Source organism: Jaculus jaculus, chromosome 8 (assembly GCF_020740685.1).
Source record: "Jaculus jaculus isolate mJacJac1 chromosome 8, mJacJac1.mat.Y.cur, whole genome shotgun sequence".
NCBI lineage: Eukaryota > Metazoa > Chordata > Mammalia > Rodentia > Dipodidae > Jaculus > Jaculus jaculus.
The window spans coordinates 129,344,981-129,408,812 of NC_059109.1; the positions used below are offsets into that span (position 1 = coordinate 129,344,981).

At 50.3% G+C, this 63,832-nt stretch overlaps 1 protein-coding gene across 2 annotated transcripts; it reads right to left on the minus strand.

The window, feature by feature from the left end:
• Positions 1 to 15,484: 15,484 nt before the first annotated feature.
• Ube2v1 (ubiquitin conjugating enzyme E2 V1) lies at positions 15,485 to 52,177 on the minus strand. 2 transcript variants are annotated; one of them, XM_012949957.2, is made up of 4 exons: positions 52,098 to 52,177; positions 31,365 to 31,513; positions 18,026 to 18,151; positions 15,485 to 16,869 (listed from the first exon to the last, which is right to left on the minus strand). In XM_012949957.2, exons 1-4 carry the CDS (start codon positions 52,117 to 52,119, stop codon positions 16,723 to 16,725), a joined length of 444 nt encoding a protein of 147 aa, XP_012805411.2. In that variant the 5' UTR covers positions 52,120 to 52,177; the 3' UTR covers positions 15,485 to 16,722. The 2 variants fall into 2 exon arrangements, with proteins under 2 accessions (XP_012805411.2, XP_045012506.1); XM_045156571.1 differs by lacking the exon at positions 52,098 to 52,177 and adding an exon at positions 46,596 to 46,742.
• Between the last annotated feature and the right edge of the window lie 11,655 nt (positions 52,178 to 63,832).

Genomic DNA, 63,832 nt, shown 5'->3' on the forward strand with positions numbered 1-63,832 from the left:
CTGGCGCGCCCATTCTCTCTCTCTCTCCCTCTATCTGTCTTTCTCTCTGTGTCTGTCGCTCTCAAATAAATAAATAATTTTAAAAAATTAAAAAGAAATTCACTCACACACACACACACACACATGCAATTTATTTATTTGAGAGAGAGGCAGCTGGAGAGAATGGGCATGCCAGGGCCCCTAGCCACTGCAAAGGAACTCCAAACTCATGTGCCACCTTGTGTATCAGGCTTATGTGGGCCCTGGGATATTGAACCTGGGTCTTTTGGCTTTTAGGCAAGCTCCTTAACCGCTAAGCCGTCTCTCCAGTCCCCAGAAACCGTTCTTTTCATTTTTCAAAAAAAAATTATTTTATTTATTTAAGAGAGAAAGAGGTAGATAGGGAGAGAATGGGCGTGCCAGAGTCTCCGGCCCTCTAAACTCCAGATGCATGTGCCACCTTGTGCATCTGGCTTACGTGGGTCCTGGGGAATCAAATCTGGGTCCTTTGGCTTCGCAGGCAAATGTCTTAACTGCTAAGCCATCTCTCCAGGCCCAGAAACTATTCTTATTGTTAACAAATATATATTAGATATTTCTCAGAAGGGAAGAGGGTGTGGCTCAGCGGTACAGTACTTGCCTAGCATGTGTGAGACCCTGAGTTCAATCCCTGGTGCTGCAAAAAGTTTTTAAAAATTTGTAATGAAACTTCATCCCCGTGGATTTGGAGAAGTCAGAGGGGGGACTGATGCAGCCTGTGGGGTCAAGAGGATTCCAGGAGGAGGAAGTTCTGAGTGGAGCCTAGAAGGCATGGGAGGGGACATAGGGTAGCAGAAACCCATCCTTGCTGAAGGCCCCCAGCTACCTGGAGGCCTGGCTCTTGCCCAGTGGCCAGGCCATGTCTCCTGGTAGGGCCACGGCAGTTGTAATTACGGCTTCATTTCTATGATTGCTGGGTTCTGCCTCTGTGGGCCCCATCCCTGCCCTGGATCTGGGGACAGGATCCCAGATCTTCCTCACCTCCCTGCCCCCCAGGACAGACAGTAGATGCTTGTACCTGGATTCCACAGTGCCTCCTCTGAAGCTCACCTCTGCCTGGGGTCCCAGGAGGGTATCATATTTGGAAAGGAGGGTCTCGCAACCCAATTTGCCAAGAGACAGGACCACATGGTGGGTGGCAGCCTTACAGGGACAAGAGAAAAACCACGTGGAGTCAGGGCAACAGCTGGAGTGAGGCTGCTGTATGCTAACAGTAAGAGGACTGGACAGGAGCTGTCCTGGGCTAGAACCCTGGAGGGCAACGTGTCCCGTGATAGCTCAGTTGCAATTTCTTGGCCCCAGAACTGTGGACACAGGGCTGGCTTTGAACTCCTGATCCTCCTACCTTCCCCTTCCAAGTGTTAGGTGTTTTTTTGTTTTGTTTTGTTTTTCGTTTTTTCGAGGAAGGGTCTCACTCTAGCCCAGGCTGACCTGGAATTCACTCTGTAGTCTCGAACTCAAGGCGATCCTCCTACCTCTGCCTCCCGAGTGCTGGGATTAGAGGTGTGTGCCACCACACCTGGCCCAAGTGTTAGGATTACAGGCATGTACCACCAAGTCTGACAGGAAGTTTCTTTTTTTAAAAAATAATTTAAGCAACATATTTGTGGTGGCTTTTTAAGATATATATTAGAAGTAGGAGGATCACTGTGAGTTCGAGGCCACCCTGAGACTCCAGAGTGAATTCTAGGTCAGCCTGAGCTAGAGTGAGACCCTACCTCGAAAAACCAAATACATACATACATACATACATACATACATACATATATATATATATATATATATATAATTTATTTAAGAGAGAAAGAGGCAGATAGATATATAGACAGAACAGGCACACCATGGCCTCCAGCCACTGCAAACGAACTCCAGATGCATATGCCACCTTGTGCATCTGGATTACGTGGGTCCTGCGGAATCAAACCTGGGTCCTTAGGCTTCCCAGGCAAATGCTTTAACTGCTAAACCATCTCTCCAGTCCTTGTTGGGGTTTTTGTTGCCTGCCCTAGGAAATGCAGCTTTTGCTGGGGGGTCAGTATCTGAGTGAGGGAGAGGTGAGGACAGGAACCTAGAGTGTGGGCCGAGCAGGCCCAGCCAGTGCAGCTAGGTGCTCGTCCACACGGGGGGGGGGGGGGGGGGGGACACCGCTGGAGCCTCCGCAGGGCTGCCCTGTGACCCCTGGCCTTGTGTTTGGCCTCGGCTATGGTGAATGTGGTCTGGTTGGTGACAGGGCGGGTGTCACTGTTAGAAGTTAAGACACACACCTCCCCTGTACCCCACTAGCTCCAACTCCAGAACCTTCAACACCTCATAGCTTCTCCCTCCTTCCAGAGACACTGCAGCCAGTGCTTGGCTCCAGTCCCAGACTCCAACTGTCTCACCGCCGTCAGGCACAGCCCAGAGCCAGGCAGGTGGAGGGAAGCCCCCCCGCCCCTCCATCTGCCTTTAGTCTCTTGCTGGTTCTAAAAGTCAGCAGGATGCAGCTTGGGTAAAGGCCTGGCTCTGTCCTGACTGTTCTCTGTTAAGCGTCAGTTTCCTGACCTGCAATCAGGGGAAAGTTCCCCTGACTTTGTCAAAGCTGTTATTGCAAGTGGGCACGGGCTTGCCGAGTACCTGACGCACAGCAGGTGCTCACTAAAGAAGTAGGCCTGGGGGGTCGGAGAGGTGGCTCAGTGGTTAAAGGGGCTTACTTGCAAAGCCTGATGGCCCAGGTTCAATTCCCCAGTACCTACATAAAACCAGATGCACAAAGTAACCCATGCGCCTGGAGTTCATTTGTAGTGGCTAGAGGCCCTGGCGCACCTATACTCTCTGCCTCTTTCTCTCCCTATCTCAAATAAATAAATAAATAAAAGAGAAGTGGGGCTGGAGCCACTCTCCCAGGATGCAGTCCTGGACCCCAAAGGAGGAGCTGAGCCTGCTCTGTGGCCAGGAACCCATGTGGCCACCCTAGCCCTGGTCCCTTGGAGGGACCAAAGTCTCTATACCATGCTCTTGAAAGGCCTGAGATCAAAGCAGGCTCAGGCCAGAGGGGGTTTGGGAGTGGCTCCGAGTGGGAAGGGGGATGAAATTTCGGGCCTCTCTTTGCCAAGATGGCTCTGCCAAAAAGCAGGGTATATAGCTGGGCAGAAGAATGGTTTGACAGGAGTCAGAAGCAATCAGAGTCCCAGCAGACTTTTGGGGAAAAATACCCAGTTTCTGGCTGGAGAGATGGCTTAGTGGTTAAGGACCCAGGTTCGATTCCCCCACTACCCACATCAGACAGATGCACAAGGTGGTGTATGTGTCTGGAGTTCATTTGCACTGACTAGAGGCCCTGGCACACCCATTCTCCCTCTCTCTTTCTCTCCCCATCTCTCTCTCTCTCTCAAGTAAATAAATAAAATATTTTTAAAAAATACTCAGCTTTAGCCTGGCATGGTGGTACACGCCTTTAATCCCAGCACTCAGGAGGCAGAGGTAGGAGGATCACTGCGAGTTCAAGGCCATCCTGAGACTACATAGTGAATTCCAGGTCAGCCTGGGCTTACAGTGAGACCCCACCTTGAAGAAAAAAAAATAACTTAGTTTCCAGAGAAGATAAATGGTATATACTCAATTTCCCCTGGTTTTAGAGGCAGGAGGGGATCCCTGGTTGAAGTGTCCTGTCTCTGGGGCTGTGGTCCCTACCCTACCGCTCACTTTGCTGTGTGATGTCAGGCAAATTGCTTCACTTCTCTCTGCGACAGCTTTCTCATCCTCCTACTGGAATAATGGAATCCACTTCCTCTCAAAGGTGAAGGGACAGAGTGAGTGTAGGACACACTGGCACAGCCCCTGGGCACTGCTGGCACTCAGGAAGCCAAGCTGTCTTGTTGGTTTTCCTCCCCACGTTAACATGAGCTCTTCCTTCCATGGATTCATCCCTCAGCTGCTGAGGTGCCCCGTGTAGCCGCGGAAGCCAGTGACCAGAGGTGCAAGGGCACCTGCCCGCCAGGGTCCGCAGCCGATGGCGGGCAGGGCTGGGATTCAAACCCAGCTTGGCTGCGCAGTCTATGTCCTTGGTCCTTCTGGATGTGAACCGAGATCGGTGGGAAAGGTATGTCGCTTGGGACCCTCTCTGTATGGGGGCCACCAGGACACCAAGAAGGACTGGCAGCATCCTTGGCTTCTGCCCCCTGGAAGCAGCCCTACGGGTAGGTTTGGCAGCCAACAGTGTTCCCAGTGTGGCAGCCCTGCTGTGACAGGGCACCCAAGTGTCCTGATCTCTCCAAGGCCCCCAGAGGGTTCCCTTCCTTGTGGTGGGGACCCCACCCTCCGCCAGCCCTAGGCAGCTCCTGGTAACAGGAAGGCACCTTTCTTTGCCACTGCAAATCCAAGAGTGGCAGAGTCGCAGGGGGCTCTGGGTGTCACTCAGCAGCTCTGCCCCGTGCTCCTGTCTGGATGACCTCTGACCCCAGGGCCTGTTTCCTGGGTGGAGAGATGTCAGAGGGGAAGGGAAGAAGGAGAGGGAGGGCAGGCTATAGTTGGAAGGGCTCAGGCTGCGCAGAGCAAGTCCAGGGGAATTGGTGGGCGGGGCGGGGTGGGGGCGTTTGTCAGGCTCCAAGATTGCAGCGCCTCCCAGCACACAGAGGGCTACTGTCATTCCTGTGTCACAAGGGAGGGCATTGCACAGTAGGTCCTGACTGGGTTTTGCACCTGGGCCATCTGCCCCAGTGCCCTCATATACCCACCCCAAGTCTCAGGGTGACCTGTAAGTGCACACACACACTTGAGCATGCGGCTTCCCTATGGCTTCCAGCCCCCTTCCCCCCCCCCCACCAGCTCCTTATACAGTTTTCCGTGCTCTCCCAGGGTGGAGTGCCCCAGTCCCTAGGCCCCCACTCAAGCTGGCATTCGTAAGCTTGTGTTCTGGGGTAAATAGTGCCCCTGTCTGGGCCTCAAAGACCTCTTCTACCCCCAGCAGGAAATCTCAAGGCTGGGGCTAGAATGATGGCTTAGTGGTTAAAGCATTTGCCTGCAAAGCCAAAGGACCCTGGTTCGAATCCCCAAGACCTACGTAAGCCAGCTGCACAAGGCGGCGCATGCATCTGGAATTCGTTTGCAGTGGCTGGAGTCCCTGGTGTATCCATTTTCTCTCTCTCTCTCTGCCCCTTTCTCTCTCTCGCTAATAAATAAATAGATAAAATATTTAAAAAAAAAAAAAAACCTCAAGGCTGGTCTAGAGATTGGGTGAGTGCAGGCCAGGAAGAGGCTGGCTTTGGAACATGCCTGAGCAATGCTGGGCTGGGACTCAGTGGCCACCATGCCTGGCGTCCATATAGCCGCAACTGGCCCGCCGGGCTCTGTCCCCTGGGCTTCTGCTCTCCCAGGCTCTACCTCTGTGCATTCCTGATTGCTCTGGCCTTGGGTAAAATGTCATGGGCACCTAGTGGATGCCAGCCTGGCCTAGAGGGACGTCTGCCATCACTTCCCTGCCCCTCCTCCCTCCCACTGCCCTCCAGCCACACTGGGCTCCCGGCTACAGCTCCAAGTCCAGCATGCTCCCGCCTGGACTCTGCCCCACGCCTTTTTCTTACTGCTGTCAGCACGGCTCCCTCCCTCCCTCTCTCCTCACTCAAATGCCACCTTTAATGGCCTTCTCCAACTTGTGACACCTTAGCTCCATCTTTGCTACCCATCCCCCTTCCCTTCTTTTTTTCTTCTTCTTCTTCGGGATTTTTTTTTTTTTTTTTTTTTGAGGTAGGGTCTTGCTCTAGCCCAGGCTGACCTGGAATTCACTATGGAGTCTCAGGGTGGCCTTGAACTCACAGTGATCCTCCTCCTACCTCTGCCTCCCAAGTGCTGGGATTAAAGGCATGCACCACCACGCATGGCTTCTTCTTTTAAAAAAATATTTTTAGGGCTGGAGAGATGGCTTAGTGATTAAGGCATTTGCCTGCAAAGCCAAAGGACCCAGGTTTGATTCCCCAGATCCCACATTAGCCAGATGCACAAGGGGACGCACGCTTCTGGAATTCATCTGCAGTGGTTGGAGGCCCTGGCATCTCCATTCATTCATTCATTCTCTCTCTCTTTCCCCTCTTTCTCTGTCAAATAAATAAATAAATAATTATTAAAAATATTTTTATTTATTTATTTGCAAGGAGAGAGGGACAGAGAGAGAGAGAGACAAAGAGAAAGTTAGAGAAAGAATAGGTGTGCCAGGTCCTCTAGCCACTGCAAATGACCTTCAGACACATGTACCATTTTGTGCATCTGGCTTTATGTGAGCACTGAGAAATTAAACCCAGGTCATTGGATTTTGCAGGCAAGCAACGTAACCCCCAAGAAGCCATCTCTCCAGGCTCCCCTTCCTTTTTTTTTTTTTTTCTTTTTTGAGGTAGGGTCTCATTGTAGCTCAGGCTGATCTAGAATTCACTATGTAGTCTCAGGGTGGCCTCGAATTCATGGCCATCCTCCTACCTCTGCCTCCTGAGTGCTGGAATTAAAGGTGTGCGCCACCACACCTAGCTTCCCTTCTTTATCATTCCCTGCAGTGTCAATCGCCATGATTTCTTCCTTACCCCACCCTAGAACGGCAATTTTGGCTGTTTGTCCCCTTGGGGCCTCCAGCAGTGCCCTGGCACACAGTAACCGCTCATCAAACACTGGCGGGATGGGTGGATGCAAGTGTGGGTGCATTACATCCCCGGGTACGTGGGAGGTGCTGTGTCTGGTGGATGGGGGAGGGCACAATGTAAACTGTGGGGTGCAATACCCTTGGGATTTGAAACATGTTTGGAGTTAGGGAGTTTCTGGGAGAAGGGTAGCTGGGGGTCCTGGGCAAGCACATCTAGGCTCTCAGGGCTGGGCCATGAGGGAGGCCAGGAGCTCTGGGATCTGGCGTGTCAGGTCTCTGACCTTCAGCATTTAGTTTGTACAGTGAAGGGTCAGGGAGGTGGCGAGGGCAGTGTGGCCGGAAGCGGCTGGCCAGTCTTCTGGCCTGAATTATCTGGGAAGAAAAATAATTACATTCCAAGGAACTCGTGTGAGCACCAGAGTACCAGGGTGGGGGTGGGCGTGGGCGGGGGAGGCTGGCCTGGGCCTCAGGGGCACAGGGTCAAGCCGGGGGGTGGGCAGAAGAGTCCAGGAGAGCTAGGGGCTTAGACCAGGCCAGAGATGTCCTCCGGACTGTGCTGGGCAGCCAGGGTTAGCTCCTGCCTTGGGGGACATGCTTGGCTTCTGTTCAGGGAGCCTGGCGAGGGCTGATCTGCCTTGTGTCCCGCGAGTCCAAGCCTGGTGGTCCTGGGGGAACCACTGAGCCAACGGGGGGGGGGGGGGGCGGCTGATGAGGCCACCAGCATGTCATGGGCTCCCATCACCTCCTCTTTGCCAAGACAGTGTGGCCTGCCTGTACCTTTTCTCCCTGGGCCCGTGCTCATGCCCACCCTCGCTCGGAACTGTCCACCAGGTGGACACCAGGCTCTGTGTCTGTTGGCAATTGCTCCTCACACTAGTGACACCTCCTCAGAAAGGCTCCTGCCTGGTGCCGCCCTCCTCCCCTCGTTCTGAAGGGGGTCTCCCATTCCAAACCCTTCTCCACAGAGCCCTGGTGGGTGTAACCCCCCCCCCCGCCCCCAGTTCACGGCTGGGCTCTTGCTATAGGCAACGCACGCAGGAAACACTCGCTAAATGCTTATTGGGTGAGTGGAGGGAGGAAAGCTCTCCTGGAGTAGTTTAGAGTTGGGGTCTAACCGGCATGGAGGGGGACCCAGGATAGGGACACCGGGTGGATGGAAAACCAGAGGTGAGTTTATTCCCAAACACCTGCCTTCTGGCCAGTATGTGGTGGCACACGCCTTTAATCCCAGCACCCGGGAGGCTGAGGTAGGACTGCCATGAGTTTGAGGCCAATCTGAGACTACCACAGAGTGAATGCCAGGTCAGCCTGGGCTAAAGTGAGACCCTGCCCCGAAACACAAAGCAAAACAATAGAAAAACAAAACCACCTGTCTTCCATGGAAGGCTGAGGCAGTTCACAGGTAGCATGGGGTGATTGAAATAACGTGCCTTTAATTCACTGCCACGGGGGAAGGGACACTTTACTGAATCCTGCTGTCCTGCTTCTTGTGGGAGGGGGGAAGGTTCGCCCACAGGACCAGCGGTCCTGATGTAAGGCTATCACTTTCCCCTTTTCTGGGGCTCACCTGCCCTTGTCAGCCATCTGCCCTGGTCTCACTGCGGGGCCAAAGATTCAGGGTCCAGGTGGTTATACCCTTCTCTGCTGGCTCGCCGGAGGGTGCATCCAGGAGCAGCTGGTTCCCCCGCCGCGGGCCCAGTGGCCACATCTGTCCCAATGACGCAGCCCTGGGGCCCGTCTGTAGGGCAAGCGCGCCCCCTGCTGGTGGTGGTGGGCACACAGGCCCAAGGTGAACCTGGAGGCCAGTGCTGGGTACTTGGAACTTGGGATTTCATGCTCTTCATTTCAGGGGGCCCAACACAAACAGACAGGATAGGCCGTGAGTTGGAGGCCAGCCTGGGACTACAGAGTGAGTTCCAGGTTAGCCTGGGCTAGAGTGAGATTCTGCCTTAAAAAAACAAAAAACAGAGGTGACATTTGCTGAGGAGTGTGACACTGACTGTGAGAAGTCCTCTTCACTGAAGATCCACTGATGCTCAGAATAATCTCGTGAAGTGGCTACAGGAGGACTCAGAGAGGCACATGAACCTGCCCAGGGCCACACAGCGGGGACTCAGGCCTAGCTGACCTTGGGGCCTGCAGCGGAGCGATAAGAAGGCCCCACTGCATTCATTCCGGAGTGTCTGACCTTCACCCACCCACTCATCCATTCTTAAACCTTTAGGGAGCGAATGCCAGGCGAACACAATGGGGTCCGTCTTGCCTCTCACAACTGACGCGGGAGGGGCAGACAATACACGTAAAAATGTCACTATCAGCAGTGATAGCGACAGAACAATAAGCCTGAATGTGTCTTGGTTTCACTCACACGCCCACCTTGACGTGGTTTCTCCGCACACCTGGATCCTAGCTGGGCCTTTTCTTCCACAGTTAGTTTCCCCCTCACCTGTGGCTTCGATGGGACCTCCCTATCACAGCGCCCTGGCCAGGCAGTATCAAGGGTCACCGATCATTATCCTGAGGGTGGGGTGGGCTGACATCACTGCTCCATGACTTGGCAAGTAACTCCAATCCCCCTGGCATCCAGAAGTAATGCTTATATCTGTCCCTGGGCCTCCAAGCCTCTCCACCTCTGCCTGGCACCCTCCCAGATCCTTCCAGGAACACCCGAGGATCTGGAGGGGTGGATTTCCCTTGGGGTCTTCGAGCAATGGCTTCTGTGCTCCAGGACAGAGTTGAATTGTGCCATTGCCTGGTCCTGTTGGTGGTAGTAACAGACTTGAGCGAGACCTTCTAGATGTGGTTCTCAGACTTCCTGCCAGGGAATGCCATCCTCCACTTCTGTACTTACCCAGCTCTTCTCTTTGTCGTCCCCCCTCCCCCAATCTAGCCCCAAGTGTCTTTCATCATGGAGTGAACAGGAGGCCCCATGGGAGCATGGGGACCCTTCCAGGTAACCCTGGGGACTAGAATCTTCCTTGGGGGGGGGGGTAGTCTGGCTACCAGGCCCTGCTCCTCACTGTGTTCTTGGCAGGGGTGCCAAAGGTGGGTTCAAACCAGGAAATGGGAATCTAGTGGGATTTCAGGCAGTTACATATTGTGACTTACTTTAAAAAAAATTATTTAGGGCTGGAAAGATGGCTTTGGTTAAGATGCTTGGTAGCAAAGCCAAAAGATCTAGGTTTAATTCTCCAGTACTCATGTAAAGCCAGATGTACAAGATGCTTGTGTCTAGAGTTTATTTGAAGTGGTTGGAGACCCTGACACATCCATTCTATCTTTATCTGTCTTTCTCTCAAATAAATAAATAATAGTCTTATTTATTCATTTGCAAGCAGAGAAAGAGACAGGACACAGAGAATATATGAATGAGTGCACAGGGCCTCCAGGCACTGCAAATGAACCTGAGATGCATGTGGCACTTTGTACATCTGGCTTTACATGGGTGCTGGGGAATCAAACCAGGGTTGTTAGGCTTTGCAAGCAAGAACCTTAACTGCTGAACCATCTGTCTCTGTAGCCTTCCTCCTCTTTTTTTTTGGTAAGCACATTCTCAACCTAGCCTAGGCTGAGCAGGAACTCACTCTGTAGCCCAGGCTGGCCTTAAATTCATGGCAATTCTCCTACCTCTGCCTTCTGAGTGTTGAGATTAAAGGTGTGTGCTACCACACACCTTTAATCTAAGGCAGCGAGATATTAAAACTTGCCACCAACCACCAGGTGACTGGGGAGAGGCTGAGGCGGTAGCTTTAGACAGGGCTGTACTGGGGGACCCTCTAGCTGCAACAAGGGGCAAAACTTCTGCATAGAGGCCTCCATGGAGTGAGGTGGAGTTGAGCAGAACCCTCATGCTTCTGTAGGAGCAGAAGTGAAACCAGAGAGGTGACAGGTTTCTAGGCCCAAGGTTGGAGTTCTTCAAAGCATTGCTACAGAGCAGAGGTTTGGCCGTGAGGGAGGGGTGGTGTCAGGAGGCCGCTCCACCTGCTTCCCTTTCATCGACAGGACTCAAGGAATGGAGGCTACTCTCCAGCTTGTTTTCTTTTTTAATCTCTCTTTTTTTAATTTCAGAATGAGGCAGATAGAGAATGGGCATAGCAGGGCCTCCAACATGCGCCACCTTGTGCATCTGGCTTACGTGGGTACTGGGGAATCAAACGTGGATCCTTAGGCTTTGCAGGCAAGTATCTTAATTACTAAGCCATCTCTTCAACCCCTTTCCACCCTTTTTAAAAAAATATATTTTACTTTATTTATTTGACAGAGAAAGGGGGGGGAGAGAATGGGCACACCAGGGCCTCCAGCCACTGCAAACAAACTCCATACATGTGCGCCTCTTTGTGCATCTGGAAAACATGGGTCCTGGGGATCGACCTTAGGTCCTTTGGCTTTGCAGGCAAACACTTTAACCGCTAGGCCATCCCTCCAGCATTTTTGTTTGTTTGTTTGTTTTTTGAGGTAGGGTGTCACTCTAGCCCAGGCTGACCTGGAATTCACTATGGAGTCTCAGGGTGGCCTCGAACTCACGGCAATCCTCCTACTTCTGCCTCCCGAGTGCTGGGATTAAAGGAGTGTGCCACCACACCCGGCTACCTTTCCAGCCTTTTAAGGGAGGAATTGGCAATGTCTCCTCATGGCCACAAGGGAGGGGCTCCCCGTCTGAGCTGCACAAATGTACCACACCCTGCCCCCCGCCCCCGCAGTGCCCCCCAAACAAGCCACAGGAGAGACATTGATCTGGGCTCCTGGTGCAGTCAGGTGGCACAGACTCCCCTGTAGCTTCATAGATCTGTGAGTGAAAGTGACCACAAAGCAAAGGGCAAAGCGACTTTCACGACGAGCGGCAACCAGGCCTCCCAGGAGGCGAGGAAGGTGCTGGAAAGCCTGTCAGCCCGGGGAAGGCAGCGCAGAGAGAGGGAGGTGACACGATCCAAACTGTGGCACAGAGGTTCACTTTCATGGGGGACAATGCTAGTGCTCCTTGTCCTGGGGGCTGGGGACGGAGCCTAGGCCTCGGTACACTAGGCACGAGCTCTACCCCTGAGCCCTCACTCCAGTTCTGAAAATGTCAACATTCAAAGTGCGCACGCCCATCCCTGAACAGAGAAGTCTGCCCTCGGAACATCATTCGATGGCCGGGGCATGCGCCCACATGAAACACTTGGGGTGTGGTCTGGCTCCATCAGGAAAGGCCTGGCTTCCAAACCAGTGCCCAGTGGCATACAAAGCAACGGGGCTTTGGAGCCCCCCAGTGGCTGCTCGCAGGACCCCAGGGAAAGGTCCAGAAAGCGCCAAGTGGAGACCACATCCAACCAATGGACGGGAAAAATCAAAGTGCATGGGAAGGAGGGGTCCTGGCGACACACACGGTGCCCGCATGTGGGATGGGTTGTGGCACAGCACCCACACCCTGTGCCCACCTCCCCACCCCCGCCACAAAGTACCCTAACCGCCTACGGGGAAGACGAGCTTGGCACGGCCCTCAGCATAGAGTGTGGTCTGTATCCCTCTCCGGTCTGGAGGATGGCCCCCCTGCTCTCGTGGGGTCTAACAGCACACACGTGTAATTCGGCACTTGGAGGTGGAGGCAAGATCGGGTCATCTCCACTCCCTGGTGTTTGAGGGCACCCGGCCCAACCTCAAATAACAAAGTGTTTCCCTTGCTGCTACTTCGGGCTGGGCCGTATCGCACAACGGCCAGTGTCCTGGTCACACTGATGGACACACACCCACAGGGTCTTGCCCAGCTTCAGTGAACTGTCTGTCAGCTTCCCTAGGAGCCTGTAAACACAGGCGCCGCTGCCCAAGTGCCCAGGCCTCCTTGTCCCTGGCAGGGCTGGGGAACCACGGAGAACACAAACAGCAGGCATCTCAGGAGGGTGTGGGGCACTGGTGGGAGTGCCAAGTGCAGCTGACCGTGCCCACAGAGGTGGACTCTGTCCCACGTGGATGGGAGGTCTGTGAACTGACACACACTCGCCGGGAGATGTCACATCACAATGCTTCCACGGGAACAGCTAGTGCGCACCGAGCCTGTGTCCCTAGGTCCAAGTGACGCCTTCACACCTGTGTGCTGTGCCTTCTCAGTGACAATGACAAAGCTAGCAGCAACCATGGGGTTGACTGTAGTTTCAGTATGTTCTCTTCCTCATTGGCAGGAAAGAACCTGTGTGGCCCTTGCATCCTGGACCCAGGCAGCAAGGACGCAAGCGAGCATCTTCTCTTGAGAGCACCTAGGCTGTCTGTAACAGCTGCCTCTCCTGAGGCCATCTCCTCTGTGGTGGAGAAAAAGGAAGTCCCTGGGGCTGGGCCCTAAGTCCCCCTCACAGGGCGGTGACTGGACAGCTAAGCAGGCACAGGCCAAGAGAAGAGACATGACATGAGTTCTCTTGCTCCCCGGGAGGGACCCCCTGAGGGACAAGAGGCCACACAGGGACCTGCTGGTAGGCACAAAGTGCAGACACGTAGTAGTGGATGGCTGTCCACCTGACATCGCCCACGTCCACACTGTTGACATCACAAGTTAGGGCCACAGTGCAGTGGGTGGATGGTGCCCATCGAAGCGCCGGAAGCTTTCCCCACAGTGTGTACAAAGGGCTATGGCCTCACCCACCCAGGAGCTGGGTGATCACAGGCCAAGGAGAGGGGATGCTTTCCACACTCCTCCTCCAACACTTTGGTGCCCTGGGGACCCATCCTTCCCACTCCATGGAAATCTTTGTAACCCAGAAATCCTGCAGGGGGGCTGGGTTGAGAGGTGTGACCCTCAGATGTCATTTGGCAAAGGCGGTGTTCTGAGTCTCAAACTCGCACTTTGGCTGATTGTCAAGACAGGCTAACCTGTAAGCTCGCCAGCTACAAACAGCAATGATAGCATCAGGGGGCCTGACACCCAGGTGTAAACAGCGTCCCAAGGTGTGAACTCTAGGGTGGGCCTCTGGGACCATTTGCACAGAAGAGCCCCTCAGACCAGGTCTTGCTCACGGTCTTGAAGTTTTGGCCCCTGTGAAGGTGGACGGGGTGGGGTGGGGGGGCAGGGATGAAGGACACACAGAAGCATTTGGCTGTCACTTCCAGATCCGAAAGGCAGAGGCTGAGACCCGCCAGGCCCCTGGGAGGGGGCCCTGTTGGAGATGGCCCGGCCCTTCCCTGCAGCCAGTTCTTAAGACATCAGTGCCTGAAGGGAATAGTTCTCCTCTGGCCGCAGGCCACCCAGGTCCAGCGTGAACACAGGCAGCCAGGTTCACAGCAGGAAGCCCAACTCCCACCTCAAAGCAACTAGAGGCATCCCACCCTACACAGCTTGTATGACCAGCAGTCATCAGCCCAGAATTCTTGCCCCGAACATCGGAACTACAGCAAACCCATCATTATTCTTGCAGCTAAGTCCAGCCAATACACAGCTTTTTGTGGAGACTTGGTGGCTCCAGTCCCATAAAGCCACTAAATGAGCATCTCTCCATATGTATTTTTTAATATTTAAATTTATTTGACAGAGAAAGAGGGAGAGAGAGACAATGGGCACGCCAGGGCCTCCAGCCACTGAAAATGAACTCATGTGCCCCTTTGTGCATTTGGCTTACGTGGTCCTTTGGCCTTAACCGCTAAGCCATCCCTCCAGCCCTCTATTTTTTCGAAATTTATTTATTTGAGTGAAAGAGGCAGACAGAGATACATAATTTTTAAGAAGAATTTGATATGGAGAATGGGTGCATCAGGGCCTCTAGCCATTGCAAATGAACTCCAGATGCATGTGCCACCTTATGCAGCTGGCTTACGTGGGTACTGGGGAATCAAACAGGTGTCCTTAGGCTTTGCAAGCAAGTACCTTTACCAATAAGCCATCCCTCCAACCCCTGTTGTTAGGGTCGCCCTAAGCAGCTCAGGTTGGCCTCAAACTTCTGGCTCTTGTTTTAGTCTCCTGATTAAGAACCTGGGGGGGAGGGGGGCGGGAGATGAGCTGGTTCACAAGCCACACAGGCCCTGCCTGTTCCTGACCAGTCTCTGGATTGCTAAAGTCTCATCACGAACTTGGACAATAAACCCAAGAACACTGACTGATCCCACATCACTTACATTAGGAGGTTAGTAAGAATACAAAAATATGGTACTCTAATTTGAATTTCACTGAAGAAAATATTGTGGGAATCGGTTCTTGTATAGCAGTTAACATGCAGTTCCTTTTGCTGTTGGCCAGAGTGTATTTCCCCAGAGGGCTAAGCCCTGCTTTAAGTGATCAGCCTGAGTCCCAGAGCGCATGAAGCATTCATTTCTACCCCTGGATCACTATGCTAAGAGGAGAAGCAAGCACAGCCTGTTCAGTATGAATGTACACTCATTTATTATTTCCTGAGGTAGGATCTCACTCTAGCCCAGGCTAACCTGGAATTCACTATATAGTCTCAGGATGGCCTTGAACTCACAGCGATCTTCCTATCTCTGCCTCCACACCTGGCTTCATTTATATTAAAACCTCTGATGGTCTAACAGCAGAAAGGCTGCTTTAAACGCACGCCTTTAATCCCAGCACTCAAGAGGCAGAGGTAGGAGGATCACTGTGAGGCCACCCTGAGACTCCATAGTGAATCCCAGGTCAGCCTAAGCTAGAGTGAGACTCTGCCTCAAAAAAAAAAAAAAAAAAAAAAAAAAAAAAAAAAAAAAAAAAAAAAAAAAAAAAAAAAACAAAACAAAACAAAACAAACAAAAAGCAACGCAAGGCTGCTCATGGAATATTGCTGCTCAACTCGGAAGTGAGTTAAGCTCGAAAGGGCCAATGGAAACATCAACTGCATTTCAGCCTCCATAGCTGCTGCTGCTTCCAAGTGATTTCTGCAGAAAAACTAAATTAGGAAAAACAAACAAAACCCCTTCAGAACACAATGAATGGCCTTTATTTCGGTATGCATCCACATTTCAGCATTTAGTGGTCACACAGCAATGTGGCAGGAGGCCAGGCCCACCATTGACCCCGAGCTCCTTCGTGTCCCCGCCGAGGTCTGAGCAGCAGCAGCACCGAAACGAGAGTCCTCCGGTCAAGGTCCTCTTGTTCCAGTTGTCAGGTTCCACACGAGACCCGCCGGGTGGCCAGGGTGACCTCTGAGCCCTGCTCAAAACCTTCTTCAACAATGTGTAAAACAAATCGATTACTGGACAGGGGAAGGGCTCCGTGGAGCCATGTGCCTGCACGTGTCACCATGGGCCATTCTCCAGGTGTAACCACGGGCTCTCGGTGCTGGCAGGTCTGAGTCACCCTCATCAAACCTGAGCTGACGGCGCATCAGCTGAGGGTGACCGCAGGCTGGTGGCGAGTAAGGAACGGTTCCAGAACCAAGCGAGGGAGGCCGGGCGCTTCCGACCTCATCTGATGGCGTCGGGCCACAGCAAGGAAGTGTCGTGAAAGTGTTGGGTGGTGACGGGCAACAGGGAGTGGAGGAGAGAGAAAGCAGCACCCCTCGGTAAAGGTGGGGGGAGGAGACGGGGAAGCCCTGACCTCCTCACCCAGGGCCATTTCAGAGGGACAGTGGGTTACAATCGATGCCTTGGCCAAGGGCGGGAGTGGAGGAGGGTGGGGACAGGATGATGGCTTGGAAGAGGGTGTCCTTAAGACTTAAGAAAGCAGGGGTACAGGTCAAGCACCCCCCAAACCCAGCAGTAGTGCCACAGGCTGCTACCTGAAGCCTTCCCGCGTCCTCGAAGAGGCCGCCACGCAGGGGGCCGTGGCGGGAGGGCAGGGCAGGGGAGAAGGCAGACCCAGGCCATGTGACCAGCAGCAAGGTGATTGTGTGACGTGTCTGTTCACAGTTGTGTGAGATGTGCCCCACCGCTCCTGACGGGAACCGACTCAAAAATACCTTCTCGATCCCAGAAGTTCAACTACGCGGACAGTGGTTACACTTGACAGGATGGTCTGTTACATAGCACAACTTAGAGGTTTCAAATGGACAAAACAAATTAGTATCACATACAGTATCTTAAGATCAACTGCCTTTGAGTGGGAGCTTCCTTTCCAGTACTCTGAGGTCTACGAGACGTATCTAGAAAATGCACTACTGTGGAAAATGCAGACTGCTTAGATTGGATGGGGCGGGGCCTGGGGCTCTGAGAGATTAGTTGCTATAACACTGTCCTTCGGGCGGCTGAGGGAGTTTCATGTTCTCTTTAGACATCATGAGGCGCCGCAGCTCTTGCAGGATGACTTTGATGCTGTAGGAGTTCTGCCACTTGGCTAGCACGGACGTGGCTCTTGGATCCACCTGCAAAGAGGCAAATGACCTGATTACTCTCGCGCTCTGGCACACGCGGCTGCGTGCTGACCGCCATGCGCTCTGAGTTCAACACGCTGATCCCCAATGGCCCCTGATATATAGGGCTGATGTGCAGGTCTCCCTCTTGGAAGTCAGCCTGTTTCCCCCGTGTCCCAACGTAGAAGACAGCGAGAGTGACAGTGGTATGTGGCAAGACTCAACCACTCACTGTGGCAGCTGCTGGGCCACCTGCCTAGGGTCTGCCCCCTCTCCGTTTGGCACCCAGGCACAGGTGATAAAAGCACAAAGGAGGGTGAGGACAGCGAGAGCCACAGGCGAGCTGCGTGGTGTCCTGGCCCTTCTTTCAAAGTGCAGGCAGGTGTGGGACTGCAGGTGACACAGTAGCTCGTCCTGTCTGTTCCCCTCCAGCCACCTGGAGACCCCAGACTCAGAGTGCACGGAGGCTCTAAGCCTCACGCAAAGGACCCATGGAATCAGGGTTGACCGGCAGGGGTGTGGCTCAATGGCAGAGTGCTTGCCCAGCATACATTGGGGCCCTGGGTTCTACCCCCCAAAACGGAACAATAAAATGTTAACAGTGCTTTCTCTAGCTTGTCCCCGAGCTGTTGGTACTGGCTGTGGACTGAGCACCCCACCCCCAGCAAGGAGCTCACTGGTGCTTCAGAGTTACAGATATTGGCATCAATCTTATCAACTAAGCACCCCAATATGAGAACGACCTGACATTTAGGACACCTTCAACTAGGTGTTCTGTCTGGAAGTCAAATGAGCTCCAGCACGGAGCCTGGCCTGGCGCAGGAGGCTGAGGCGGTAGCGCCACCGTGAGTCAGGTCAGCCTGGGCACCGCCATCTCAACAAACAAGCCCAAGACACCAAAGAGGTGGGGAGGAGAGAGGAAAACAGGAGGAAAGGGGGAGAAAATATCATGTGTCGGTGGCAAGGTCGGGACGAGAGCTTTCATGTCTGTGCCTCAGTGTCCCCATCTGCCCCTCACAGCGTGCCACATGGGTGCTGGGGCAGAGGCGGGGGAGGGAGAGCTCGGTGGGACAGCCCAGCAGGGTGGAAGGCAGGCCCCGCCCCCAGCTGCAAGGCGCTGACGAGAAAACCGCCGCTAGGCGCGCACACAGCAGGAAGAGCAGCTTACCACTCCGTTCGAACTGTTAACTCCATTCATATTAATTTTTGTTACAAATCTTACAAAGGGAGGTGCTTCTGGGTATTTAGGTCCACATTCTATTTTAAGGCTGTATATTCGGTTTTCATAAATTGTCTGAAAAAAAAAAAAAGGACAAAGAGTTAACAGTAATTATTAGCAGAGGCAGAACTTCAGAGACTCCATTGACTCCTGACCACACAGTGGCGCCGTGTCCCCCACTGAGTCCGCCAGCTAGGAGCGGGTGAGCAGGAGCTGGCCCAGGGAGACAGGCAGGCAGAAGACAGAATAGTGACACGAAGATTTCTCACACTTGGGTGAGTGCTACTGAGGCCAATCATGGGACCGTGCCAATTTCCTTGTCAGACCTGCCCTACTTGCGGGGCTGTGCGCAAACAGACCCCTGCAGAAGAGGTCTCCACTCACATCTGCCACCCTACAGCACAGCCTTCCTCCTTGGGGACGCGAGCCATGGAGTCCTAAGAGGCTGTTGGCACTGGTGAGGTGGGAGGCCACGGATCCCATGTGATTGAAGAAGCTGACCCACCAGTGACTTAATCAGCTTTGGGGGGGCGGGGTGGAGACTAGTCCTTAAAATGCCAACTGTGGCCAAGCACAGTGGCACATGCCTGTACTCCCAGCATTTGGGAGAGGCATGGGTATCACGAATTCAAGGTCATCCTCAGCTATATACTATATCCAGGCCAGCATAGGGACATGAGATGGTCTTACAAAAAGGGGGGGGGCTGGAGAGATGACTCAGCAGTTAAGGTGCTTGTCTGCAACCTGAGTTCAATTCCCCAAGACCCACACAAGCCAGATGTACAAGGTAGTGCATGGATCTGGAGGCCCTGGTGCACCCATTCTCACTTGTCTGTTTTCTAAGTCGGTCTCTGCTTGCAGATAAATAAAAATATTTAATAAAAAAAAATCCCTGAGAATACAGAGTGAATTCCAGGACAGCCTGGGCTAGAGTGAGACCCTACCTCAAACAAACAGGAAAAAAAAAAAAAAGCTGAGCTGGGTGGTGGCACACACCTTTTAATCCCGATCCTCTCGGGAGGCAGAGGTATGACTGCCGTGAGAGGAGGCTTATGTTGAGAGGAGACTCACGCTCACAACTGCGCCTGTGTAAACAGCGACACCTGCTGGTCTCTGCGGAAAATGAATCAGAGGCCTTTAAAAAAATATTTATTGTGAAGGGAGTGGTAGTGCTCGCTTCTAATCCCAACACTTGGAAGGCAGAGGTAGAAAGGAGGATCACTAAGAATTCGAGGTCGTCCTGAGACTACATAGTGAGTTCCAGGTCAGCCTCAGCTAGTGAGACCATACCTTGAAAAACCAAAAAATTTATATTTTGGGCTGGAGAGATGACTTAGTGCTTAAGGCACTTGCCTGTGAAGCCTATGGATGCATGTTTGATTCCCCAGAACCCACATAAGCCAGATGTACATGGTGGTACCACCCATTCTCTAATAAATAAATATCAAAAATATTTATGGGCTGGAGGGAGGGCTTAGTGGTTAAGGCGCATGCTTGCAAAGCCTCAAGACCCAGGCTTGATTCTCCAGGCCCCACATATGCCAGATGCACATGGTGGTGCATGCATCTGGTGTTTGTTTGCAGTGGCTACAAGCCCTAACATGCTCATTCTCCCTCTCTTTCTGACTATAATAAATAAAATAAAAATAAAATTTTAAGGGCCGGAAAGATAGCTTAGTGGTTAAGTACTTGCCTGTGAAGCCTAAGAACCAGGTTTGAGGCTCGATTCCCCAGGTCCCACGTAAGCCAGATGCACAAGGGGGCGCACGCATCTGGAGTTCGTCTGCAGCAGCGGGAGGCCCTGGTGCGCTCATTCTCTATCTATCTGGCCCTTTCACTGTCACTCTAAAATAACTTAAAAATAAATAAATGATCTTAAAAGAGAAAGAGAGAGAATGGGCACACCAGGGGCCCCAGGTGCTTCAAACTCCAGATGCATGTGCCTCTCTGTGCATCTGGCTTTATGTGGGTACTGGAGAGTTAAACTCAGGTCCTTAGGCTTTGCAGGCAAGTGTCTTAACTGCTGAGCCATCTCTCTAGCCCCCACTTCTTTCAGCGGTTGTTCTTCAAGTCCTAAAACCCAGGTCTACTCAGCTGTAGATCAGAGAGGTTAGTGAGTCACTCAGAACAGCCTATGAAAACATTCTCATTCCCAGAAAACCAAACCAGCCCTCAAATGCAGACCTCCACCTGCCCACTTCCCACCGGCTTCTGCTCCCTGGCACCCACCCTACACCTAGCAACTTCAGCAAGACCCAAGCGGCCTCCGAATGAATGTTGAGTGGCCTCCACAGTGGGCTAGTGGCCTAGCTTGCACTGGAGGCAAAGCAGGGGCCTCACCCTTCGGTCTCCCACAGCCAAGACCGCTACACATCCTGTGGCAGCCTACACATCATGTGACATGCTCAGTAAGTCAGTGAGTCCCTAGAGAAACGCTTTCCACCCAGTCTCCCCCGGGTCACGTGGGTCATTGGTGGACCAGAGGCTTCAATATGTTGGGAAGCCTGGTAGCTTGGCTGTAGAAGGTCCACTCTGAGGACTAGACAGCTTGCAGCAGAAGTCAGGCAGCCCCTCCATCACCTGGCTGCACCACACCCAGCTTCTCTATCTCAGCCTGGGTCGGGAAGCCAGAAGAAAGCTCCCAGCGGCTGCCCATCACTGCCCACCAAAGCCCCAGCAGCAGCCTCAGCACCTCTCACCTCCTTCCCCCTCCTCAGAACTGGCCCAAGCTCTGATGCCACTCCCCTGCACTCTGCTCATGGGGGTATCTGAAGCCCCCGGAGTGGGGTCCTCGTGTCTGAAGAGTACCACTTCCAGACTGACCACGTTCCTGGGCTCCACTCTCCTCCCTGCCCCCAGCTGCCAGCACCCCCTACCTCGGGCCCACCCTACTACTTCCCTCTCAGAAGACCCCCTGTTCCCCCACCTGAAGACTGGACTGGCCCAGCATGGAGAAGCAGCCTCACCTGGGCCTCACCAGAATCCTGGTTTGGCCAGTGAGTCAGTGTTATTCTTCACACTTCTAGTAAATTAACTTTGTTGCAATTTAGATGCTTCCCCAAAGGGGGAAAAAAATTCCCCCAGAAAAAGGTAGAAAGCAAGTTAGGGCATGGCTGACATGGGAATTTATGGACATCACGGCCGCCCTACCGCCCCTAGCACAGGCCCCTTAAGACTCACACTCCACCAGCTATGGCAGCACAAGCCTGTATCCTAGCAGTTGAGAGGATGAGGCAGGAGGACTGCCATGAGTTCGAGGACAGCCAGTGAAAGAGAGACTGTCCAGCTCAAAACAAGACCCGGAGGAAGAGATGGGGAGCGGGACACCCAGCATTCCGCGCCAGTCTCGGCAAGGGCGTGCATGCGAGCACACACCGCACATGCGCACTACAAGAACGCCGGTAACGACACGTCAGGGGGTCATGCCGACGGAGGGGCGAGGGCGCAGGCGCCTGCTGGCCTTGTGCGTGCGTCCAGGAAGACAGACGCGTGTTTCCAGGCAGGAGTGGCACTGAGTGTTTGAGACCAGCCACACCCAGTGAGGGGTAGAGAGGGTAAGAGCGTGGCCCCCCAAAATAAAAGAATGAACGAGTGAATGAAGAAAGGTTCTACGGGAATTGCTTTGAAGGCAGGATGACTTGACAGTTTGTGGCCATTCTGAGGTACACTGAGACATTGGTCTCAAAAACAAAATAAAAATAGCCGGGCATGGTGGCACACGTCTTTAATCCCAGCATTTGGGAGGCAGCGGTAGGAGGATCATTGTGAGTGAGGCCACTCTGAGAAAACATAGTGAATTCCCAGTCAGCCTGGGCTAGAGCAAGATCCTACCTTGAAAAACCAGAATAAAATAAGTAAAAATAGGGCTGGAGAAATGGCTCAGCAGTTAAGGTGCTTGCCCTCAGAGCCTAGTAACCGGTTTTGATTCCCTAGTACCCACGTAAAAGCCAGACACACATAGTGGTGCATGGGTCTGGAGTTCATTAGCAGTGGCTGTAGGCCCTGGCATGCCCATTCTCTTGGTCTGTCTGTCTCCTCTATCTCTCTCTGCTTGCAAATAAGTTTTTAAAAAATTTAATAAATAAAAGTAAAATCAGGCTTGGGAAATGTGTCTGGCAGTTAAAGGGCACTTACTCCACAGGCCTGCTGACCTGGTCTGGCTCTCCAGTGCACGCCCACGCATGCGTGCACGCCCACGCCCACTCAAAAACGAATATATAAGCTTATAGCTATGTTGGGTCTTTCACACCTGATCCTTAGCACTTGGGAGACAGAGGTGGGAGGACTGCAAGTTTGAGGCCAGCCTGAGCTACCTCAAATAGTGAAACTGAGGAATGAGAATCATCATGAGTTTGAGGGCAGCTGAGACTACATAGTGAATTCCAGGTCAGCAGGGCCTAGAGCAAGACCCTACCTCAAAAAAACAAAAACAAACAAACAAAAAGGGTTTTGTGCCAGGCGTGGTGGCACACACCTTTAATCCCAGCACTTGGTAGGAGGATTGCTGTGAGTTCGAGGCCACCCTGAGACTCCATAGTGAATTCCAGGCCAGCCTGGGCTAGAGTGAGACCCTACCTCGAAATAACAAAACAAAACAAAAAAAGGTTTTTGTTGGGTGAGGGAAATGAGAGCATAATGAGGCAAAAGATCATCAAAGTATGTGTCTACCTGTGTGAAAATTCTGAGATGCTTTTTGCTGTTTTTTCTTTTTTTCAAGGTAGGATCTTGCTCTAGCCCAGGCTCACCTGGAATTCACTGTGTAGTCTCAGGGTGGCCTTGAGAACTTACGGTGATCCTCTGAGCACTAGGATTTAAGTTGTGCACCACCATGCCTGGCAACTTTACTTAAAAAAAAAAATTTTTTTTTCAAGGTAGGGTCTCACTGTAGCCCAGGCTGATCTGGAATTTACTATATAGTCCGTCCTAGGCTGGCCTTGAACTCACCAAGTTCCTCCTACGTCTGCCTCCTGAATGCTGGGGTTAAAGGTGCACACTACCACACCTAGTTTACTTTACTTTCTTTCTTTCTTTTTTTTTTTTTAGAGAGAGAGAAAAATGAATGAATAATTGAATGAGCATGTAGTGGCCTCCAGCCACTGCAAACAAGCACCACCTTGTGCATCTGGCTTATGTGGGTACTGGGGAATAGAACCTGGCTTTGTCAGTAAGCACCTTAACCACTGAGCCATCTCTCCAGCCCTACTTTACTTTTTCTAAGACAGGGTCTTATGTATCTCAAGGAACTCAAACTATGTGGCTAAGGATGATTTTGAGCTTCTTTATGTTTTTTTTGGTGGATGTGTGGTATGACTGATGTGTATGCATGCGGCTTGTGTGTGCTTGGTGGAGGCCACAGGAGAATAGTAAGTCAGGTGTCCTCTTTTTGTGTATACACCTGTTTTCTTGAGATAGTCTCTCACTCAACGCAGGAACTACCTCTGCCCCCATTTTTGGCTTTTTTAATTTTATTTATTTGAGAGCGACAGACAGAGAGAGGCAGTCAGAGAGAGACAAAGAATGGGCGTGTCAGGGCCTCCAGCCACTGTGAACGAACTCCAGATGTATGCGCCCCCTTGTGCATCTGGCTAACATCAGTCCTGGGGAATCGAGCCTCAAACTGGGGTCCTGAGGCTTCACAGGCAAGTGCTTAACTGCTAAGCCATCTCTCTTGCCCCCATTTTTGGCTTTTTGAGGTTAAGGTCTCACTCTAGTTCAGGCTGACCTGGAATTTACTATGAAGTCTCAGGGTGGCCTCGACTCACAGTGATCCTTCTACCTTTGCTTTCCCAGTGTGTTGGGATTAAAGGTGTGAGCCACCACGTCCAGCAAAATGGCCCTCTTTTAAGCCATATTTTTGGTCAGCAAGTCCCACCAATTTTCTGTGCCTACACTCTGCTAGCCTGGGGTCACATGCATGTGTGACCGTACCTTGTGAAGCTGTTTACATGGGTGCTTTCAGGCCCGCCTGCTTGCACAGCAAGTGCTCTAAACCGCTGAGCTCTCACCAGCCCCATGACATAAGAGTGTGCTCCTCCTGCCTCCACCTCCTGAGTGGTGGGTGACAGACACGCACTGCCACACCCAGTTTAGAGACCTAGTATTTCACTTACTTTTTAACACGTATGTAGGTGTGCATGCTTCTTTGGTTTGTTTTTCAAGGTAGGGTCTCGCTCTAGCCCAGGCTGACCTGGAATTTACTATGTAGTCTCAGGGTGGCCTCGAACTCACAGTGATCCTCCATGTATGTATGTATGTACGCATGCATGCATGTATGTATGCATGTATGAATGTATGTATGTGAGAGAAAGAAAGGGCATGCCGGGGCCTCTTGCTGCAACAAAGTCCAGATGCACACACCACTTGCGTGTCTGGCTTGAAGTGGAACTGGGCTGGGTTGTTAGGCTTTGCACAGGCACCTTTAGCTGCTGAGCCATCTCCTCGGCCCTCGTCCTTTTTTGTGGTCAAAGTCTCAAACAGCCCTCGCTGGCTTTGAACTCTCCCCTCCGGCCTCTGCCTCCCCAGCGTGAGCACTGGCAGTGCGGGTGGCACCGCGGGGCCGGCTGCAGGAACACTGCTCCTGGCTCACGTTTGGCTCACGAGGTGAAGACAATGCTAAGGGATCAATCATCACAACAAACCCTGTAAACACGCCAGGAAGCACCTCAAGACACAAACACTTTTCTCTGGTCGGCGCTCGGGCCTCCTGAGGACTCTGGCTCAGCTCGCTGAAGCAGGAGCTTCTGCCAGACTCCTGCTTGTGCTCAGGAATGTGACACACCATGACAGCAAACTGACCCACCCGCCCAACCAATCCGTTACAAAAGATGGCAAGCTGCAGCCCACGTGCAACCCCACCCCTGCAGCAGATGCACACCTCCATTAGCTCTGCAGCCCCAGAGTCTGGGGTGACCAGCCTGACTTGGGCTCAAGTGTGCAGGTGCACAAAAACCTGTTGTCCATGAGAACATGACGAGCCAAAGCCAGCAAGACATGGTCTTGAAGGAGCTGAACAGCCCCTCAACAGCCCAGGGCTTTGGAAGAACGCCTGAGAAACGGCCAGACACCAGGATCAAAGGCTTGTCTGCGAGTCTACAACAAGAAGGCAGAAGGTAAAAGCACTTTTAAATCAGCTTTTAAAATTTTTTAATTTTTGATTTTTCAAGATAGATTCTCACTCTAACCCAGGCTAACCTGGAATACACTATGTAGTCTCAGGGTGGCTTCGAAATCAGAGATCCTCCTACGTCTGCCTCCTGAGTGCTTAGGTTACCTGCATTGAGGATGGGTCCAGCTGCTTTACAATGAGGTGATAGGAGTTGGATCCTTTTGAGAGGAGGAGGCCTGAAGAAAGAATGCTGAAGGACTTTCTTCCTATACAAAGTTACACCCCCTGGATGAACAAATTTGGCAGTGGTGCCCATCTGGTACTGCTTTTAGAAGTATGACAAGCACAGGAATGGAGGGTCATGAAGCTGTGAACAAATCTTGGGAGCTGCTTAGGTTGGACAGTGATGCAGGGTCAAGGTCCCTGCAGGGAGGACCTGTAAGGCCACTGTGTGAAACCACGGGTTTCAGTGGAGACCCTGGGAGTTTGGAGATGCCAGGACTGTGGGGTGGCCACCAAGGAAAGCTGCTGGCTCAGGTGGATTATGTCTGGGCAGCAAGCAGCATGGCCGAGGGGCAGAGTTATCAAGGCCTGCTGGAGCCCACAGGATTTTACTATGAGCCCTAGAAACCAGACATGAAGTTTCAGGATTTTATGTCTGCCATACGAACTTTCCATCTTGTGTTATCAGTCCAATCTTTCCTAGTTTATTCTGTGCTGTTATGTGCTCAAGTATCCAACTTGGACTCTGATTTACAGGGCTCAGTTAAGACTGCCTTAAGTCTCAGATGAGCCTTAGGACTTTGCCTTTTTTTTTTTTTTTTTTTTTGGTTGTTTTCTGAGGTAGAGTCATGCTCTAGCCTAGGATGAGCTGGCTTTGAACTCATAGCAACCCTCTCACCTAGGGCTGGGATTAAAGGTGTGTGCCACCATGCTCAGCCAGACTTTTTGACTTTTAGCACTGTTGGGACTGATCAAGTCTACAAGGGACTTTTATAGTTGGTCTGAGTGCATTCTGAAACACATAATGGCCAATAGTATGGGGACCAGAGGCAGCATGTGGTGGTTTGAATACCTGATCCCCAACTGGTGACAATCTCGGAAAGTTGTGGGGCCTTTGTGATGTAGGGTCTTACTGGAGGAGGTGTGTCACTGAGGGCAGGTCCTGAGGTTTACTGTCCAGCCCCACTGGGTGTTCCCTAGGAAGCTCACACTTGATGCTTCCTCCAAGCTGGTGTGACAAGATGTGATGTCCAGCTGGCTGTCTGCTCATTTCCACCATGGTGAAACTTATCAAACAGCAGAAACCCTTTCCTTCCATAAACTGCTTCTGGTCGGGTATCCTGCCCAGCAGTAAGGTGGTAACTACTATACAGGAATATACTGCAAAAAATTAATATTGTATCCACACATATGTTCTTATCAGCACATTCACAATAGCCAAAAGGTGCTGGCAACCCAAACGTTTGTGACCTAATACATGAACAAAACATGATAACATCAGAATATTATTTGGCCATAAAGAACAGAGTACTGACAGGTACTAAGCAAAGGAAGCCACTCCCCCAAGAGGATATAAATAAATAATATGGAAACCTACTTTTTTGGACAACAGAACACTCAGGAGCCATAGATTGTTACTAGAAAATTTTCAGTGACAGGGATGGGATACCTTCCAGTGAGTTGTCGGCCAGGCAGGTCCCTGGTGTCCCCAAAGCATTACAGGCCATTGCCAAGGCCCTTGGTTTCCCACCAAGAACAGATGGTAAGAGCCTATTGCTGAAGACTGTACATACTTGGGCTGCAAGGCCACTGAGAAATCCTGCTGGAACTGAGCTGATAACCTCCTCCATGTAGACCAGCTGACAGAAAGTTGGAAAAAGCCACACTGCATGCAGTTCAATGGGAGAGAGAAATCACCAGTGAAGATACTCAAAAGGGGACACTGCAAGCCTTACATTTGGCCAACCAGGGCAAATGAGCCAACGGGTACAATAGTGGCACGTCTGTTATAGGGGAAACCAACTGCCCTCTAATTGGACTGGAGGCCTGCTCCATGGGAGGTAATACATCCCTGATACTGAAAACCTACAACAGGGGTAGCCATGAGCCCTAGGGGTGTAACGTCTGTTGCTGTCTGGCTAAATGTATATACTATGTTCATCAAACTGCCCAGTAAACACTTCTCTTAATGTTCATACCCATATGTTAATGCTACTCTCACTTTTGATTAGGGAACCTTTTCTTTTCAGATGGCAGTGATCTTGGGATGACTCAGAAGGCATCATGGCACTGAGAAGAAGTGACAGAGGAGTGCTCAGCACTGCAATAGCTCTATCACATCTTACAAGGCTCAGGGTCCATTATGGAAGAGGTGGCAGAAAGAATGTAAGAGCCAAATGAAGGATAGGACTCCTTACAACGTGCTCCTCCACACACAAAATGGCCTGGATATCCATGACTTCACAGTGCCTGACACTACCTACAGAAGACCATCATAATAGGAGGAAAAGATGATGACACCAAAATAAAAGAGACTGAGAAGGGGAGGGGATATGATGGAGTGGAGTTTCAAAGGAGAAAGTGTGTGGTGGTGGGGGGAATTACAATCATGGAAGTTGTCAATAAAAAAATAATTTTAAAAAAGGAAGACACTCCCACTAGATGATTTTAGGGACAGGCAATGTCCAAAGCTTGGAAGCAGATCAGCAGCCGTCAGGCATGGAGGCAGGAGGTGGACCAGGAAGTGATCACCAGAAGGTTTGAAGTTTCTCTTCCAGGTGATGAAATGTTCTGATATGAGTCATGACTGCACAACTCTGAACAATAAAAAAGTCATCTGAGCACACACTTGAAGAAAGAGTGTAGCCTATGCCAAGTGTGGTGACACACATCGAGATACTCCAGAGGTAGATGAAGTGGGCACTTCTGAGCTCGAGGCCAGCCTGCACTACACAGTGAGACTGTGTCAAAAAACCAGAGCTGAGGGGCTGGAAAGATGGCTGAGCCACTAAAGGTGCTTGCTTGAAAGCCTGGTGGCCTGGTTTGATTCACGAGGACCTACATAAAGCCAGATACACAAGGTGGTGCATGTGTCTGGAGTTTGTTTGCAAGGGTAGGAGGCCCTGGTGCACCCATTATTTCTCTCTCTTTGCTTTCAAATTAGTAAATAAAATCAATTAATCAATCTATCTATCTATCTATCTATTTTTAAAAAGGCAGATAGCTGGGGATAATGGTGCACACCTTTAATCCCAGCACTTGGGAGGCAGAGGTAGGAGGCCACCCAGAGACTACATAGTGAATTCTAGGTCAGCCTGGACTAGAAAGGAGACCCTCACTCCAAAAACCAAAACCAAACAACCCCAGAGCTGAGGATGTAACTCAGGGTGGAATACTTGCCTAGCACACTCAAGATGCTAGGTCCAATCCAAACAAGCATATAGGCAGGCATCAGTGACACACACACCTGTAACTCTATCACCTGGGAACCAGGCAAGAAGATTCCAAGTTCAAGACCAGCTTGGACTACAAGGGAAGACCCCTGTCATTTTGTTGTTGTTTTTAGAGACAGGGTCTTGTAATGAAACCTAGGCTGGCCTGAAACCTACAGTGATCCTCCTGCTCAGCCTCCCAAGTTGCTAGGTTAGCATGAGCCACCTTTCCTGGCTCAAGACGCTCTTTCACATTCGTTCCCTCCCTCCCTTCCTTCCACCCATCCACCCACCTACCTTTCTACCTCCCTATTTGCAAGCAGAGAATGTGAGTATGGGCATACCAGAGGCCCTTGCTGCTGCAAATGAACTCAAGATGCATGTATTCCTTAGTGCATCTGGCTTTACACGGGTACTGGGGAACTGAATCCAGGTCAGCAGGCTTTGCAAGAAGTGTTTTTAACCACTGAACCATCTTCCCAGCTCTTGAAGTATCTGGGGTGCAGCTCAAGAGGCATGTGAACCATGCTTACCTAGTATGCATGAGGTTCTGAGACCAGATCCCCAACACCAACCTTACTTACACAGCCATGTGCATGTGCACGCACACACATATTCCCCAGATATACATGCAGAACATGCTTGGTGTTCCAGCAACTGCTAATTAAGCCCTATGCCCCTTCGGAAAGGAATAAAAAATAAAGCTCAGGTTAAGTCAATCATCTTTCGTTTATGAGAGACAGTGTCTTGTGTAAACCAGGCTGACCTTGAACTTCCCAGTGCTGGGATTACAGGTGAGTGGTCCACACTCAGATCTTGTATTAGAGGGTTTTTAAAGTTTTATGTACTTGATGTATGCGTATGCTTGTGTGTGTGACTTGAGTCAGTGTGTGGCATGCACATACGTGGGGTTCAGAGGACAACTCTGGGGTTGGTCCTCACCTTCCATTTATTCACTGAGCCACACCCCAGCCTTTTCTTGACACAGTGTCATGTAGGACAGGCTGCCCTTGAATTTGTTTGCGGCTGAGGATGACCCTGAACTTCTGACTCTCCTGCCTCCACTTCTTAAGTGTTAGGATTAATGGTGTGTGCCACCACACGTGGTTCATGCGGTGCTGAGGATTGAATCCAGGGCCTTGTGCATGCCAGGCAAGCACTCTTCTCATTAAGCCACAACTCCGGCCCAAAAAGTCCATTATAACCCAGTGGCACAGGGGTGTCCAGAATGCAGCACGTGGGCCTATTTTTGATCTACCTTTCCAGCAGTGCCGGGTGGGCACATCTCTTGAACAACTACCTCACCCTGGGAGGAAGTAGAGAGGGAAGAACAGTCTTCATTCTCAAGAAACTGAGTCACCTTTTAGGAAAAGCAAGGCAAGGAGAAGCAGCCACTACACAGTCACCGTGCAGGGGCAGTAAAGGAAACGCCTCCCCTGAGAAAAGCTCTCCAGCACTGGACAGCTAAGGACAGTGCGGTGCGGCGAGCAGAGGAGTGAGCAGAGCAGGCTTACGTGTTTGCAGCCCTTTCCACGCCCACACTTCAGAGGGCTGCAAAAAGGACTTAAGAGACAACATGAAAAGGCAAAGCTGCTCAGTCGCCAGGAACGCCAATGACCGCTGAAGATGCACACTGACACGTGTGAGTCCTGGTGAGCCTAGGGAGGTGCCGGGCCCCACCAGGCCCCACTCTGCCTTCCTCCTACCCCCACGGTGCAGCCGCAGCACCTCGCCCATGGGCAGAAGGGAGAAGGAACCCTTTCCTCAGGCAGGCACAGCACCGGGGACTGGCGCTGCTTCATTCAGGCCAGCCTCCCACTGCCTACCTGTGGCCAGTGTCCAAGTCTGGGCCGCTTACTACGCTGAGTAGCCCTACAGTGGTAACAAAGAAAAGCTCAACTTCTCAGCGTGAGAGTGACCATGTGGCCCAGGGGAAAGGCAGGAGCACAGGCTTTGGGGGGTGGGGTCAAAGAGACCTGGGTTGGGGGTTCCCAGCTATATGACTTTGGACAAGTGACTGCATTCCTGTGTCTCCTCATCTTGTGAGGACTCATTGACATTTCATTCACTATGGGAAGCCAGGCGTGGTGGCGCACACCTTTAATCCCAGCACTCTGGAGGCAGAGGTGGGAGGATCGCTGTGAGTTCAAGGGCACCCTCAAACTCCATAGTAAATTCCACGTCAGCCTGAGCTAGAGTGAGACCCTACCTGAACAGTCCCCCCCCCCGCCCCAGAAAAAAAGGCTGACTAGTATTTGGAAGACTGGGAACACGCACCCCACACCGCTCTCAGAGGTCACTCTCCGTCTCCCTTGTCCTGTCTTCTGTGCAAGGACCTGTGGGCCTGACAGAGCTGACAGGCAGGCACAGAACCCGTTCAGACCCGTGAGGTGGACTGCGGCCATGAGACTTGCTCCTGGAGGATGACTTCAGGCCTGCTGGCTACATCCGGCTTGGTTACCTGATTGTCCTGAACACACCACAGGCACTGTGACCTCAATGGGCTCCGTCTACATTGTCAGGTCAAGTCACACTATGAATCTAAGCAAGTTTTTGCTTACCATTGAGAGAGCTTAAACAGCATCAGAGGAGGTTCAAACACATAAACTGAAACCGGTCAAAAAAAAGACTAGCCCCATTTCAGAAACCACACCACTTCTCCGTGGCTTTTCCGTGGGAACGCTACACTGTTTAAAGGAGGCACAGGGGATTTAAGACATTCACAGTTACAGCCGCAGCCGACGCTTACTCTTGGAGGCCCAATTATCATCCCTGTCCATCTGGTAAGCGTCATGTCTTCGTCGTCTTCTAGACCCCAGCTAACTGTGCCATCTCCCACTCCTTTCTGGCCTTCTTCCAGTTCTTCCAACAGTCGGAAATTGCGAGGGACTTTTACTCCTAAAATAAATGGAGAGAAATTCAAGATACTAGCCACTCCAGGGGGACATGTGAGCCTAGATCAGGCTCATGGTCACAGTCTGGGACACCATGCCAGCATGCAGTTTCTGAGAGCTGTGACACCTCTGCATGCCACACACCAGAGGTGAACCACGGGGCAAGGACCCCATGGCCCGAGTGTGAAGGGAAGTCACCTGCCCCAGCCCTCCACACGCTCCACCCAGTGTTTCCATCTAGCTGTTGCTTCCTTGGGGCTTATGGGCTGGTGAGAGGAATGCCAACCCGAGTGCCAAGCGAGGGCACAGTGCCTGGAAGACAAGGCTACCTCACCCACCCTGCTCCTGCCATCACCCTTCAGAAGGTGCCAGTACGTGCACTGGGTGGGATAACCCTCTGGTGACTACAGAAGACTGTACTATATCATGATACCAACTTCTCAAACATCTGAGGCAGCAAGGGCGCCAGAGACGAAACTGGCCAGACTTCCATCATGAGAGCCTCAGCTCCTCCCCAGTGTAGAAGGAGCAGCTGGTTCTCTGGCCTATTTCCCAAGTCCCAAAGCCCAGTAAGCTGCCCATGGAAGCCACACATGGGTATCACATGGCTTTAAGCCTCACACCCAGGTTTGGCCTGAGGCAGATCAAGGTGTCAGGCAGCTGGGCGCAGGTAAGTAGGGTGGTAGGAGGAGGCTTGTTCCTACCATCCACGTGCCTCCTGCCTCACCCCCAATTCCCTGGCACCTGCATAGGTCACAAGCTCTCTGCCATGAACACAGGTCCTCCTACCTGGCCATATAGCAAGCATCATGACCAGAGGGTTTTGGAGGGACCAGACCCAGGAGAGGTCCCAGCATATGCCAGGAGGTGGCATTAACTCAACGGAATAAACACCCGACCTGCACTGTATGGCAGGCCCTGCCCTGGACACTGGGGAACAAGCAGAAACAAAACGGACCCTGCCCTCACTGAGCGCCCCCTCCACGCCCAGTGCAAGGTCTGCAAGGCCTACAGAATGGAAGCATGGCAGGGCGATGCCCCTGCTGTGAATGGAGTCAAGGAAAGCACTACTGTGACCCAGGGTCTCGGCTCAAATCCTGAAGGTGGTGAGGGGTGTGATGAATGCATAGTTGAGGGGTGGCTGCGGCCAAAGGAAAAGCACACAGACAGGCCCTGAGGTGGGACTTTGGAACAGCACAGCAGGATGTGAGGGACTCTGACAGCTCGAGTGACAAGAGGCCATGAACTCTGAGTGACCCGAGGCATTGTCACAGCTCACAGAGACCCCCGGCTGCTGTGGGGGAACACTGAAAAGGGAGAAGAGAACAGGGCAGGAGCAGTGGGGCCGCTGCCAAGATCCCCAATGTTAGCGCGGGCTCGGGCGACAGGTTCGGTGGCGGTGGCAGTGAGGCACACACAGGTCAGGATCTCAGAAGTCCCAGATGAGCTGTCAGGTAGCCTATGATGCCTATGAAACAGAGGGTCACTCCAGCACCTGCAGGCTTGGTATGAGCAACTGGATGGACAGAACTGATCCTGAGATAACAGATGACATTGGTGGTATGTGATGGAGGGTTACACATACTGTAGGGCACCTATTAAGAATAGCTATTTCCAGGTCTTGAGAGATGGCTTAACATTTAAGGCGCTTGCCTGCAAAGGCAAAGGACCCAGGTTCAATTCTCCAGGTCCCACTTAAGCCAGATGCACATGGTAGTGCATGCGTCTGGAGTTCATTTGCAGTGGTTAGAGGTCCTGGTATGCTCATTCTCTCTCTCTCTCCCTCTCTCTGCTGTCTCTAATAAGTAAGTAAGTAAAAATCAGGTATTAAAAAAAATAGCCAGGCATGGTAACACATGCCTTTAATCCCAGCACTCAGGAGGCAGAGGTAGGAGGATCACCGTGAGTTCGAGGCCACCCTGAGACAACGTAGTGAATTCCAGGTCAGCCTGGGCTGAGTGAGACCCTACCTCAAAAAAAAAAAAAAAAAAAAAAAAAAGCTATTTCCAGACCTGGGCATGGTGGTGCATGTCTTTAATCCCAGCACTTGGTAGGAAGACTGCCATGGTTCAAGGCCACCCTGAGAGTACATAGTGAAATCCAGGTCAACCTGGGCTAGAGTGAGACCCTACCTCAAAAACAACAAAACAAAAAGCTATTTATTTCCAGCCTGCAGGTGTGGCTCAGCAGGGAACACTGTCTGGCACGTGGCAGCCCCTGGCTTTGATCCCCAGCATCACAAAGCAAAACTTCTTTAAAGCATTACTGTGTTGACTCCTATTTATAATAATGGTCCATTTCCTTTTATTTTTTTTAAAGGCAGGATCTCACTGCAGCCCAGGCTGACCTTGAATAAGCTGAGAGTTCAAGTCTAATACCTCTGCCTCCCCAGTGCCGGGATTAAAGGTGTGCATCACCAAACCCAGCAAGTTTCCTTTTAAAATCAATGTCAACAAAGAACCAGATGACTAGAAATACACAATGGCACATCCATACATGAAAGGAAGTCACAACAATCTAACAACCTAACAACATATGTCACTTACTGCTCTGAAAAACACTGTCACCCACAGGAGAGGCAGCAGCAGTACCCCTCTGCATGGGAGAAGTCCCCGCCAACAAGCAAGAAGCTAGACGAGGTGTGGACACTATAGGCAAGACAGACAATATGATCATCTTGTTCAGAGAGAGTTTAGTTGCCTTAACAATCCTAACAACTTTGGCCCAGAAACAATCCCGTGGTTGCTTACTAGCTGACTTCAAGGCTGCAGTAGTAAGACTCCAGTGAGCCCTGGTCACACTGCTAGGAGGACATGGCTACCCCAACCCAAAGGACTTAACCCATGGACAGTGATATGTGGGCTGGAGGTGGCCCAGTGACACCACTGCCTTCTATATAAGAGGCCCTATATTTTTGGCCTCCTATATACTTTGGCCCTATATATTTGGTCACTAGCACTGCAAAACTAGGTAAGATAGCTGTTCCCTCCAGGACCCAGGTAACTACAGATCCTGCAAGAGAGGAGCAAGGTAAGTGAGGCCTTAAAGAGGACATCAAGCCGGGTGTGGTGGCGCACGCCTTTAATCCCAGCACTCAGGAGGCAGAGGCAGGAGGATCACTGTGAGCTCGAGGCTACCTTGAGACTCCATAGTGAATTCCAGGTCAGCCTAGACCAGAGTGAAACCCTACCTTGAAAAAACTTTAAAAAATAAAAAAGAGGACATCAGACACCCAGAAAGACACCAGTTATGATAATGTGCACCAAACAAAGGCCAGAAGGACACAGCAAGAGGCCACCTGGTCTGGGGACTCTGTCCTGCGGCCCTGGCAGATGACACAGATGGTAGGAGACGGCTGAAGACAGGGAAAGGTTAACTCTTGGGGTGGGAAGGTTGTGGTGACCCCTCCTTCCCTTCCTAGCTCTGGAGAAGGCTTTTCCTTCTTGCCTCAGCCTCTGGAAGCTGGACTATGTAGGGTTTACTATGACCCCCCTCCCCGCTATCTCCCACCTCACCAAACAGGGAAAGCAAACCTTGGGAACCAAGCCAACTGCATTCTAGCCAAGGCTCCCCTTTAGGGCCTGACCACTTCCCACTCCTTCTAGAAGACTCCAGGCTCCCTTAGCTCTTTGGGAACTTTAGGTCTATGACACTGGCTCTCAGTCATGTACTACTGTCTTGTGTGAAGCGTTTAGAACAGTGGTTCTAATACTCTGTTACACACCAGCGCTGGGCAGTTAAGTTCTCGGCAAACCTGGCCGAGCGAACTTTTCTTCTGCCTCTGGGGATGGAGCCCAGAGCCTGGCCCTGAGCTGCACCCCAGCCCTCTTCTCCTTTTCAGACAGGGCCTCACTAGGTTGTTCCAGTAGGCCTTGAACTTACGATCCTCCTGCCTCAGCCTCCTGAGTAGCTAGGATTACAGGTCTACGCCACCGGATCCAGTTTACTAGCTAAATTTTGAAGAATTTATGTCACAAAATGGAAACCTCCTGCCATACACTGTTCCTTTCTTCCCCAGTGCTAGGATGGACCCCAGGGGCCTGTCCCACCAGGCCTGGCTCAAGTGTGACTTTAATCCAACATTTCTAAGTTACAAAATTGAAATCAATTAAAGGGAACTTGTGGGGACTAGTAATGGCTAACAGAGATCAGGAACCAGGGCTGGAGAGATGTCTTAGCGGTTAAGACACATGCCTGCAAAGCCTAAGGATCCAGGCTTGCTTCTTCAGGTCCCAAGTAAGCCAGATGCACAAGGTGGCACATGCATCTGTAGTTCATTTGCAGTAGGAAGAGGCCCTGGCACGCCCATTTTCACACTCTCTCCCCCCCACCCCTCTCTGTCTCTAATAAATAAATAAATCTTTAAAAAATAAAATCTTTGGGCTGGAGAGATGGCTTAGCGGTTAAGCGCTTGCCAGTGAAGCCTAAGGACCCCGGTTCGAGGCTCGGTTCCCCAGGTCCCACGTTAGCCAGATGCACAAGGGGGCGCACGCGTCTGGAGTTCGTTTGCAGAGGCTGGAAGCCCTGGCGCGCCCATTCTCTCCTCTCCCTCTATCTGTCTTTCTCTCTGTGTCTGTCGCTCTCAAAAAAAAAAAAAAAAAAAAAAAAAAAAAAAAAAAAAAAAAAAAAAAAATCTTTGCCAGGCGTGGTTGCGCACGCCTTTAATCCCAGCACTCAGGAGACAGAGGTAGGAGAATCACTGTAAGTTTGAGGCCACCCTGAGACTCCATAGTGAATTCCAGGTCAGCCTGGGCTAGAGTGAGTGAGACCCTACCTCGAAAAAAAAACAAAATAAAATAAAATAAAAAATAAAATCCTTTAAAGAAAAAGTGAAAAGATTAAAAAAAAAAAAACATGCCAGGTGTGGTGGCACATGCTTTTAAACCCAGCACTCAGGAGGCAGAGGTAGGAGGATCAATGTAAGTTCAAGGCCATCCTAATTCCAGGTCAGCCTGGGCTAGAGTGAGACCCTACCTCAAAAACCAATAAAACAACAACAAACAAAATCAGGAACAGAACCAGGCACAGTGGTGCATGTCTTTAATACCAGCACTTGGGAAGCAGAGGCAGGAGGATCACCATGAGTTCAAGGCCCTAAAACTACACAATGAATTCCAGGTCAGCCTGAGCTAGAGCCAGACCCTACCTGGAAAAACAAAAACAAAAGGCCACCAGAAAACTGCAACAGTAACAGAAAATTTATACAGCCCTTCTTTCAGTGTGGCGACAACATGTGTGCAGCCTGAAAAGTACCCGGGCATTCCTGCTGGAAGCAAAGCCGTGGCGTGGTACAGCAATCTCACACACCAAGCTCAATGATGGGACAGTAAGAAAACAGACCTTGGCCTGAAGGAGACCAGTGCTTCCTAACACCGAGGGGCTGGGTCACATAGCTCTGCTATCCCACAGAGATAAGGGGCTGGGCAGCTTCTAAACCACTGGCCTGTCCCTTAGGATGAGCTGCATGTGGCTCTGAGCAGAACCAGAGGAAAGCTCAGGGTAGATGGGAAGGCCAGGGGACCAACTCGGGGACACCTCTGCCAACATCTCGGGACATAAAGCAAAAGCACGTACTTAGAGCTGAGCAGAGACAAAACACAGGAACTGTTGGGTTTATGACAGTGCCCGTCAGCATGCACACCGGGGTGAGGCGGCTGCTCCTGGATTTACACACACACACACACCTGGACTGTACACACCAGATCTCAGATAAAGATTTTTTGAAAAATAAAGCTCGGTGTGATAAGTAAAAGAGGGCTGTGAAGCAGCTTAGTGGACCCTGGTTTTCATCTCCAATACCAAAACAGAAAAAAGCCAGATGTGGTGGTGCACCCCTGGAATCATAGTAGTCAGGAGCGGAAAGCAGGAAGACAGCCATGAACTTGAGGACTGTTTGGGTTACATATGGAGACTAGATGCTCGTGAACCACAATGTACTGCAGGGAGAGGCTGTGCTTGCCTGTGCACTCACAGCAATGCCGTGGACCACCACATGTACACAGATCCGGCCTGGCACTCTCTTTAAAGGCCAAGGTCAGAGTAACATATGCTATCTCCACAGATACACTGGTGAGAATCCTATCTTTCTGCAGAGGATTGAGAGCAGGGAGCTGGGATCACTACTGACTTCACATCTGTGTTTGTGTGTGTATGTATACGTGCATGTGCGCCTGAGAGTGTGCTGTGTGTGCACACGTGCTATTGAAAACTGAACCCAGGACCTCACACACAAGGCATGGACTCTACCAGTGAACTAGACAGACCCTCATCCCAGCGCTTTAGCCATGCAGCTGGGATCCTGGAGGCATCACCTTGAAGCCCTGCACAGCAAAGGTTACAACACTCGGGTCTACAGATGGTGCGGATGCCTGGGCCAAGCCTACCCCCCACCCACGGCGTGACCCACTGACAACCAAAGCAGAGCAGCCCCTCACCTGAGTGATGCCTCCCCAGCTTTGTTCCCCAGATGTGACAAACCCACGAGGGCTGCACACCTGTCTCATTCCACGCAGGCTCAGTCACTCAACAGGGCTCTTGGCCCCCTCCTTCAACTCTGGCCTGCCCTAGCCAGGTCTCAAGGCTCACTGCCTCGTGACTCTGCCCCACACATGCTCCAATTAAGCAGCTGGTCTTCAATGAACCTGACTCCTGGCCTCCTAGACACCACTGTTCTCTAAGACCAGGACACTTCCACAATAGTCTTTGCAAGTGCGTAAAACATGTCTCCTGGCCCCAAATCTGAGACACAAGACATCTTTCCCTTCCACCCCACCCAGCCCTCTTCCTTGACTGACTGTTTCCACCACTTCCCTGGACCGCGTGGTCGCTGTGGCCCTTGCCAGCTTTGCCTCTAAGCTCTTGCTCCACCTGGTTATTCTTACCTAGTCTCCACGACAATCCTCTAAAGGAAACAGGGTGCCATTCCTCCCCTACTCAAGACCACCAATGACCTCCCACTGCAGCCACAACAAACCCAAGCTCCAGTCTGCTCCAGAGCCCTCTTATTTCACTCCCACACAGAGCTGTGACAGCTTCAAGAGGCTACCTTTCAGCCAGGTGTGGTGGCACAAGCCATTAATCTCAGTTCGAGGCCACCCTGAGACTACATAGTGAATTCCAGATCAGCCTGGACTAGAGTGACACCCTACCTTGAGGAGGAGGGGAAAAAAAAAAAAAAAAAGAGGCTACCTTTCCTTCTGCCTTTGGCTGGCTGAGGCCTCTCCCTGGCATTGTCCCAGTACAGAAAGGATTGACAAGATCCTCTTTCCGTAGGCTGGAGGGAAAGGACCCAGGTCTGATTCCCTAGGAACCACGTTAGCCAGATATACAAGGGGGTACACATATCTGGAGTTCGTCTGCAGTGGCTAGAGGCCCTGGTGCGCCCATTCTCTCCCCCCTCTCTGTCACATAAATAAATAAATAAAAATAAATATTTTTTAAAAAGATCCTCTTTCCAATCCACCTTGTCCCCCCACCCTGGCCACTGGCTCTGCTCCTGAAAACACACAGCAGCCCACCGGACCCACAAACACGCATCTCCCTGGCCCTGGTGAGCATCTCCCCCCACGTGAACAGATTCCGTGAGGGCTGAGCTGCAGCTGCTCTGCTCAATGCCTTCTCCAGCAGATGCTCAAATGTTCCCCACATGGAAAGACTGACAGATGGACGAATGGGGGAAGTTAACCAGGGGTATTGCTTCAGAATGAATAATCCTTAGTATCCCAAAATTCCAACTCTGATTTCTGAAAATACAAGCGGGAAACATTCATAGCGCTATTACAAGGAACTAGCTTGCCTCTACCTCCCAAGTATTCGAATTACAGGCATGTGTTAACACGCCTGGCTTGGGAGTCTAGTTCTGTAAAGATCATTACACCCCAGTGTGATGCTCCAGAAACCTTACCTGAAGACAAGCACACTACAGGCCCTCTCCCCCAAACACCTTGACGTGCTGCCAGACCTGAGCAATACCTTTTCTTCGCATTTCCATTGAGGCAAACTGGAAACTCAATCTCTCCCTGCTCCCACCCCCACTCCCGTGCTGTGGAGCGAATATGGTGCTGACGGAGTGCTTCCCGGGCCACCCAGCAGCACCTTCCTGACACGCCATAAGCTCCAGTGGCCTATGGGGACAATAGGGACGCTGACACGTTGTAACTGAGACACTGAAGGATTTTTTTAATTACTGCTCTGAGGCCGGGTGCAGTGGCACCACCAGAGGCAGCTAGATTTTTATTTTATTTACTTACATATTTGAGGGGGGGGGCAGACAGAGAATGGATGTACCAGGACCTCCAACCACTGCAAATTAACTCCAGATGCATGCACCACATTGTGCAACTGGCTTAATGTGGATACTGGGAAATCAAACCTGGGTCCTTAGGCTTCAAAGGCAAGCACCTTAACTGCTAAGCAATCTCTCCAGCCCAGGGTTGGTTGGTTTGTTTGTTTGTTTGTTTGTTTATTTGGGTTTTTGAGGTAGGGTCTCTAGCTCTCAGGCTGACCTGGAATTCACTATGCAGTCTCAGGGCAGCCTCAAACTCATGGAGATCCTCCTACTTCTGCCTCCCAAGTGCTGGGACTAAAGGCGTGCGCCACCACGCCCAGCTAGGTTTTTTTTAAAAATATAATTAAAAGCTGGGCGTGGTAGCGCATGCCTTTAATCCCAGCACTCGGGAGGCCAAGGTAGGAGGATTGCTGTGTGTTCGAGGCCACCCTAAGAATACACAGTAAATTCCTGGTCAGCCTAGACTACAGTAAGACTCTACTTCAAATACAAAATAAATAAATAAAATAAATCTTGGTCTGGAGAGATGGCTTAGTGGTTAAGGCATCTGCCTGCAACCCAGATTCAGTTCCCCAGTACCCACATAAAGCCAGATGCACAAGGTGACTCAAGCATCTGAAGTTCATTTTGCAATGACTAGAGGCCCTGGCGCATGTGTGCTTTCTCTTCCTCTCTCAAATAAATATTTACTTCTCTCAAAAAAATTTAAAAAAAAGAAAAGAAACCTTAGCCGGGAGTAGTGGCACACATCTTTAAACCTAGCACTTGCAAGACAGAGGTAGGAGGATCGTCCTGAGTTCGAGGCCACCCTGAGACTACATGGTGAATTATTCCAGATCAGATGAGCCAGAGCGAGACCCGACCTCAGAAAAAAAAAAAAAAGAAAGAAAGAAAGAAAAAGAAATCTTGGTTGGGTGTGTTGGCACACATCCTTTAATCCCAGCACTCAGGAGGCAGAGATAGGAGGATCACCATGAGTTCAAGGCCACCCTGAGACTACACAGTGAATTCCAGGTCAGTCTGGGGTAGAGTGAGATCCTACCTCGAAAAACAAACAAACAAAAAACCTTTTGTGGGTGTTCATGACATTGGGCATGTGTGTGCCCGTGTGTGTGTGGAGGCCAGAGGACAAGCTCAGGAGTGGCTGCTCACCTTCTATCTTCTTTGAGGCAGGGTCTCTTGCTCGCTGGCCAGTGAGTTCCCAGATTTTCCTGCCTCTGTCTGGCACCTAGCGTCAGGATGCTGGGATGAGGAGCGCTGCTTGCTACTGTGCTTGGCTATGTGGAAATGTGCCCCACAGGATCCCGGGCTTGCACACTTGGTCCTGCAGGCGGTGCTGTTTGGGAAGTTTGTGGAGATGGAACCTTGCTGGAGGAAGGTCATCACTGGAGGCAGGCCTTGAGCTTTCAGAACGCGGCCCCACTCCCTGCTCACCCTCTGCTTCCTGACCGAACGTCATGTGACCAGCCAGACTCCCTTGTCTCCCTGCCGCCATGTGTGTTTGCTTGAACTGCAGCTTGTCAGGTATCAGGTGCAACTAGTAACCAGGGTCCTAGGGATCTGAACTCAGATCCTCGTGCTTGAACAAGTGCAAAGATCTTCCATATGAAATGAACTTCAGAGCTGGGAAGATGGCTCAGTGGGTTAAAGACATTTGCTTGCAAAGCCTGACTTCCAGATTATGGCAATTCCTGAGAATCCATTAAAGCCAAATACACATAAAATAAATTTTGCTTCTCTTGTTTTAATTTTTTTTTTTTTTTTTTTTGAGGGAGGGTCTCACTCTAGCCCAGGCTTACCTAGAATTCAGTACATAATCTCAGGGTGGCCTTGAACTCCCAGCGATCCTCCTACCTCTGCCTTCCCAGTACTGGGGCTAAAGGTGTGCATTTCCACACCACACAAACCGTTTCTTAAAGTGTAGGATTGTGGGCTGTTCACAGTGAAGTTTTATAAGCTGCACAAGAAGCTGATGCATCAACATTCTACAGTGCAAGGAGCACTTTAACTCCTGGACTTCAGTGCGGACACCATGGAGGCTGGAGCTGCAGTCTCTCACAAATGGAGGGTGAGGTCAGTCATGAAATCTAAGCTGGGCACAGTGACTCAAGTCTGGAACACCAGGACTCAGGAGGCAGAGGCAGAGACAGGAAGATCACTGCACGTACCAGCCTAGCTGGTCTACATACTGAGGGTTTTTCTTTCTTTTATTGTGGGTACATGTGTGCAGTCCAGAAGTAAATATCAGGTGTCCTTTTCAGCATTAAAAAATATTTTATTTATTTGAGAGAGAAAGAGACAAAGAAAAAATGAATATGGGTGTGCCAGGGCCTCTAGCCACTCCAAACAAACTCTAGATGCATGTACCATCTTGTACATCTCGGTTTACCTGGGTACTGGAGAATCAAATCTTGGTCCTTTGGCTTTGCCAGCAAGTGCCTTAACTGCTAAGTATCTTCCAGGCCATCAAGTGCCCTTCTCTATTGTTCGCCCACAGGTTTCTTTTCTTTTCTGAGATGGGGTCGTGTCTTCAATCTGGAGTTGTCATTTTTGGTCAATAAGCCTTAGAGATTCTCTTGTTTCAGCCCTCTGTGAACTAAAATTAGAGAAGTGCCTGGCCATAGACATTTTTTTTTTTCCTCTCTCTCTCTTTTTTTTTCTTTTTTAGTTTTTTTGAGGTACGGTCTTGCTCTAGGCCAGGCTGACCTGGAATTCCCTGTGTAGTCTCAAGATGGCCTTGAACTCATAGTGATCCTCCTACCTCTGCCTCCCAAATGCTGGGATTAAAGGCATGCACCACCACACCCAGCTCATGCTGTTTTCTACATGGGTTTTGAAGTCAAACTTGGGGTGGTCTCAGGCCTTACCCAATCTTCAGGCTTAAGTGGCACTGAGCTGGCCACTGAGCTAACTCCCCAGCCCAGCAGAGAGTTCTTGGCCTGAGCTAGAGAGTGAGACTTTGTCTCAAAAATAACAAACAATCAAAATAAAAAATCAGAAACAAATCTCCTCAAATTTGCCAGCTATGGTTGTACATTTCAGTAAGAAATTATTGAAGAGGGGCTGTAGAGATTGTTTAGCAGTTAAAGCACTTGCCTGTGAAGCCTAAGAACTCATGTTTGAATCTCCAGTTTCCATGTAAGCCAAACACACAGTGACTCAAGAATGTAATGTCACACATGAGTACAAGGGGTATACGTGTCTGGAATTCATTTGCAGTGGCTGAAGGCCCTGGTGCACCCATTCTCTTTCCCCCTCTCTCCGCCTCTTTCTCTTTCTCTCTCAAATTAAAAAAAATTAAAAATAAGAAATTACTGAAGAGGTTGAAATAGGCTCATCAGTAGTTTGAGGCTAGCCTGGGCTACAGAGTGAGTTCTAGATTGGCCTAGATTAGAGTGAGATGATGCCTCAAAATAGAAAAAAAGGCTGGAGAGATGGCTTAGTAGTTAAGGCACTTGCTTGCAAAGCCTAATGGCCCAGGTTTGATTCCCTAGAACCCACACAAGTCAGATGCATACATACAGTGGCACAAGCATGTGGAGTTCATTTGCAATGGCTAGAGGCCCTGATGCACACATTCGCTCTCTCATAAATAAATAAAAAAGGGTTGGAGATGGCTTAGCAGTTAAGGCGTTCATCTGCAAAGCCAAAGGACCTAGTCAATTCCCCAGGACCCACATTAGCCATATGCACAAGGGGGCGCATGTGTCTGGAGTTCGTTTGCAATGGTTGGAAACCCTGGCATGCCCATTCTCTCTCTTCCTCTTTCTCTGTCAAATACATAAAATAAAATAATTTTTTTTAAAAAAAAGATCCAGGTCAGCCTGGACCAGAGTGAGACCCTACATTTAAAAAAAAAAAAAAAGGGCTGGAGAGATGGCTTAGCGGTTAAGCGCTTGCCTGTGAAGCCTAAGGACCCTGGTTCGAGGCTCGGTTCCCCACGTCCCACGTTAGCCAGATGCACAAGGGGGCGCACGCGTCTGGAGTTCGTTTGCAGAGGCTGGAAGCCCTGGCGTGCCCATTCTCTCTCTCCCTCTATCTGTCTTTCTCTCTGTGTCTGTCGCTCTCAAATAAATAAATAAATAATTTTTAAAAATTATTAAAAAAAATAAAAATAAAAAATAAAAAAAAAAGCTGGGCATGGTGGGGCAGGTTTTTAATCCCAACACTCAGGAGGCAGAGGTAGGAGGATCACCATGAATTCGAGGCCACCCTGAGACTTCATAGTGAATTCCACGTCAGCCTGAGCTACAGTGAGACCCTACCTCAAAAAACCAAAAAAAAGCCGGGCGTGGTGGCGCACGCCTTTAATCCCAGCACTCGGGAGGCAGAGGTAGGAGGATCACCGAGAGTTCAAGGCCATCCTGAGACTGCATAGTGAATTCCAGGTCAGCCTGAGCCAGAGTGAGACCCTACCTCGAAAGACCAAAAAAAAAAAAAAAAAAAACCAAAAAAAAGAGAAAGAAAAAGGAAGGAAGGAAGGAAGGAAGGAAGGAAGGAAGGAAGGAAGGAGGAAGAAAAGAAAAGAAAAAGGGGCTGGAGAGATGGCTCAGTGATTAAAAGATGCTTGCTTGCAAAGCCTGATGGCCTAGGAGGATCACCGTGAGTTAGAGGACACCCTGAGACTACATTGTTAAATCCAGGTCAGCCTGGACCAGTGTGAGACCCTACCTTGAAAAACTGAAAAAGAGACTTGGGTTCAAGTCCCCGGTACCCACATAAAGCCACATGCACAAGGTGGTGCATGCGTCTGGAGTTCATCTGCAGTGGCTAGAAGCTCTGGCACATCTATTCTCTGTCTCTCTCTCAAATAAATAATAATAAAAATCTAAAAAGAAAAGAACCCCAGAAAGTGACATCCCCATTTGGACAAGAGCAGAAGCATAAGTGGTCAGAAAGATCAAGGGTGCTCTAACTGACTGATCCCATGGCACACTAACAATAGAGTCAGCATGCATCATAAGTGCCTGCTATGAGCAGGGCGTGGTGGCGTACGCCTTTAATCCCAGCACTTAGGAGGCAGAGGTAGGAGGATAGCCCTGAGTTCAAGGCCACCCTGAGATTACATAGTGAATCCCAGGTCAGCCAGGTCTGAGACCTTACCTCAAAAAACAAACAAGAGACTGCTAGGTTCTCATGACTGGCACCTGAAATGCAGCTGGAAATCAGCATTGAATAACAAAGTCTAAGGAATCACACTAACCAGGACATGCTAAGATAACTCCACCAAGGTGTTAAAATGCCACAGTAAACTGGGTGTAGTGGCGCACGCCTTTAATCCCAGCACTTAGGAAAAGTTAATTTGAGGCCACCATGAGACTACATAGTGAATTCCAGGTCAGCCTCGTCTAGAATGAGACCCTACCTCAGAAAAAAAAAAAAATTGTGAAAACGTAAAAGAGAGAGAGAGAGAGAGAGAGAGAAGACTGGGCATGGTGGCGCACTCCTGTAATCCCAGTACTTGGGAAGCAGAGATAGGAGGAGGATCGCTGTGAGTTTGAGGCCAGCCTGAGACTACATAGTAAATTCCAGGTCAGTCTGAGCTAGAATAAGACCCTATCTTGGAAAAACAAAAATAAATAAATAAATAAATAACAGTAATCTAAGACTTTTCAAAGAAATTTGTTCCTGTTACTTCAGATCTTCCCAGAGGATCTTCCTGGATTTGCGTCCACTTTAGAAGCCACGCAGGCACTCTCTTGGCTAAATATAAAACTCACAAGTCAGCAGCCGCAGGATGTTACAAAGAAAAACCACGACAAGCAGGTTGAAAACGTATGAATATTGATAGACGGTGCTTTACACGATGTCAGAGGAGGACATTGCAGCAAGCTTAAACACAGCAAAAATTAAAGTGTCTGGGCTGGACAGAAGGCTCAGCAGATAAAGACTCTTGCGTGCAAAGCCTGAGGACTCCCAGTTCAGTTCCCCAGTACCCATGTAAAGCCAGATGCAAAGAAATTACAGTGTTTAAGGACAAGGGATTGTGAGAATCAAATGTGGTGGTGTCTACCTGCCACCCCAGCTCTCAAGAGGCTGAGGCAAGAGGACTGTTGTAAGTTCGAGGCCAGCCTCAGCTGAACAGCAAGACATTATCCCCCAAAAAACAAGGAACCAACCAACCCCCTAAAACACCCGAGGGTTTCAAACTCATTTAAAGTATCTTTTGGAAGCTGGGCATGGTGGCACACATCTTTAATCCTAGCGCTTGGGAGGCAGAGGCAGGAGGATCACTGTGAATTGGAGGTCACCCAGAGACTACATAGTGAATTTCAGCTCAGCCTGGGCTAGAGCAAGTCATTACCTCAAAATCCTGCCCACCCCCGGCCAAAAAGTATATTTTGGAGCTGAGCATGGCATGGCACACACCTGTCAGCAGATCAAGAGTTCAAGTTCATCCACAGGCACTAGTTAGTTGAAGATCTGCCTGAGCTACATGAGTCACTGCCTCAAGAGAACAAGAAAAGAAAACAAAACATCATTTTGGAGCGAGGCATGGTGGCTCATGAGGGAGACTGAGGAGAATTGACAGGAGTTCTAGGCTAGTCTGGGCAACCTTGTCTCGAAAATAAAAATAAAATAAAATGAAATGAAATAAAATAAAATAAAATAAACCAATCCATCCGTCCACGTGTCTGGGGATCTAGCAGCTGTAAAGCAGAGAGGCTCCAGCAGCTCAGGTCCAGTGTACAACAGACTCTCACCCAGCAGGTGGGCCTGGTATGTAATGGCAGACCCTTTGGAGTGGGTGCCCACTCGGGGAAGCCAGTGGCTGAGTTAGGAATGTGGCACCACTTACTCTTCAGAGAGCAAGCAGCCGGGGAGGATCCCTGGGGTGTCACTGAGGCAAATGTCTTTTGTTCCTGGGCAACCAGCCAATCTGGCTGCCTAGTGACAACCAACCACACTGTCATTCCTCCAGAGGGTGGTCCTCGTAGTGTGACAAGTCCGCCAGGTCACTCAGATGCTCCTAGGAAGAATCCAGAGCAACCTGTCATTCCAAAGTCCAGTGGAACAGGACACAAGCCCTGGAGCTCAAAGGCCAACAATCAGATTTTCCCTGATGGCACAGAGACCGAGAACGAGGCCTCATGAAGTGCGCAGGGAGCCAGGGACAGTGAGCTTGGGCACAGCACTCTGACATCACCTTACAGGGAGAAGACGTCTCTCTGGGAGTCCACCTGCATCCGGTTAGATGCATTGCTTTTCCACAGTACAACTTACAGATTTGGTGACATCAAAGTGAGAACCTGGATGAGCTGACCCCAAGATCCATCTGCTGGGATGTCAGGAACTGCGCTAGGAGGCAGGGCAGCATCCCGCCTCTCCTGGGCAAGCTCTGGGAGGGAACAAGCAGTCTTCAGGAAGACAGTGACACCTGCCGCAGGAGCGTGACTTCACCCTCAGGGCGGAGTGGGGCAGTCTTGGACCAGAAAATAGTGAGATGAAGAGGCTTTGCTGGGCTTCCAGGCAAGACACAGATGGTTCTGTTCAGGTTAGACTACAAGGCGAAGGCAGAGAGGAAGAGAGGGCCTGGCCCTTGTTGGGGGGGGTCATACCTGCTGGACATGGGACAGGACGGATGTGAAGGTAAAGAAATGCCCACCTATGGTCATCACCACCCACCCCGCCTCCAGAAAGGCACATGGCTGGAGCCTGTGATGGGTGCCCAGCTGGGAGAACAGGAAGCGGGGCTGCAGAAAATGACATAGGGCACTTGGTCCTTCATCCCAGAGCCACAGGGTCCAGCCTCAGTTTCCTCACAGATCCAGTGAGATAAGAGATGGGGTGCTCAACACCAGAAGCCACTCAAGGGCAAATTAATGCAGCCTCAGAGCTGGGTGTGGTGGTGGTGCACACCTGTAATCCTAGACTGTAGAGGCTGAGGCAGGAGGACTGCAATGAGCTGGAGGCCAGCAAATCTCCAAAGGGAAAAAAAGTCAGGGGTAAGCCCTGCAGACTTCACCAGCTGTAGTAACAGTACATTACTGAGAAGGCAGCAATAGCGGCTCAAAAGGGCCCCTGAAAAAGGAAAGCAGAGCCCTTCGCCTTGCTGAGATGAACCCCTCTACAGCTCTGGAAGAACATATGCCAGGCCCAGGTTGTTCTACTTCCTTCCTCGGGCAGAGAAGCTATAGGGAGGGCAGCACTGGAGCTACCCTACAGGACTCTAGTCTGACCATCTCCTCCGGAAGGCGGCCCGTCCCTCAGGGGTTAGATGGGGCCCAAGGCACCCTGGTTAGCTAGCTCGCTGGGTGGTCAGGAGCTGGGCAAGATGGAAGGAGAAGTGAGGCACAGCACTGGGACACTTTGGAGCGCCAGCTGTAAGGTGAAGGCCAGAGTATGAAACTTCTTCATCCTCACACGTGCTGCTCTGCAGGGCCATGTGGCTTCCTGGGATTAAGCAGAGGAAACCTAGCATTCCACTGCAATCAAACTACAGTAGTGTCACAACTCAGGGGCCAGAGAGGGAAAGGGACAGACAGACAGACAGACATACTCACACACACACACACACACACACACACACACACACACACACGAGGGAAGGGAGGGAGGTTTTGTCTGTGTTGTTTCGATGCTGGAGGCAGAGTCTATGAGCAAGAACTGATCCACTGAGTTGCTCCCCAGCCCGGTAAGAACATGAAGAAGGGGCAATGACATCCCTCACAAGCAGCAGGATCGCGTGGCAGGGCGTGGTGGCGCACGCCTGTAACGCACGCTGAGGCAGCTCCAGGACTCTGCTCCTCATCACCCATGTCCAGCTTTCCAAGGAACACCCTCGAATGGAAGGGAGACTGTAATCTCTATCGCCCATAAGGTGACATTCTGGATGTGTGCCCTAGGCCACACCCATGTATACAAATTTACAGTGGGACTTGGCCAGGGTTGGCCCTCTGGCGTAAGGTAGCTGCTGTTTGGTGACAGGAAGGACCTGGCAGCCAAAGGCTGCCGTCTGCTGTCCTGCATGTCCTGGACAAAGTGGAGGAAGTCACCTGCTACCACGTGGGCATTCTGAGCTGTGTTCAGCTCGTCACAAATCCCCTCTGCGATCTGCGCCCACGTCACACAGCAGCAAGAAAAGAGGGAAGGACAAGAGGCTAGAGCTGACAGCACAGCAGCAAGGCTGGCCCTGCCTCACAGGAACGCCACGCCACAGCACAGCTGTTTCCTGGCAACCTGGGCACAGATGACTGAAAAGGCGAAGTCTAACGCCAGGACCTGCCCCGAGATACACGAAGGGCTTCTCCTCCAGGGAAGCAGGAGTCTGTTCTCAGCACTCCGCATGCCTCTCACAGCCTGCCGGTGCAGGTCAGTTGTCCTTTCCAAAGCACTGACTGATTGATCCACTCATTCATCACATATTTACCAGACACTAGTTTAACAAGTCTCCCACATGGACTAAGGCCTTTAGTTTGCTATTTTTGTTTTTTTGAGGTAGGGTCTCATTGTAGCCCTGGCTGACCTGTAGTCTCAGGGTGGCCTTGAACTCACAGCAATCCTCCTACCTCTACCTCCCGAGTGCTGAGATTAAAGGCATGCACCACCACGTTTGGCTAGTTTGTTCTTTTAACATGCCAAGCCTGACCCCACCACAGGGCCTTTGCACTGACAGTCCTCCCCAACTTGCACTGTGACATGCTGCCGAGCTGGCTCTTCCCCATCATCTGTCTTGGTTCAAATGTCACCTCTCCAGAGAAGCTTCTCTGACCAGCTCTCCAGGCACTACCACATCATACAATTACTTCACAGGACTTGCTGCTTTCTGAAATCATCTTAATAATTTACACCCATAATGGCCTCTATATGTCTAAAGTGAAACTCAAGGACAGATCTCATATACCTACCTTGCTATCCATACTGGACATAATGGTCAAAAGTTGTAGGAAGCCCATTTTAGGGCACCTCAAAGTCTGACCCATGAAATCCAAATTCAATCTTGTGTATTTGTTTCAGCAAGTCTGGAGGCAAACTCAGGGCCTTAGGCATACTAGGTATTTATTTATTTGAGATAGAGAGAAAGAAAGAGGGAGAGAGAATGGGACCACCAGGGCCTCTAGCCACTGCAAATGAACTCCAGACACATGTTCCACCTTGTGCATCTGGCTAACATGGGACCTGGAGAATCAAACCTGGGTCCTTAGCCTTGCAGGCAAGTGCCTTAACCACTAAGCCACCTCTCCAGTCCCAGGCATGCTAAGTAAACACTCTACCCCTGAGCCACATCCAGTTTGCTTAATGATTTTTTTTAACTTAATTTAATTTTTATTTTTTGGTTTTTCAAGGTACTGTCTCACTCCAGCCTAGGCTGACCTAGAATTAACAATGCAGTCTCAGGCTGGTCTCCAACTCCATGTGATCTTCCTACCTCAACCTCCTAAGTGCAGTATGCGCCACCAAACCAAGCAGGGAGTGAAAGAGAATGGGCACACTAGGGCCTCTATGCATTGCAAACAAACTCCAGATGCATGTGCTACCTTGCACATCTGGCTTTATGTAGGTAATGGGGAATCAAACTTGGGTCCTTAGGCTTTACAGGCAAGTGGCTTAATGGCTGAGCCATCTCCCCAACACTGTTTAGTGCTTTTGTATTTCACTAGACAGTAGCCCTCAAGAAGCAAGAAGTAAGTAGCTGTTAGATGAAGTTGTGGGGAGCAGAGCTCTGTTGACTGAACAGGGCTGAATGGCGGTACCACCCTAACCTTGGCTGTCGCAGGCACTGTGATCTCTGGTCCAGGCCTGGCAGGGACGCTGCTCTGGGGAGAGGCTTCCCCCGGCAGTCCAGCCTGACTCAGCCTCTGGCTTCTGGGAGCACCCATGGCAGTGACTTGTAAATGAGCTGACTCAGCACTGTGCCAGCTGGAACCAAGGTCTAGCGGGTTCCAAGAAGACCCCAGGCAGGACCCCTGCTTCCAATCCATTTAGCTCACCCCCGTCCCATCCTAACACACAAGGAAAGCTCTTGAGGAGGCTACCAGAGAAGCAACACCCTGAGAAGGTGACTTCTCCCAATGCTCTCCCTTTTAGACCATCCACCACTCCTAAGGGCTGCTGCTGTGGCCTCAAAGAGCCCGAGGACCCCAGTACCCAGGCTGGTAGCCTATCCCCATCCCTTTCACGGCCAGGTACTCTCAAGAGGGCAGCTCCTCACCACAAGGGGGATACCCAGTCTCACAAAACCTGCACTTAAGAGTCTGCCTCTCTTGCCTCTCCAGCCCCTGAGGTGTCTCCCTAGTCAATGCACACCTTACGTCCTGCAGATCACCCGAGTCCCCACTGATGCCCAAGTAAGGGAGACCCTCCACATCTCACCCTCTTGGGATGGTCGGTGCACCCTTGGGTGGTACAAACAAGGAATCCAGTAACCAAGTGCCTGGTGCTTCCCTTAACTCATCAAGCCCCTCCCACAAGAGCACCCCCTCGTTCACCTAAGGGTTCTCATTTCACTGCTCCTCTCCCCATTCCCACCCAGCCAATGGGGTGCTCCTGAGCTGAACCCACATATCTGTCCCAGTTATCCATAGGAGTAGAAGGGAGTGACCGCCTCCACAAAGCAGGCACTTCCTCCATCCGCCTGGCGCAGGAAAGGGTGGTTTTTCTCTCCTAACAGAAACATCTGCAGAACTGAACCCCATTCCACTCTCCCCACGGCAGGGGGCTTCCTCAGGTGACACTCCCCCGCAGGCCCCCGAGGTCACCAGTTCTCCCCCATCCCCCGCATTCCGCTCCACTCCCAGTGTGCGTCCTGAACGCTGACTGGGACCACCCGTGTGGGTCCTCAGCTAGGGGTCTGCGGGCGTCGGGGCAGGCCCCGGCCTGCTCCCCCTCGCCTGGCCAGTGCAGGCATCCCCCCCGCCTTCATCCTCCCCGGAAGTCTCCCCGTGGAATCCACAGACTTCCCCGGCCGACCCATCCCCGAGCCCGGAGAGGGGGGGATCCTCGAGTCGCCCCGCGGGACCCCGGCTCCTTCTTCCCCCCATCCCCAGGTTTCTCCGATATCCCTCTCGGAAAAGACATCCCAGGATCCGCCAGCCCTCGAGTCGGACCCTTGAAAGGGCCTCGCGTCGGGTCCCCGCAGCACCGATCGGGATCCGGCCGGGTCTTCCCCTGCGGTCCCCGCCCGGGCTTCCGGCCGCCGCCTGCTCCTCCTCCCCGGCCCCGCCGCGCGGTCGCCACCGCCGAGCCCAGCGACCAGAGCGACGCCTAGGCGCCCGCCTCGCGATAGGGACCTCCGCCGGGCCCCCGGCTCCCGCCCAGCCCGCGCCGCCTCGGCCCGCCCGGCCCGGCGACCCCCGCTTACCTGAGCCCGTGGTGGCTGCCATCTTGCGTCGCTGTCGCTCGAAGACCGGCCCCTTCTTCACCCCCCTGCGGTTTCCCCGGGCGCGGGTGCGCAGGCGCGCGCGCAGGCGCAGACTGCGCCGCTGACGCCCGCTCGGGGCTGCACGAGCCGGGCCGGGAAGGGCTCTCCCTGCGCATGCGCGCGCGTGCGTGGGGAGCCCAGCGCCCGGCCCACCCAGCTGGCCCGGGAAGCCGCGGACCTCGGCGTCTGCTTCGCCTCGGCCCCTTCCTCTTCAGCTTGACCCTCTGTTCTCCGGCAGCTCTGGATTCACGTGCAAATGAAGGCGAGAGCGACGGTGCGCTTCACCTCAACGCAGCAGTCAAGGGACTGGGTCAGAACTTGAACCCAGACCAGATGGTCTTGTTTCCAGCGTCGCTGCTGCTCGGTCTGAGGCTTGGGACATCATCCATCCATCCATTTTCACATTCATCCATTCATCACGTAGGCATACATTCATTCATTCTTGAACTCATCCATCCATTCACAGAGATGGATTATTTATGAAACTCCTATTATGTGACAGACACTGCTAGGAGCTGGAGATGGTTAGGTGACCCTGAAGAAGTTAGGCACGGTTTTCAGAAGTTTACATTTTCGGGGTCAAGCAAGAGCAAGGAGGCCAATAAAAATAAAGGGGTTAGGAGCTGGAGAGATGGCTTAGTGGTTAAGGCTCTTTCCTGCAAAGTCAAAGAACCCAGGTTCGAATCTCCAGTACCCAGGGGCAGCCAGATGCATAGGGTGTCACATTGTGTCTGGGTGACTGGAGGTCCTGGTGTGCCCATTATCTCTCTTTTGCAAAATAAATAAAATATTTTTAAAAATAAAGGGTGGGGGCTGGAGAGATGGCTTAGTGGTTAAGCGCTTGCCTGTGAAGTCTAAGGACACCAGTTCGAGCTTGATTCCCCAGAAACCCACATAAGCCAGATGCACAAGGGGGCACATGCATCTGGAGTTCGTTTGTAGTGGGGAGGCCCTGGTGTGCCCATTCTCTCTCTCTCTCTCTCTCTCTCTCTCTCTCTCTCTCTGTCTCTCTCTCTGCCTCTTTCTCTGTCTGTCGCTCTCAAATAAATGAAAATAAACAAAAAATAAAATAAAATAAAATAAAATAAAATAAAAAAGGGGACTCTGGAGCGATGGCTTAGCAGTTAAGGCGCTTGTCAGCAAAGCCCAAAGACCTGGGTTTGAGTCTCCAGTACCACATAAAGCCAGATGCACAAGATGGTGCATGCACTTGGAGTTTGTTGCTAGAGGTCCTGGCTTGCCCATTCTCTCTCAAATAAATACAATATATTTTAAATAATAAATAAGATAAAGGGGTTAGTTGGGTGTAGTGCTGCATGCCTTTAATCCCAGCACTCAGGAGGCAGAGGTAGTTGTGCTGTGAGTTCAAGGCCAGCCTGAGACTACATAGTGAATTCCAGGTACACGTGGGCTAGGGTGAGATCCTACCTCAAAAACAACAACAAAAACCCACAACAAAACAACAATAAAAACATCCAGTAAAGCCATCAAGGAGCTCCCCATTAGCTCTAGACAAAGTGGATGTATGGAATCATCCAGTGAGGATATGCACCAGACTGAAGTGAGCCTATTATATATAAAATCTCTCCAGGACACAGGTGGAAACCAGTCTCTCAAAGGTAAACTAGAAGGGATGGCAGCCCATAAATCCCAGCCCTCAGAGTTGGGCCTATCATTGGGGTTCCTGAGGTGTCTAGGAATATATATATGCCCAGGATGACCTAGAACTCACTCTGTGGTTCCAGGTTGGCCTTGCACTAGCTGTGATCCTTTTACCTCAGCCCCCTTAGTGCTGGGGTTAAAGAAGTGTACCACCTTGCCCAGTTGGGTGTCCTATTTAAGAAGGCTCCACATGAATGCCAAGGGTGTGCCTCCTTGCTAGCCCAGCATTTCATATGTCTGAGAGTTGGGACACCTCCCTAGGGTGGCGCTGGCTCTTTTCAAGTCCTCCAGGATCTCCACCTCCTCAGGGCCTTTGTATTGTTCCCACCAGCCAATCCATCACCACCCCCTCAGTGAGACCTTCCCTGATTTCTCCAGCTGGCACTCTTGAGCTGTAATTAGCTCTCAAAGTGCCAGGCTTCCGCCCTTTCCAAGCGACACATGAGGCAACTTTGTTTTGCGTGTCACATGACACAAACCTGCCTTAGGAAGCGCAGAAAATATTTGCTCAGGACACCATAAAGCACCCGTAACCGGGGCTCTTGAGATAGACCCTTCAAAAGCGAAAACCTCTAGGCTCCAGTCTTTCATTCACCTTTCTGGATGGCTTCTGCTAAAAGATATGAAAAGATAGCCTGGCGTGATGCACGCCTGCCCCAGCATTAGGAAGTCTGAGGCAGGAGGATGGTATAGCCCAAACTGGCCCCAAATGAGAGCATGCTTGAAAACAAAACACGACAGAAATTTCAAACACCCTGAATCAGCTTTCCTCTTCTGAAATGGGGGAAGCCAGTTTCGACCTTATAAGGTTGCCATGGAGATAAAGTACACTGATGAAACCCTTGGCACAGGGAGGAAGAAAGGGGACCAGGAAAAGTGGCATTTACTAAGCTACAACTCCCAACCCATTTTAAAGATGAGGAAACGTTGACTTAACAGTAATCAGGTGGAAGGGTAGGGGCTAAAACCCAAGCCTTTAGGCATGATGCTCATAAACTTTTTGCTCGTATAGATTCTTGGCTACTACTTTGCAAGCAATTCTCCTGCAGGGAGTTACGCGTGAGGAAGAGATTAAGCAGGACGCCCAGGGCATCCTGGTTGTTGTAGTCCAGAGGTGTCGCGGAGCCTGCTGGGAGTTGTAGTCCCCAGGAGAGACTGCGCCCAGTTTCCGACGTCACAGCCAGGCGAAGGGCGGGATTCCTCGAGCTGATAAACTCAGCTGATGCGGATCAGGGAATCCTGTTTTATCGGATTGTTGGAAAGATTAAAATTGTTAATAGAACTAGACATTTAGAAGAGGGTTCGGCAGTAAGTGCTATATAAGAATCAGTTGGAGCCAGCTATATTGCTGAGTTGGAAGAGCACTTGCCTGACATGCTTGAGGGCCTATGTTTGATCCTCAGTTCTGTTTTTTCGGAAAAAAAAAAAAAAAGTTATTTGCAAGGAGAGAGAATGGGTGTGTCAGGGCCTCCAGCTGCTACAAATAAACTCCAGGTGCATGCGCCACTTTGTGTCTATGGCCTTACATGGGTACTGGGCAATCCAATCCGGGTCCTTAGGCTTTCTAGGCAAGCACCATAAACACTGAACTATCTCTCCAGCCCTAGTTCTGCTTTAAAAAAAATTTTTTTTTCTTTTCGGGGTAGAGTCTCACTCTAGCCCAGGCTGACCTGGAATTCACTATGTAGTCTCAGAGTGGTCTTATACTCGTGGCAATCCTCCTACCTCTGACTCCCAAGTGCTGGGATTAATGGCATGTGCCACCATGCCTGGCTTTTAATTTTATTTTTATTTATCTATTATATGACAGAGAGAGAGAGGGAGGAAGATAGAGAGAATGGGCACGCCAGGACCGCTAGCTACTACAAATGAACTCCAGACACATACAACATCGTGTGCATCTGGTTTACATGGGTCCTGGGGAATCGAACCTGTATCCTTAGATTTCACTGGCAGTTCCTTAACCACTAAGCAACCTCTCCACCCCTTGCTGTCTTTCTTTTTTCTTTTTAAGAAAAGAAAATGAAGCTGGGCGTGGTGGCACACACCTTTAATCCCAGCACTGGGGAGGCAGAGGTAGGAGGATCTCTGAGTTCAAGGCCATCCAGTGAATTCCAGGTCAGCCTGAGCTACATACAGATCATATCTTGACCCCCCCCCCCAAATAGAGACTCTATTCTGATAAGGTGGGGAAACATACAGGTCTGTTTAGGAATCTCAGGACATGAGAGGCATAAGTCATTTGAAAAAGCATATTCAGGCTGGAGAGATAGTTCAGTGGTTAAGGCACTTGCCTGCAATGCCTAAAGACCCAGGTTTCATTCCTCAGGACTCACATAAAGCCAGACGCACAAAGTGGCAAATGCACCTGGAGTTCATTTACAGGAGTTGGAGACCCTGGTACGCCCATTCTCCCCCCACCCCCCTGCTTGCAAATAAGTAATTTTTTTTTGTTTTTTCCTTCATTTTTTATTGACATCTATGATTGTAAACAATATCCCATGGTAATTCCCTCCCTCCCCCACTTTCCCCTTTGAAACTCCACTCTCCATCATATCCCATCCTCCTCTCAATCAGTCTCTCTTTTATTTTGATGTCATCATCGTTTCCTCCTATTATGATGGTCTTGTGTAGGTACTGTGTCAGGCACTGTGAGGTCATGGATATCCAGGCCATTTTGTGTCTGGAGGAACATGTTGTAAGGAGTCCTACCCTTCCTTTGGCTCTTACATTCTTTCCATCACCTCTTTCACAATGGACCCTGAACCTTGGAAGGTGTGATTGAGATATTGCAGTGCTGAGCACTCCTCTGTCACTTCTTCTCAGTGCCATGTTGCCTTCTGAGTCATCCCAAGGTCACTGCCATCTGAAAAAAGAAGTTTCTCTAACCAAAAGTGAGAGTAGTATTAACATATGGGTATGAACATTAAGACAAGTTCTTACTGGGCAGTTTGATGAACATAGTATATGCATTTAGCCAGACATCAGCAGATATTACACCTCCCTAGGGCTCATGACTACCCCTGTTGTAGGTTTTCAGTATCAGGGATGTATTCCCTCCCATGGAGCGGGCCTCCAGTCAAATTAGAGGACAGTTGGTTTCCCCCTTTCCTTTACTCAATCTCTTCCCCTGACCTCACTTAGGCCTTTTCACCCCTTTTAGCCTGTTCTTCTACTTATATATATACAATACCATCCTATTAAGTCCCCCTTCCCTTCCTTTCTATTCCCTTTATATCTTCTTTCTAGCTTACTTGCCTCTGTTACTGAGTTTTCTTCCAACTCACACAGAAGTCCAATCATCTGTAGCTAGGATCCACATATGAGAGAGAACATGCGATGTTTGGCTTTCTGGGCATGGGTTACCTCACTTAGTATAATCCTTTCTAGACCCATCCATTTTCCTTCAAATTTCATAACTTCATTTTTCTTTACTGCTGAGTAGAACTCCATTGTGTAACTGTGCCACATCTTCATTATCCACTCATTAGCTGTGGGGCATCTAGGCTGGTTTCATTTCCCAGCTATGATGAATACAGCGGCAGTAAAAACATTTTTTTTTAAGAAGAAAAGGCATATTAAATATGTAAAACATAAAGTTATATAACGATGTCTAGAACCTTCTCCGACCTCTGTGTATGTTTCCACATTCTAAGGAGTTCCTCATTTGTCAGGCTGTGGCTTCAGTAATGCAGACGACCAAAAGAAGCTATGGAGCTGGCTGGTGACTTTGATAGCTCATGAGTTTAATCCCAGCACTTAGGAGGCCGAGGTAGGAGGATCACTTTGAGTTTGAAACCAGTCTGGACTACCGAATGAGTTCCAGGTCAGACTGAGGACTTGCTTCAGAAAAAAAAAAAAAAAAAAAAAAAAAAAGCCAGGCATGGTGGCACATGCCTTTAATCCCAGCACTTGGGAGGCAGAGGTAGGAGGATTGCCTGAGAATACATGGTGAATTCTAGGTCAGCCTGGACTAGAGTGAGACCCTACCTCAAAAAAAAAAAAAAAATGCTGATGGACACCACAGGAAGGTCACCTAGAAGAGAGAGTGGAATTCTGGGAAGCAGCCTGTGGCTCACAGGGTGTATGACATGTTTCCTAGTAGAATTTTATGGCATGTGTACAGTGACATATCCCCCCTCAGGGGATATATGAGGACATTTTATTTATTTATTTATATTTTATATTTTTATTTATTTATTTTTTTTGAGGTAGGGTCTCACTCTGGTCCAGGCTGACCTGGAATTAACTATGTAGTCTCAGGATGGCCTCGAACTCTCGGTGATCCTCCTACCTCTGCCTCCCAAGTGCTGGGATTAAAGGTGTGCGCCACCATGCCCAGTTGTTTATTTTTATTTTTATGTATTTATGAGAGAGAGAGAGAGGGGGAGAGAGAGAGGGGCAGACAGAGTGTGAGAATGTATGTGTGGGTCTCTAGCAGCTGCAAACGAACTGCAGACAAATATGCCACCTTGTACATCTGGCTTACATGGATCATGGGGAATCGAACCTGGGTCCTTAAGCTTTGCAGGCAAGTGCCTTGACCACTAAGCCATCTCTCCAGCCCTTGTTTTTTTTTTTTTATTTTAGTTTAGTTTTTTAAGGTAGAATTTCACTCTAGCTCAGGCTGACCTGGAATTCACTATGGAGTCTCAGTGTGACCTTGAACTCACAGTGATCCTCCTACCTCTGTCTCCCAAGTGCTGGGATTAAAGGCGTGTGCCACCATGCCTGGCTCCTTATTTATTTTTTTAAAAATATTTTATTTATTTGAGAGAGAGAGAGACACACACACACACACACAGAATGGGTGCGCCAGTGCTTCTAGCCACTGCAAATGAACTCCAGACATATGCGTCACCTTGTGAAGCTGGCCTTTGTAGTTACTGTAGAATTCAAACAGGGTCCTTAGGCTTCGCAGGCAAGCACCTTAACTGATAAGCGATCTCTCTGAAGCCCTATTTTCTTTCCTCTTTTTTTGTTTTTTTGAGGTAGGGTCTCACTGTAGCCCAGGCTGACCTGGAATTCACCATGTAGTCTCAGGGTGGCCTTGAACTCATGGCAGTCCTCCTACCTCTACCTCCCAAATGCTAGGATTAAAGTTGTGCACCACCACACTCGGCCTTATTTTCTCATTTTTATGCTTTTTTGTTTTTTAAAGGTAGGGTCTCACTATAGCCCAGACTGGCCTGTAATTCACTGTTGGTTTCAGGGTGACTTTGAACTAAATGGCAAGCCTCCTACCTCTGTCTACCCAGTGCTGGGATTAAAGGAATGTGTCACCTTACCCAGCTATTTTCTTTTCCTTTCTTTAAAATTTTATTATTATTTTTTTATTATAGACAGAGAGAGAGAGAGAGGGAGGGAGGGAGGGAGGGAGGGAGGGAGGGAGAATGGACGCGCCAAGGCCTCCAGCCACTGAAAACGAAGTCCAGACATGTGCGTCCCCTTGTGCATCTGGCTAATGTGGGTCCTGGGGAATAGAACCTGGGTCCTTTGGCTTTGCAGGTTAGCGCCTTAACTGCTAAGCTATCTCTCTAGCCCTATTTTCTTGCTTTTAAAAAATTTTTGAGGTAGGTTCTCACGATAGTCCAGGCTGACCTGGAATTCACTGTGTAGTTTCAAGCTGGCCTCCAGCTCACAGCAATCCTCCTACCTCTGCCTGGAACTAAAGGTGTGCACCCCCATGTCATGAAGACATTTTAATGTGACACTGCTAAACTATGCAGTCCTGAAGGATGGGAGAGGGAGTGCCCAGTGCATCCCACTGATGGCATCTGGGTTGTTTCCTGTTCATTTACTGGTTTGTTCATTCAGGCTGGAGACTGCACCTCCAGTAACAAGCGCTCTATCCCAAGTTGCGCACCCAGCCCTGTCTTCAGTTCCTTCCCCTAGGAGTCATTTCTGTGTCCTGGATTCTCTATATGTTAACTTTGGTGGTCAGGGGACAAAGAATGAAAATCAAGGGTCTGGTGTTCTGAGTAGGTGGGATGACAAAGAGGATTACTTCGCCTATAAAGAGTCCTTGCAGGGCTGGAAAGGTAGCTTAGTGGTTAAAGGCACTTGCTTGCAAAGCTTGGCAGTCTGGGTTCGATTCTCCAGTGCCCATATAAAGCCAGATGCACAAAGTGGTACGTGCGTCTGGAGTGTGTTTTCAGTGGTAAAAGGCTCTGGCGTTTTTCTCTTTCTCCCTTTGCAAATAACTTTTTAAAAACTAAAGTAAAATCAAATAGAGTCCTTACGGATTGTAGAGGAAAAAGATAACTGAAGAGGACGGTGGCCGTCACCACAGATGTTTCCCGGGCACTTGCTCCCTTTCGTGACTGTGTGCTCATCTGAGACCAAGTCACTCAGTCCTCACAACTGTCCTGTGAGGGAAATGCCACTCTCACCCCATTTCCTGACGATGCAGCTGGGAGATAGGGAGAGTGCACAAGGGCTGCCAGCCGCTTTGTGCATCTGGCTTTACGTGGGTACTGGGGAATCGAACCAGGGTTAGTTAGTTAGTTAGAGTTGGCAGGAAAGTTCCTTAACTGCTGAGCCATTTCTCCAGCCCCTAAGCTCTTTATTTTTGAGACAGAATCTTGCTATGTAGCCCATCTTGGCCCTGAACTCATAGTAATCCTCCTGTGTCAGTGCTGGGATTACAGGCATAAGCTCTTAAATCTTTGAAGCCAGGCATGGTAGCTCTCATATATTTCGGAGGCTGAGATAAGAAGATTGCTATGAGTTCAAGGCCAGCCTGGGCTAAAATGAGACCCTGCCTCAAAAATATAACAAAACACTTGTGTTAGTGATGTAAGCAACTCAGGAGGAGGAAAGGTTTGCTTAGCTCACTGCTGCAGGGTGTCTTTCATCGTGGGGGAGAGTGTGGTGGAACAGTAGCTCCTAGCATGGCGGCCAGGAAGGAGAGAGAGAGGGGAATCCTTGTGCTTGCTCGCTCTCTCCTTTTTTGGTCCTCAGCCTATGGGATGATGCCGCCATATTCAGGGTGACCTTCCCCCCTTAACCAACTCTCTCTGGAAGCGTCCTCGCACACCCTTCCCCCCCCCCCAGTTGTGTCGCCAGTCTCCTAAGTATTTCCCCGTCCAATCAAAATTAACCATCAACATGTACCTTTAATCCCAGCACTGAGGAAGCCGAGGAAGGAGAAGTGCTGAGTTCGAGGTCAGCCTGGAACTACAGAGTGAGTTGCAGGTCAGCCTGGGCTAGAGCAAAATCTTACCTCAAAAAAATACACACACAGAAACACACACACACAAAATCTCAGATGGAGACTGTCTGTCTGCTTGCCTGTTGGTCTCTCACCCACGGTCACACCAGTGCTGTCCTGTCTTCTAGGAAAGTTGGAAAAGGACACATACGGACTCGGAGAAGCAAAATCCTTTCAAGGCACAAGAGGACACACATTCTCACATACTGTGTTTTGGTGATTATAAAATGCAAAGTTGGGCTGGAGAAATGGCTTAGCGGTTAAGTGCTTGCCTATGAAGCCTAAGGACTCCAGTTTGAGGCTCAATTCCCCAGGACCCACGTTAGCCAGATGCACAAGGGGGCGCATGCATCTGGAGTTCGTTTGCAGTGGCTGGAAGCCCTGGCGCACCCATTCTCGCTTTCTCTATCTGCCTCTTTCTCTGGCACTCTCAAATAAATAAATAAAAATGAATGAAAAAAATTAAAAAAAATAAAAAATAAAATGCAAAGTTTTACATTCAAACATCTCTGAAATCAGGAAGTGTCTTAGGACCCAAGACATCTTAGATTCAGTGAAACACAGTAAGAGAAATGCAAATTAAAACCGCCTATCAGATTGGCAAAGGACTCTACATTTGATAAGATGCCAACTTGGCAGGTGTGTGGGGAATGGGCTCTCTCAGAGGCTGTGAGAACAGAGCGGGCACAGGCTTGGAGGAAGACATTGTGCCATGAGCTAATGTCAAATGTAAAGCCCCAGGCCGGGCGTGGTGGCGCACGCCTTTAATCTCAGCACTTGGGAAGCAGAGGTAGGAGGATTGCTAAGAGTTTGAGACCACCTTGAGACTTCATAGTGAATTCCAGGTCAGCCTGGGCCAGAGTGAGACCATTCCTCAGAAAAAAAGAAAAGGGCAGGGGCTGGAGAGATGGCTTAGCAGTTAAGGTGTTTGCCTACAAAGCCAAAGGACCCAGGCTCAATTCCCCAGGACCCATGTTAGCCAGATGCACAAGGGGGCACATGTGTCTGGAGTTTGTTTACAGTGGCTAGAGTCCCTTTCTTTCTTTCTTTCTTTCTTTCTTTCTTTCTTTCTTTCTTTCTTTCTTTCTTTCTTTCTTTCTTTCTTTTTTTGTGCTGAGGACCAAACCCAGGGCCTTGCACTTGCTAGGCAAGCGCTCATCTACTAAGCTAAATCCCCAATCCTGCTTTCTCTCTCTCTCTCTCTCTCTCTCTCTCTCTCTCTCTCTCTCTTCCTCTCCTCTCTCTCTCTCTCTCTCTCTCTCTCTCCCCGCCCTTTTCCCTCTGTCTCTCTTCAATAAATAAATAAATAAAATATTTAAAAAAATAGTGACCTGTGCTCAAATCCTAAGATTTGTAGGGGGTGCTTGAAAGATGGTTCAGTGGCTAGAGGACCCAGGTCTGACTCACCAGTACCCACGTAAGCCAGATGCACGTAAGCCAGATGCACAAAGTGGCACATGCATCTGGAGTGTTTGCAGTGGGTAGAGGTCCTGGTGTGTCCATTTTATCTGCCTCTTTCTCTTTCTCTTTCTCAAAAAAAATTTTTTTTATTAAAAGAAAAAGGTGGGCTGGAGAGATGGCTTAGTGATTAAGGCATTTGCCTGCAAAGATAAAAGATCCCGGTTCAATTCTCCAGGACCCACGTTAGACAGATGCACAAGGGGGCGCATGCATCTGGAGTTCATTTGCAGTGGCTGAAGGCCCTGGCGGCCCATTCTCTCCCTTTTCTTTTCACTCTTTCTCTGTATCAAAAAAAAAATAAATAAATAAAATAAATAAATAAAATATATATATATATATATATATATATATATATATATATATATATATACTTTTTTTTTTTTTTTAAAGAAAAAGGTGTGTTGGGGTCAAGTGTCCCAAGGCCCATGCCCAGACTTCCTGTTCGAAAAAAACGCACACCAGGAGATCCATGACTAAGCCAATCCCGAGCCCAAGCTTGCCCTCGCCACCTACACCGCTCCACCACCAGATGGCAGCAAGCCCCACCCAAAGCCTTGTGTCCTGTCACCCTGCGTTGGCTCCCATACCTGCTTTATTTTGTCCATAGTAGGTTGTAACTTTTTGGTTGTTTTTTTTTTTGAGACAGTCATGCAGTCTGTTTTTGAACTCGTGATCTTCAGACCCAACCTGTGGAGTACATGGGACTTCAGATGCACTGTCATGCCTGGTGTCTCTTGGTACATTTTAAACACGGAGCCAGAATTAACTTATCTGTATTATTATTTTTGATTTTTCAAGGTAGGGTCTCGCTCTAGCCCAGGCTGACCTGGAATTCACTATGTAGTCTCAGGGTGGCCTCAAACTCACAGCAATCCTCCTACCTCTGCCTCCCAAGTGTTGGGATTAAAGGCATGTGCCACCATGCCTGGTTTTTTTCCTTTTCTTTCTTTTTTAGTTTCCTTCTTTTTATAGTTTTTTTTTAATTTTTATTAAGATTTTCCATAATTATAAAATATATCCCATGGTAATTCCCTCAATAGTTTATTTTTGAAACAAGGTCTCATGTAGCTCAGGATGATGACCTTGAACTCATAGCTGAGGAAGGCCTTGAATTACTGATCCTCTGGAAGCTGGGATGATAGGCATGTGCCAACATGCTTGGGAGGAGCCAACATTTAAAAAAAAAAACCTAGAATGGGCGTGGTGGCGCACGCCTTTAATCCCAGCACTCGGGAGGCAGAGGTAGGAGGATTGCCATGAGTTCAAGGCCACCCTGAGATGACAGAGTTAATTCCAGGTCAGCCTGGACCAGAGTAAGACCCTACCTCGAAAAACCAAA

What these genes read in the sequence shown, in the direction of transcription:
- Ube2v1 (XM_045156571.1), bottom strand. Translation starts at nt 46,710, where the DNA reads ATGACAGTGTGGTTGGTTGTCACTAGGCAGCCAGATTGGCTGGTTGCC. An exon ending in TGATAATTGGGCCTCCAAGA is followed by an intron (nt 18,152 to 31,364) that starts GTAAGCGTCGGC and finishes TTTTTTTTTCAG; the next exon opens with ACAATTTATGAAAACCGAAT. An exon ending in TTAACAGTTCGAACGGAGTG is followed by an intron (nt 16,870 to 18,025) that starts GTAAGCTGCTCT and finishes GCCTCTTTGCAG; the next exon opens with GTGGATCCAAGAGCCACGTC.